Source organism: Thalassophryne amazonica, chromosome 15, assembly GCF_902500255.1.
Source record: "Thalassophryne amazonica chromosome 15, fThaAma1.1, whole genome shotgun sequence".
NCBI classification, from domain to species: Eukaryota; Metazoa; Chordata; class Actinopteri; order Batrachoidiformes; family Batrachoididae; genus Thalassophryne; species Thalassophryne amazonica.
Window position 1 is genome coordinate 7,482,275 of NC_047117.1, and position 72,089 is coordinate 7,554,363.

A 72,089-nucleotide genomic window follows, 5' to 3' on the forward strand; every position below is an offset into this window, starting at 1 on the left:
CTTTGAGTTCATCTCATACAAAATGGGAGCAAAACCAAAAGTGTTGCGTTTATATTTTTGTTGAGTGTAGAAATTAATTTTATTTTATTGTGAACTGACCTTTCTTTGGAATTTTAATGTATTATTCAGAAGTTGTTTTTAACTTCATACAAGTCTGATTCTCTTAGATTGCCCAGCCCAACTTCCAGAAGTCTACACAGCTGCAAGAAGTGTAGCACATCATTAAGAAGAACAGCTCTTCAAATATGACTTATATGACCTATATGACTACAACTATGACAGTCACCAAGAAATGATGTTAACTGATCGTAAATATGTCTATGACTAGCAGGACTACCATTAATCATCTTTGTGTTCTTTGAGTTCAAATGTGCAAAATTAAGGCATCTAGTCTTCACTACAACCAGACAAGTCTCTGGTTTTGCAATATGGGAGACATTACCAGCATGAACAGACATGTACGTCTGTAGGTCTTCAGCAGAATAACGAAAGTCAGTCCCATGACTGCAAGCAATCTGACCAGGAGATATAAAGAGAAAACAGTGGACCTAGAACAGAACCTCGAGGCACTCCATATTCCATACATTCCTTGAGCCACTCCATAACCATGGAAAATTCAAATGTTGTTATAAAGAACATGTTGTGATTCTTACCTTAGAGGCAAGACCTTAGCCATGAAAGTACTTGACCAGAACAACAAAACGCAGTGATAATCTATATTAAAACCTGTACTTGCATTCAATCACAGCAACACTGAATTGGACTTTACTCCACTTTAGTACAGTCTCTGTGGTACAATGTGCCCTAAACACAGAGTACAATGGCGCAGAGATCATTCTCTAACAAATGTGTAAGTAGCTGTTAAGAGATTACTTTTACTTGAACTTTAAAAACAAATAAGTTAATGAACATTTTTTAGACTCAGGTCTTTGTTGCCATTTGCACTGGTTTAAAGTCTTTCAACAAAATCAAACAGATCATTGAAGAAGCAATTTAAAATTAGTCGTCTCAAACCTGATAGAAAACCATGACCTTCATATATGTGTTGCTCAATAGGTCAAGCAATATTTACCATATTTATGAAGGACATATTGTTGTGAAAGTGTCGTGACACGGACCCACAACAGGGGGCGTTAATGAACGGACAATGGATAAGCCAAAAGTAACAATTTAATGTTGTGAATCGCACAACGACGTACAGACAATAACAATATGGTGGACTGTCAATCATACACCAGGTGACGTGTGGGCAGGCTCGACGATAGAAGACGCCTGGCGAGAGAAGAGCCGGATCCCCACACAGCTTCCACCACCAACGGAGCTGAAGAACACCGGAGCCGGCAAGCCCTGCGCCCCAGGTGGCCGCTGTCTTCAGCAGTCAGACCCGGTACTGCTGGCAGAAAATAGAGACAGTCCTGATGAGTGTGAGTTCGCACACTCAGTAATCCCACAGTCAGTGTTTAGTTAGGAGGGAGAACCTCCACCTCCAATCACACACTTGTGCAGCTCCTGAGATAACCACTTATCTGGGTGGGGTGTGAGGCGAAGCCGTCGCAGTCCACACCAAACGCCAACTCCGCAGACAGGGTATCCGTCCCAGGAAAACGGCTGCAAAAAGAGATCAGACTAATACTCGAATTTTAAGGTTTAGCAGAGAATTACCTGAATGGTAGCTGATTTCTCGGCGAGGAGGTGGAGTTGCAGTCCGGCCTTTATGGTGATGGTGATGAGATGAATGAGTGACAGCTGGTGCTGAGGATGAGTGACAGCTGTCACTCCCAGTGGCTCCGGCGCCCTCTCGTGCTTGAAGCCCGCACTCCAAGCAGGGCGCCATCTGGTGGTGGTGGGCCAGCAGTACCTCCTCTTCAGCGGCCCACACAACACATATTGCAAGCTAATATTGTGTCTATGTCTACAATATTTTACAGCACAAACAATATATCCCGATGTGCTGTATGTCTCTTTCCCGTTATGATTAGACAAAGGTGCTTGCTTTATTGAATTGCATGTTGAACAGCAGAAGATGAAGGGATGTATATTTCCCAGTGAGATAAATAGTTAACAAGGTGTCTGAGTGTGAGAATAAAAAGAGAGAAAGAGATGGCAGAGTAACAACAGGATGCTTATTTGTAATATTTGAGAATCTGTACCTTCTGTTGTGACATATTCCCAATAAAATTCCTTTTTATGTAATTTCACTGTCTGGCGTCAATTGATTTAGGGGTATAGCCCAAAGTACTTGAATGAGTGGGACTTGTACACGATCATTGACTATCTGGAGCAGACAAGGTTGATCCAAGAGTGTCAAATGTTATCCCCATCAATGAGCCTATCGTGAGTCTTAGACTTCACTCTCTAGGTGTCTTATCTGTTGTCTCAATTTATTCACCATCTGCAATGAGTGTTGTCTTGGTGAGGGAGACTTTGTACTTACAGCTTTGCATGGTGATTGGCAGTTGTCCCAGAGGTAACAGTCCCTTGGTCGTGGGTAATCAGTATCATTGACTATGAGGATTCCCATGGATCTGGTAACCAAGAAGAAAATGGCTCAATGCTATGAGTTTCTGGACAATGGCTTCAGTGTTTGAAGGTGCACCGCTGAATATTTTATGCCAATACTGGCAGTGCAGCTAAGGAGACTGATGATGCTTTTGTTGGAAGACTCTGCAGACTATTGCAGAGTTAGTGAGTGCAGTCTCTCTGGTATATGGTGACTGCAAAGTTGTGAAGAGTTTATTCTCTAACAGATTTGTAAGATGTTCCTCAGAGACCTCTTTTTTTCGAGAATGTTCAATCCCCTACAGTCCTGTTTGAAGTGTGCACCCCCCCCCCCCCCCCACACACACACACAAACAAAAGACAGTAAGTCTTATATTGGCCATGAGGCCTGAATCTGTAGCTTGACATTAGTCCAACACTGGGCACTTTCCAGACCAAGGCTGGTGCCTCACCTTCAAATACAACCCCTGGTAAAAAATTATGGAATCACCAGCCTCGGAGGATGTTCATTCAGTTGTTTAATTTTGTAGAAAAAAAAGCAGATGACAGACATGACACAAAACTAAAGTCATTTCAAATGGCAACTTTCTGGCTTTAAGAAACACTATAAGAAATCAGGAAAAAAAATTGTGGCAGTCAGTAACGGTTACTTTTTTAGACCAAGCAGAGGAAAAAAATATGGAATCACTCAATTCTGAGGAAAAAATTATGGAATCATGAAAAACAAAAGAACGCTCCAACACATCACTAGTATTTTGTTGCACCACCTCTGGCTTTTATAACAGCTTGCAGTCTCTGAGGCATGGACTTAATGAGTGACAAACAGTACTCTTCATCAATCTGGCTCCAACTTTCTCTGATTGCTGTTGCCAGATCAGCTTTGCAGGTTGGAGCCTTGTCATGGACCATTTTCTTCAACTTCCACCAAAGATTTTCAATTGGATTAAGATCCGGACTATTTGCAGGCCATGACATTGACCCTATGTGTCTTTTTGCAAGTAATGTTTTCACAGGTTTTGCTCTATGGCAAGATGCATTAGTATCTTGAAAAATGATTTCATCATCCCCAAACATCCTTTCAATTGATTAGATAAGAAAAGTGTCCAAAATATCAACATAAACTTGTGCATTTATTGATGATGTAATGACAGCCATCTCCCCAGTGCCTTTACCTGACATGCAGTTCGGTCACAGACATTGACTCCATTTTCCTCCCATTCGTTCCTCATTTGTTTTGTTGTGCATTTTCGATTTTTGAGACATATTGCTTTCAGTTTTCTGTCTTGACGCTTTGATGTCTTCCTTGGTCTACTAGTATGTTTGCCTTTAACAACCTTCCCATGTGGTTTGTATTTGGTCCAGAGTTTAGACACAGCTGACTGTGAACAACCAACATCTTTTGCAACATTGTGTGATGATTTACCCTCTTTTAAGAGTTTGATAATCCTCTCCTTTGTTTCAATTGACATCTCTCGTGTTGGAGCCATGATTCATGTCAGTCCACTTGGTGCAACAGCTCTCCAAGGTGTGATCACTCCTTTTTATATGCAGACTAAGGAGCAGATCTGATTTGATGCAGGTGTTAGTTTTGGGGATGAAAACTTACAGGGTGATTCCATAATTTATTCCTCAGAATTGAGTGAATCCATATTTTTTCCCTCTGTTTGGTCTAAAAAAGTAACCGTTACTGACTGCCACAATTTTTTTTCCTGATTCTTTATAGTGTTTCTTAAAGCCAGAAAGTTGCCATTTGAAATGACTTTAGTTTTGTGTCATGTCTGTGATCTGCTTTTTTTCTACAAAATTAAACAACTGAATGAACATCCTCTGAGGCCGGTGATTCCATAATTATTGCCAGGGGTTGTATAAAATGCTGAATAGGTCTAACAATACAGTATTTACAAAGGATATTGCAAGCTAATTTTACTGCATTTGCAGTATCTGCAAATGCAGTAATATATTACTATATAACCTGATGTGCTGTATTTCTCTTTCCAGGTACAAGTACAAAATGGTGTTTGCTTGTTGAGCAGCAGAGGGTGACTGGATACACATTTCACAGTGAGATAAATAGTTAACAAGGTGTTTGAGCATGACAGGGACAAGAGAGAAAGAGAAGACAGTGTGGCCTAAAGCTGCACTGGAACCCTAGTTTAAGGATTTGTACCTTCTGTGACATTCTGGTTATGTCACTTCAATATCTGGAGTAAATTTGTTAATGGGTATAGCCCAAAATATTTGAAGGGGTTCTGCGATAGTCTGATGTCCTGTCCAGGGTGAACAGTAGAGAACAGTAATCCATGTCATTTCATTACTTCTTGGTGTACTTCTAGGCCGAGGCTAAATCCGCTCTTTATAACAGGAATTAAGTATTATTATTTGTGGTGTTTTATTAATTTTTCCCTCCGCTGCTGTGCACGTAACTTTCCATGTGCTCGCACTGTGTTCGTGTGCATGAACATGAGCGTGCACAAACCGTTGCTGCGGTATCATGCATGCCTGTTTGACTGTGCGTCTTTTGTATTTGTGTTTTCTGTATTCACTACAGTTGTCTTAACTTGGAAGTGTTGCGGCCTCTCTTAGCCAACATAGATTTTGCTTGTGCACGTTTGTTTTCTTATCAGCATTGAGAGCTGCAGAAATTAACAGTGCATCAGTGCATCACAGCGGGCTGTGCAGTCAAACAATACAACATCATATTTGTTTTATTTGTTAGTCGCTAATATTATAAAGTCAATTAGAACAAAATGACTATCACATTAAAATAGTGCCCACACAATAAAGATTATTGTTTCCAACTCTTAAAGGTGATAGAGAGAGGTTGAATGGGGCATTAATCCTTGTTCTGTGATGTGATACGTAGCCCAAAAAAAATTGGTTGGGTCTGTAATGGCTCAGAACCTTCCTAAAAGGCTCTCTGAAACAGCTATGTTACTATGCTGGGTTTAGAATGCCTCGTTTGCCTTTAATGGCATCATTTCGGAGCTTATTTGGCAACCTCATTATGAAATGCAAGTAGGTGGCGCTGATCGGTTGCCGTTGTTTGATTGGCTGCCCTTGCTCTCACTGAAAAGAAAGCATTATTTATTTATTTTATATTTTCTGTTGTGTTTCTATTCAGGTTTTTTCTTTTTGCCTCTTTCTCTAAAATTGTATATAATAATCATTAGATTATTAATATATAAACAAAAATAAATTTAAGAAATATTACAATTTGAAAACAAATGCACCCGAATGTGATGACAGCTGCAATGCTAACTTTTAACATTGAAAATGCCATAGACATGCTAACGCGTTAGCATCGCTCCCGTTTTTAAGTTATAAAATACATCTATCAACTGTTTCAGAAGAACATAACAAGTCGGTTTAACATAGAAAAGGTAAATAATACTCACAGACGTATGCTCTTTAGGGTTTTAGCAGGAGAAAATTAAGCAAAAGAAAGAAAGAATAATCGAAGCATTGCTTCAATCTGCGAAGCACTGCTTCGATTGGTTCAAGGTTTAAAGCAAAGCTGCGCTGCAGAAAAGTTGTTTACGGACCCGCTGCAGGGTCTGTAATCAATACAGAAATGATCATTTTCCTGACAAACACCCCCCAAAACAACGGCCACTCTGAAGGACCGATAACATAATCGTTAAGCACAAAGCTTATTGATGTCGGTGGATCGAGTCATTTCTTAACGATACCCAAAAGGAACTGGTTCTCGATACACATCCCTAGCTGCTAAGGGGTTAGTTCATTCCCTTTAGAGGAACAAACCAGAGCTAACGTGCCATTCTAACGTGCAATTCTTACAACAGGAATATGGTGCAACACAAATTTAAAACAAAAGAAAATGTGATACTTACAGGCTGTACTGATTGCTGGGGTTGATTTTGTCGCAGAGTCGGAACTGACCCTCTACTGAGTATTAAATGCCGACTGAAGCCAGCTCGAAATTGTGCAAGGTTTGTGAAACAGTCCTCCGTGAAATGCGCAGAGCAAAGAAATAGTCAGCGGTTGTATGTACTGAGGATGCGGTTAAAAATGAATAAAAGCCAGTGATCGCGTACATTGCTTTCCGTGGGAAAATCGTAGTCCGCTAAAACAGCCTGGGAAAGCACAGCTGTAGCTCGCCATTGCTTCTCTTCGAGTGTTCCGAATGGGTGGGCACAACCTTATAAATAATTAATTTCGAAGGGGTGTGTGTGAAAGGGTGTGGGTGTGTGTGGGGGGGCTATTGGTGAAAAAGTGACGTAAGTTTTCTCTCAAAAACAGATTGGCCTGTTTTCTAGGGGCAATTCAAAAAAAGGAGAAATACTTGAAACAGAGGTTCTGAAACTTGCTGGCACTTCGTGTGTTTACCCCACAGCGGGGAGACTCTGAACTAACACCAAAAACATGAAAAAGATGATTTTGATTCTCTATCCCCTTTAAACATGCTGTTGCAGTGAATAAAGTGCATTTGAGTCACATTCTAAACACATAACTGAAACATGTAACAATTATTTTAAATTGTTGGTCATGTCACTGACATATATTTTTGGGGTAAATGCCTTGGTCTCTTTAATTAGTTTAATAGAAAGCATAACTGTGTCAACTGAACAATATTAATCCAAGAACAAACATTAACCAGCCTGTATCTGGAAGTACACCATTTGAAGCCATGCTGCCTCTACCCCTGTGTTTTTGTGGTTTCTACTCTGGGTAAGTCCCGAACTTTTCATCTTGTGTTGTGAAAGCTGGTGATCCTGTTCTAAAGTCATACTGTTTTGGAGCCAGCCAACACATCATCAAACATACACAGGTGAAATCGCAACGTCTCTGTAGAACGTGTGAGCAGCGTACGTCTGTCAAAAGCCAACAGTCTCTCAGCTCTGGATCCATATTTGGATGGCAACCAAAGACCGAAGATATTTGGATAGCAACCATGGAGTTTTAAGGTGTCCAGCACTTTTTACTTATTTTATTTTATTTATTTATTTTTTGGGCAAGGTGAGTACAACAAATGATGCTTAAAGATAGACTTCAATTACTCCAAGATCTGCATCTAGAAGATCTCCAGTTCATTGGTTCTTTGTCTGACGACAACCAAAATTTTCATGAACTTCCATAAGAAACCCTCAATGAGTTTACCCGCTAACTCAAAGAAACCAAGGAAAATATTGTGTCTCAAACAAATCAATGTGAATATTGTATAAGGGTGAAACAGAGCAATTTTAAACAAATGGAAAAGAATTAAACTTGTAGGAAAATCATTCCAAATTCAAGTACGAGGGTAGGCTGAAAAGTTCTAAGGCTCACCAAGAAGGAGAAATGCTATTTCAATAAAACTTGGCATGCATTAAGTTCAACTCTTCTGATGACTAACTGTGTTATTTTCTTCCAGGTTGTGAGGTAGTTTGTGGTTCATAGCCAAGTTTGAAAGTTCATGGTAGAGGGAAATGGCAAAAATGGACAAAATCTGGCATCACGGTGTGATTAAGTACCTGCATAAGAAGGGGTTAAAGCCCAAGGACATTCATGCGGATATGGTTGCTACATTAGGGGATGAAGCTCCCTCCATATCTACAGTGCAGAAGTGGGCAGCTGAATTTAAGAGGGGCAGAGAGAGCCTTGAAGACGACCCAAGGTCTGGGTGGCCTGCAACAGCCACAACCCAGAAAAACATTGACCTTGTTCATGAAATGGTGATGGACGACAGACAATCAACGATTAATCAGTTAGCAGATGCTGTGGGAATATCCCGTGAGAGAATTGAACACATTCTGCATGAAGAACTTGGAATGTCAAAGGTGTCAGCTCGGTGGGTGCCACGTCTTCTGACGCCTGATCAGAAACGCACCAGGCTAGTCATGTCCAAGGCAAACTTGGCGCAATTTGAAGAGGATCCAGCCAATTACATGGAACGTTTTCTTACCCAGGATGAGTGTTGGGTTCACCACTTTGAACCAGAGACAAAAAACAATCAATGCAGTGGAAACACCCACGGTCACCACCTCCAAAGAAGGCCAAGGTCGTTTCGTCTGCGGGGAAGGTCATGGTTTCAGTTTTCTGGGATGCCAAGGGCATTGTGTTTGTGGACTATCTTTAAAAGGGACAAACAATAAATGGACAGTACTATTCTAACCTACTGAGACAGTTACGCGAGGCTATCAAAAAGAAGCGACCAGGAAAGCTGACGAAAGGGGTGCTGTTCCATCAAGACAATGCCCCAGCTCACAAGTCAATAGCGGCCATGGCCACTATCCACGAGTGTGGATTCGAACTGGTAGATCACCCACCATACTCCCCTGACTTGGCACCCTCTGACTTTCATCTGTTCCCAAACCTGAAAAAAAACTTGGCTGGGAAGCACTATCGGAGCATTGATGAGGTGATGGCTGCCGTTGAGGACTATTTTGACTCTCAAGAAGAAAACGTCTATGCCAAGGGAATTGAAGCATTCAAGCACCGCTGGAAGAAGTGTGTGGAGTTACAGGGAGACTATGTAGAAAAATAACTCTGAATTTGTTCAATTCGACAACTGCATCATAGTCAGCCTTAGAACTTTTCAGCCTACCCTCGTAGTCCAAACTGTCTTGACCCTAATGTGCAGCACATGTAGAAAGCTTTGACAATACACTTCTTTAAAGTAATGTAATAGAAGGCATTTTCACGGAATTTAAACTGAATTTGTGGATCAAGAAATGATCATTTGAGAGTTTGTTGCCTTGTGCAGGGACATTACATATCACAAACATAAGTGAAGTCAAGTCAAATCTGGGAGTATGTACTGGTGCTGTGCTTTGCCACATCCACAAAACCACAGAGCCGCCTTGGGTTCCTGGATGGCAACCAATCAGGCACACAACCAGTCCATTCCCACATCTCTATAATAACCATCTATCTGTTGCAACCAGGTGTAATTTAGACGTTCCTTTGGTCTTCTCCAGCTGCTGGGTCATCAACACTCAGGTACCTGCAAGCTCGATCACGCACACAGTAACGTGCCACAGGTTCGAAATATCACAGCTGATACTCCCTCACAATGCAAGTGATCCTCCTCATATCTCTTAATAACCGCTCGTTTGATACAAAGTCATTCCAGCAGAACCCAAGGATCATCTGAAGACACATAATACCAAAGACATCCAGTTGTCACCTTAGATCACTGGTTAGCATCCAAATCTTACAACCATACAGCAAGACAGGCAACACTGGGACCCTAACGACTTGGACCCTTGTTCACCTGCAAAGATATCAGCATCACCAAACACCTCTGTCCAGTGAGTTCATGACTCCATGAGCTCCTCCCAAGCGACTCTCAATCTCAAGAGTTGATGACTCAAAGATATGTAGCCGAGATAAATTTTTTGGTCTCTACAAGTTCAATTCTTTCACCACATACATTTATACTTATGCTGGCTGAGTCCAGGAAGTCAATAAGAGCCTGATACTTGGTCTTGGATCCAGGACAATCTCAAATCCAGGGGATCCAGGACACTGATGCTTTACTCAGCTTCTCAAGTGCTCCAGTCAGAGGATACTCTGATACATTGATCCCACAAACACCACAACATTGTCTCCAAATTCAAGATCAGTAAACCTTCTAATCTAACATTCTAAACCAATTACATTTGTTCTGCAAATCTGATTGGTTAATCGTGTGACATTTCCGACCATAAAATATAACGTTGACGATGGCAAAATAGTCAGCCGGTTTACATTTGATGTATTACTTCGCGCCCTGACCGTGTCGCTACACAGATGTCAAAAATGGAACTGTCAGCTGAGAGCGATAGAAACTGGTGGAGAGACGATGCTGTTGCTACGGTAAGCTTCACCGACCGAATTACTTACAGAAAAATAAACCATGCAAACGATTGAACTGAATTAGAATGGGAATAACGCCTTTGTGTCTGATGAGTTGCAGACGTTAATGCTGGATGACTGTCACAAAAGGAGTTTTACCGGAGACGAGTTAGCAGAGCTGGTAAAACTCCTTTTGTGACCGTAAAATCCAGCATTAACGTCCGCAAATCATCAGACACAACAGGATTATTCCCTAAGTCTCTGCCTCCACTCGACACAGCACTCACAGTATCTGTGTATAAACTGGCTATGATGTCCTGCAGCTTCTCAGGGATCCCACACATTCTCAGGATGTCCCAGCTAGTAGTCTGATCAACTAAAATCAAATGCTTTGAGAAGCCTTAAACAATCTAGAAAGTCTGTTTTTAAAACCAAATTAGATCAAGAATTGTTTCAAAACACTGTCAGAATTGATCAAACCTGAAAGAATGAGATATATGTATATTTTTTGGATGCATGCAGTGCATTCAAGATTTAACTTTAGTGCAGCACTGTTGACCAGTGAAGAACATGTTGGATGAGGACTATGTGGGTGTTTCTGGGTGCACTTGCAAAACACAGAGGAGTTTTATGAACTGGAATATGAATTGAAATGTGTGATGAATTTTTATCTTTTCCATCTGTATTAATTTATTCATACCTTCACAGCTGCATCGTGTTCAAGGTGGAGGACGGTAATTTTCCAAGTTATTGGAGAATAATAATATCCCACCCCTGCGACATTTCTCCATGTAATGTGGAGTTGCATCAGGAAGGGCATCCGGCGTAAAACCTGTTTCCAATTCGACATGCAGATCCACCCGAGATTTGCTGTGGCAACCCCGAGGGCAAACATGGGAGCAGCCGAAAGGACTTACTATTGGAGAATAATAACAAGTCCCTTCAGCTGCTCCCTTGTTTTCACATCGCATCACCTCAGCACATCTGAGGGGGATCTGCATGTTGATTTGGCACAACAGATGCCCGTCCTGACGCAACTCTATATAGAGACAAGTGTGTGGTTTGAACCGGGAACCTTCTGCATGGGAACCTTCTGCATGGGAAACAAGCACACTAAACCACTTGTCCACCACCCCTGGGACTATAAAACCTTTAACACCACTGGGCTTAAGGCAGCATCAAGCAGCACAACTTTACACAAAATTAAGCCAGTGTGAAAAGAAATCGTATGCATTTGAAGCATGCATGTCTCCTGGATCAGATATCAACATGTTTGGGTTCCATCACAGAGTATTTGATGTTCAAAATCTTCCATTGTGCCGCATCGGCTCATTAATTTTCTATCATCGCAGACTCCAGTCAAGGGTCATGGGGAGGCTGGATCTTATCCCAACTGGGTGTGAGGTGGGGTACACACTGGACGGGATGCCAGTCTGTTGCAGGTCAACATATAAACAGACAAACACATTTGCATCCACCTATGGTCAATTTCGAGTCACCTGCATGTCTTTGGAAGTAGGAAGCTGGAGCTTCTGGAGGGAACCCACCCAAACACAGGGAGAACATGCAAACTCCATACAGAAAGACCCAGATGGGAAATGATCTCACAACCTTCTTGCGCCTTTAATGCTCCAGGTCTAGCCTGGAGCATTAAAACTTTAGGTCTTTATGTTTTTCCCAACCCCTAACAAGACTAATCTCCCCTGGACCCTTCTCCCCACATCCACCTGTTATGACATTAGTATGTTAGCTTTGACTGACAGGAGGTTCTCCACTGAGAGTAAGGTAACAGCCATCTCTGTATTTCATGAGCCAATGGTAAAAATGTCATTAGGAAATTAGCAGTAGGCCTGATTGATATTGTAATAGACTAATCAATAACACTGCATTCTGCTCTGGTTAGTGATGCATTGGCTTCATTATTTGCAGACTTGTTTTCTCCTTCTCTACTTCCAGCCCTCACGCTCCCTCCATCCTTGCATTTTATTGTGTCATTTCTCATTTTGCTGACTACATTAGTGTCACATTTCTCAAGCAATGCCCCTTACCCACCTGACAACACATGCTCCGTGTAGCATTGTGTTTAATTACAAAAGGTAAACACATTCAGATGATAAGAATGTGAAATTGACTTTTTGTGTGGAAATACATCACCTCAAAATGAAATAAATTGCAAGCTAACAAACCACAATTAAGCAAAAGGAAATGCAGAAATGTACAGTAGTAACAGGCTGAGAGATGACTAGAATACTACATGCAAACCCTGTAAGTTACAAGAATATAAAAATAATAACTCACATTCATTACACATAGAAAATGTATAAACTTTAACAGTATGCTGATGATAAGCAGTTATATACTGATGAAGTGCTTCATGATCAAAACAGCCAGAGCTCACTCACTGTCTCTCTGCAATTAATAAATAGATCAGCAGCCAATCTTCAAAGCTATCTGAACACAAGGCAAATGTTGCTTTGACACAATGCCAATAAACACAGAAAACTATTCATATCTCAGCTAAAATCAGAAGCAAAATGTCCAGTGTTCCCTTATTACTTTTACTTTATTTAAAATAACTACAACAGCAACCAAAACAACATTCATTTGATTTAGAACATTGCAAAGATACAAATGTTTCAAAGAGATTCTGGAAACTTTGTACATACATTTGCACCATACTACTCTAATGCAATTTTTACCACTTTTCTGAAAGGTTACTTAACTGAGAAGCTCCAACTTCACAGCTCTGCTGTCTGCCAGTGTCAATTACAATAGATTTCAAAGTGTTGTCATTGGGGGGCAACAATGTGGCTTAGTCTTTAGCACTGTTGCCTCACAGCAAAAAGATCATGGGATCGATTCCCACCTGCACTGAAAAAAGTGAAACATCAGTGCATTTCATTCAAAGTACTTATTTACATTGGTCTAATGGAAAATTGCCAGAATGCCAGACATGTACTGTGAGGCTTCATCACGGCGTTGCTTTGCGCCATGCGACACCGCCGCGACGTGCGAAACCTCCGCTCCTCTTTCCATGACAAAAACTCCTGTAACAGTGGAATGTGCCGTTCATTTCCAAACTGGACGCTGTGTTTTATCCGGGATGTCATCTGGCTAACACAGGAATTGTGAAAAGACGTGGACATCAGCATTTTTTCGGCACACTGAGACAGACGTGCGGAGGAATTCCGTGCGTCGCGGCGGTGCCGCATGGCGCAAAGCAACGCCGTGATGAAGCCTCACAGGACATGTTCTGGCATGTCCAGGCACATCCACAATTTCTCAGATAATCACTCGATGGAAAAACCACCGACAGCTGTCTGAACGCCATCTCAAAGCTGTCCTGTGAGACCAAAACGGAGGTGGTTTTGTCTCGCTCCAGTAGCAAATCCATCGTGACGCGCGAAGCCTCCGCTCAGCTTTCCATGACAAAATCTCTTGTTAAAAGTGAAATCTGCCAGAAAATCGTTGATGTCCAGCTCTTGTGATAACCATAGAAATTGCACATGATGGTCACAGATCCATACAGCCATCCGTTTAGAAATGAAATGGTCGCTCAGCCTGTCGATGGCAGCTTCGGAGCGCGGCGCACCACCAGTTGCTCTGGGCCGTCCTTAAAGCGACAGTAACACTCCGTAATCTCTTTGAAGCACATAAAATTTTCACCAAAAACCATTTGAATTTCTCGAATGGTGTCCACTTTGATGTCCCTCACAATTTCTGAAAAAATTTTGATCAAGCAAAGCGGCAGTCTCTGAGCCATTCCTAAACAATGAAAAAAACGACGAGAGGGGTGGACCACTCCTCACTCAAAGCCTGCTCACAGGTGAATGATGCAACTGACAGGAGTGAAAAAACTCACGCATGCGCACGAAGGTTCAAGCTTGGCTGACGCAATCACATGTGATTCAAATCCATATGGTTTTTGAAAAAAATAATAAAGTCGGATACTTTTCTAATAGACATCGTATACATTGTGAAAAACTACAAACAATAGCTGTAACAAATTACATCAATTTTTTTTAAGTTGATCCAAATATCATTTTTTCAGTGATGTGGCCTTTCTGTGTGGAGTATGCAAGCTTCCTCCATGTTTCTGTTGGTTCACTTCAGGTGCTCTGGCTTCCTCCCACATCCAAAGACATGCAGGTGAGGTGGATTGAAAACTTTATATTGTCCATAAATGTGCGAGCGGGTGTGACTGTGTGACTGCAACAGACTCACGTCCTGTCCAGGATGTACCCTGCTTCATGCCCTATGACTGCTGGGATAGACTCCAGCCCATGTGACCCTTAATTGGAGTAAGCGGTTGAACGTGAGTGAGTGAGTGTTGTCACTGCTTTCAGTAATCACAGTTTATCCTTCGGTTTAGGTTCTCTTCTACTTTATGCTTCATCACCTCAGTCTTGTACTTCTTCCAACAGAAAGCGATCCAGCTTTTTGCAACTTTGCACGCAATTTGCCAAATAAATAAATTAATGGTGCAAAAATTATAGAAATACAAGCTCATAGATTGAATTCAGCAACCAAACAACAACTTATTGATTTTAGTGCAATACTTCATATTAAATTAGACTTTTATGCTTTTAACTGATTGCCTTATTGCCTTTCTTATAGTTGTGTTTGTATTCTTTTGTTGAACTGGAGGCATTGTAACAAACTTATCTGTAATGTTTATTCAATCTAAATTATTTTTTTTTAACACATTCTATATTTATTTTTTTCTTCAACTTGATATTAAGCATGCTGAGCTGCATTTCTTGATTTCTTGTTGGAAAGTTACTATAATAATGTTTGTATACATCACTTATCATGGGGAGGTCATGGTGTAGTGGTTAAGGTGTTGGGCTTGAGACCAGAAGATCCTGGGTTCAAATCTCCACCTGACTGGAAAATCACTAAGGGCCCTTGGGCAAGGTCTTTAATCCCCTATTGCTCCCGGTGTGTAGTGCGCGCCTTGTATGGCAGCACCCTGACATCGGGATGAGTATGAGGCATTATTGTAAAGTGTATAGTCATCATTTATTAATGCCATAAAGTATATTTCTAAATTATGTTCAGTGGGTGGCATGGTAGCTTAGTGGTTAACACTTTTGCCTCACAATAAGAAGGTCCTGGATTCACTTCCCACCTGGGCCTTTCAGCGTGGAGTTTGCATGTTCTTCCCATGTTTGCTGGTTTCCTCTGGGTGTTTCGGCTTCCTCCCCCCTTACAAAGACATGCATGTTAGGTGAATTGGAAACTCTAAATTGTCTGTTGGTGTGCGTGTGGGAGTGAATGTATTTGTTTGTATATATGTGGCCCTGCAACAGACTGGTGTCCTGTCAAGCGTGTACCCTGCCTCACGCCCTGTGACTGCTGGGATAGGCTCGAGCTCCTCATGACCCTTAACTGGAGTAAGCGAGTACAGGAAATGAATGAATGAATAAATGTGCACTACCAGTCCAATCCTTGGAAACTCTTTCCCATTTAATTGAATTTGAAATGGGAAAATACCATCAGTGCCCGTAGTGTATCAGTTAATGCCTTAGTCAACATGCAGACAGTAAATAAATGATATTGACATATTTATCCAATCCCCAATAAAACTGAATGAGCAAACTCTTCAAAGCTAATATGATTGTATTAAAAAGGATTTGGATTCTTGATTTTTTTAATCTTGTGTGATTGCACTGTATGCATTAGTTGTTGGGATTTGATATATCTCGGCACTACATGGAAATCACGTATTCTTCTAAAGAATAAGATTCTGCTTTGAGTTATTCCGGGTGTATTTCAGTCTCATAACAATCTTGTCACTATGTGGGATTTTTAAGAGGCAGTTGTTTAATTTTCTAATGTTCTGTGTTCAGGAAAAAAAAAAGTTCTGATCTCAACAGCATGAGCCTGAAACATGTTTAATCTTCCTCCCAGTGGTAGGTATGAACACACCGTTAATATCCCCAATTTACTGCATTTTCCAAAATCTCCTGTTCGGATCGGATTTAGGTCTGGTTATGTAACTTTGCAACACTTTCCAGCTGCTTCTCTTTGTCAATCCCTGTCGCGTCTCGTTTCTTTTTTTTGCTTCTCATCCCTTTATCCTCTCTACCTCTCTGTGCGTGTCACCGGCGTCTGTTCTCTGTCTGGTTGAGCTCCTCCAAAGCGTTCTCTCCTCCAGTTCCACACCTCATTGCAGCCACAAATCTTTCACGGCTCTGCTCTTTCTCGACTTTCATCACAGTCTCGCTTTTGTGTGGCATCTCCTTCATCTTCCCCTTCTGCTCTCCATCTACCCTCCCTTCTCGCCTCACACTGGTGTGGACATTACACGCTAGAAAGGCTCTAAATTCTTCTGCTATGAAGGAAAGCATGAGGAAAACGACACCGTGTCATTATTGTCACGTCTTCTCCTGTTGTTCACCCTTTTAGTTCCAGCTGTCATAGCTTTGATTCCTTAGCATCGGTGTGCAGCACCAGGTGAAAAACATGCATGTATTGCAAAGGCAGATTTTTTTGCTTGGGATGCACTGAAACGGCAATGCAATACTGAATTTTTTTGTTGGAGTAAATTCCTTTTAAACTGTTGTAGCTTTTTCTGAGAAACACTGAAATGCTTTCCCCCCCCCCCCCCCCCCCCGTAAGTCATTTTTAAATATTGTAAATTTGAAATTCTAATCCAATTACATTTTTTCCATGAATCTGATTGGTTAATCGTCTGAGAGTGCAGACTGTATAATATCTTATATACATGTAATTTTTGCAACAACGGTGGCAAAAGATGTATTAATCCCTGTCCTGACTCGTGTTCTGATGTGATGTGATTACTGTTGAATGTCATTCCTGCCCTCCGCACGCAACTGCGCATGCACAGTATTGTCGAGACGCCGAACTTTTGAGATGCAAAGGATGGAACTGGATTAGAATGGGAATAACCCTGATGTGTCTGATTATGTGCAGACGTTCATGCTGTTATACGGTCGAACATATCCGTTTTACAGCTGTATGTTGTATGTTACTGTATGTTCGACCGTATAACCCAGCATGAATGTCCACCCATCATCAGACACAAGAGGGTCATTCCCTAAGTGACTGTACGTGTGATAAAGCAGGATAAATGATTCCTGCCAAAAGCACATATATTATATATTATATAGTGGTTAGCAATGTCCAGTGGTGGGCACAAATAACCAAAAAATTAACTTTGATAACAAATAATAAGATAACTGAAAAGTTATCTTTGATAAAGATAAACCCATAAACCACCCAAAAATGTATCGGAAGTTACAGATAATCGATAACCAATAAATTCCGGTGTTGTCTATGGGACATTTGCAGTTACTAAAGAGCTGAAATTGATTTTTAACACGATCGCTTTTGAAAGCATCAAAAAACCTAAAGAATAAGCAAGAATGTTTGACCATGCTGCCCCCTGCATGAAGCAGCACAGACAAATCCTGAGAACACCCACGAAATCAACTCTTTACTAATCATAATCATTTTTCTTTCAAAATTCTGCTGTGAGCTCTTGTTTACAACAGCACTCTCATCACAGAGCCAGAGACACAAGGCCAACTCTCTATCAATTTCAACACTCTGGTCAGGCAGAGGTCTTGAAAAATAAAGTCATACTAACTTATGGTTTTTTGAAAATACTGATAGAATAACTCCATTAATGTCAATTCTGCCATTTGTACAAAGTTAAAATATAACATATATCTTTTAATGTTGAATAAGGCACTAATTCTGAGGTTTTGTAATAAACACAGACCGCAAAGCATTCTGGGTAAAAGTGCTAAACAGTGATTGGTTCAGTAATCCATTATGTAAACCAACACATTAATGTGACGTGTGTCATGTGTTGGTTTAAAGATAAATGTGCTTTTGTAAAATATTCCATTTTTATTTGTAAAAACAGGCATTTTTACGGAGCCCTGGAAGTGTCATCGCAATTGCATGTTTTAAAACTGTTATGATGTTGTAAAACGTGCACTCAATATTAGTAAGTAAGTAAGTAAATTTATTTATATAGTGCCTTTCACAGACATAAGGCCATGTACACACGTTGTCGGTATTTGTAAAACTGAATATCTTACCCTTTCAGTTTGGGGAAAAAACTTCATCCACACTACGTTGTTTAAAAAAAAAATCCATCCACATCGAACCTTATAAATGTGTTATAATTAGTCTGCCAAACCTTTGGGTGGCGGTACTGATTAAAATTCTATCCAATCAGGAGCCTTATTCTCTTGTCGTCACTTCCACAAAAACTAAAAACATGGCGCCAACCTCGTTCATGCTGACCGATAAGGAGTCAGAATTACTTCTAACCGTAGTTTTAACCGACCCTTTTATTTTTTTTTTTAACTATATGGATTTGAATGACATGCGATTACACCAATCATGCTTGAACCCTCATGCGCATGCGTGAGTTTTTTCACGCGTGTCGGTGACGTCATTTCCCTGTGGGCAGGCCTTGAGTGAGATGTGGTCCCGCCCTCTCGGCTGAATTCCTTTGTTTCACACGCTGCTCGAGACGGCGCGCGTTGCTTTTATCAAAATTTTTCTGGACCTGTGAGGAATATCCGAGTGGACACTATTCGAGAAATTAAGCTGGTTTTCTGTGAAAAGTTTAACGGCTGATGAGAGATTATGGGGTGTTTCTGTCGGTGTAAGGACTTCCCACGGAGCGGGACGTCCTGCAGCGCTTCCAGGCGATGTCGTCGACCTGTTTCGAGCTGAAAACATCCTAATTTAAGGCTTAATTCACCCAGGACATCGTGAGAGAACAGAGAAGATTCAGAAGAGGCCGGCATGAGGAATTTATGCGGACATTCCACTGTTTTAAGGACATTTTTTTAATGAAAGACGTATTCGCCGAGTCGTTTCCGTGACGACTCGGCAAATCTGTGTGCGCCGCGACAGGAAAAACACCTCCGTGTTGAAAACCATTTGTAGAATTCAGGCGGCTTTTAATGGCTTTCAACAAGTGAGTAACTGAGAAATTGTTTAACAGCTTGGGCATGTTCCAACTTGCCCGTTAAGATTTCCAACGGAGGTGTTTTTTTCCTGCCGCGACCCCCCGCGGTCGGGTCCAGCCGACATGCGACTCTGCCCGCACGTTCTTTCATTACAAAATGACCGTTAACAATGGAATGTCCGAATAAACTCCTCATGCCGACGTCTTCTGAAAGTTCTCTGTTCTCTGACGACTTACTGCGTCAACAGAGCCTGAAATGTGGAAGTTTTCAACTTGAAACGGCAAGACGCTGCCGCCTTGAAGTGCAGATCGCCGTCAGGCGCCGTGGACCGTCCTTAAAGCGACACTACCAGACCAAAATCTCTCATCAGCCGTTAAAATTTTTACCGAAAACCAGCTGAATTTATTGAATGGTGTCCACTCAGTTGTGCCTTACAGTTTTGAAAAAATTTTTATCAAACAAAGCAACAGTCTCTGAGCCATTCCTAAATAATGAAAAAAATCGACGAGTGGGTGGGCCACTCCTCACTCAAAGACTGCCCACAGGAGAATGACGTAACCGACAGGCGTGAAAAAACTCTCGCATGCCCATGAGGGTTCAAGCATGTCTGATGTAATCACACGTGATTCAAATCCATATGGTTTTTGAAAAAAATAATAAGGTCGGATACTTTTCTAATAGACCTCGTATATGCACACAAAAAGCGCCTGGACAATGGACAATACCAATACTTTGAGAGCAGCCATGTACCCAGACGTTTAATACTGCCATGAACACTCCTGGCCAGTAGATGGCAGTAGCGGCCTTGAAAAAATGTCAAACAAAATTCCAGATAATCCGTGTCTGCTACATTTAAGATGCGTGGAATTTAACAAACGCAAATACACTAACGTCTATAAACCCAGAGAATATATTCACGAGAGTTTTAGGCACTAGAATTTAATGCTGTTATCTGTGGACCCTGAACAGAGTGTCTGAAATGCATTTGTCCTGTCGTGAATGTCTGAGATTACCTTATGCTACCCATAATGCATTGCTGCGTGGCACAGCATGTGCTCACAAAACCTTAAAAATTAGCACATTACTTTAAAACGAAAACATATATCTGATATTTTCACTTTATAAACTTCAGACATGACAATAATTTTAAATAACTTGTCCAAAATGAGTGGTTAAAATTTGAACCATAAGTTAAACATGTATGCCTCTGGATGACTTGGTGACATTGCAATTATATTAGTATGGTGGTAAAGGAAGTGACTTTTTTTTTTGTTCACCAGTTCTTCTTTGCTTACATACGATAGAGTGGTTTGTGGTTGCAGAGGGTAGAACAACATGCTTATTAGAAAACTTTTAACAGGTAGATCTCAACAGCTTTAACAGTTTTAAAAACATTTTTTACTGTTCAGCTTATTTTAGTACGTTATCAGTCTCAAAGTTATCGGACGGTAATTCATCGGAAGATAATTAGTCCGATGATGGTTTTTAAATTTATCTAAAAAGATATTCCGATAATGAAACATTATCTTCGATAATTATGTTATCGGATTATCGGAAGTGTGCCCACCACAGGTTTTACAACATCATAAAGTTTTAAAACATGCAGTTGCAATGACACTTCCAGGGCTCTGTAAAAATGCCTGTTTTTACAAATAAAAATGGAATATTTTACAAAAGCATATTTATCTTTAAACCAACACACGACACACGTCACATTAACGTGTTGGTTTACATAATGGATTACTGAACCAATCACTGTTTAGCACTTTTACCCAGAATGCTTTGCGGTCTGTGTTTGTTACAAAACCTCAGAATTAGTGCCTTATTCAACATTAAACGATATATGTTATATTTTATCTTTGTACAAATGACAGAATTGACATTAATGGAGTTATTCTGTCAGTATTTTCAAAAAACCATAAGTTAGTATGACTTTATTTTTTCAAGACCTCCGCCTGACCGGAATGTTAAAATTGATAGAGAGCTGGCCTTATGGCTGCGCTTGGTGTGCCTCTGTGGTGGGAGTGCTGTTGTAAACAAGAGCTTATGATTAGTAAACAGTTAATTTTGTGGTTGCTCTCAGGATTTGTCTGTGTTGTTTCCTCCAGGGGGCAGCATGGTCAAACATTCTTGCTTATTCTTTAGGTCTTTTACTGCTTTTTATGCTTTCAAAGCACATCGTGTAAAAATCAATTTCAGCTCTTTAGTAACTGCAGATGTCCCATAGACAACACCAGAATTTATTGTTATTGATTATCTATAACTTCCGATACATTTTTGGGTGGTTTATCGGTTTATCTTTATCAAAGATAACTTTTCAGTTATCTTATCTGTTATCAAGTTAATTTTTTGGTTATCTGTGCCCACCCCTGTATATATATATATATCTATATATATATATATTAATATATATATATATATCTATATATATATATATATATATATATATATATAAAACTTATAACTTATATATAAACTTATACACAGGTGCAAAAAATTATAGGCTGTTCATCTACAATGATCTCCAATGCTTTAAAATGGACAAAAAAAAAAAAAAAAACAGAGCTACGTGGAAGAAAACGGAAAACAACTATCAAAATGGATAGAAGAATAACCAGAATGGCAAAGGCTCACCCAATGCTGTGACAGTTAGAAGACGCCTGTGTGAAGCTAATTTATTTGTAAGAATCCCCCGCAAAGTCCCTCTGTTAAATAAAAGACGTGCAGAAGAGGTTACAATTTGCCCAAGAACACATCAACTGGCCCTAAAGAGAATGGAGGAATATTTTGTTGACTGATGAGAGTAAAGCCGTGGTCACAACCCGCCGTACTTGCACGTGCGTGTAGTCTACTTGCAAAAACGTGGGCTAAATTTGGAGATCCGTACGTCGTAAGTACTGCCTCAGTGTGAATTTAGGAGCATGCAGACACACGCAGACATGCCGTAGAGGTTTTAGTGCATGGAGAATATTCGCTGCAGTCAGGCTGCGGATTCACCAGCAGTACAGATGACGCATGTTGTGAGTATTGCATCAGTACAGATTCAAAGCAGCACATTTTCATTCAGTTACTATTGAATTAACCAAATCTGTACATAGGCAGTACGGATTATGGCACTCACCACATGCTATGGAGGCCGACAGACTTGCATGCACAACGCAGCTTCTCACTTGAACTTGGACTTTATTTCCAAACGTCAGCAACACACACTCCACAGCTTCAGTCTGTTAATTAGTTGTAAGTTTTCGAGGCAAGTAAGCACTCGTACAACTGATCACTGCAGGCTGGACATACTCATGCATCGCCGACGCCGAAAAACACCTGCTGCTCCGGTCCCGCTCATAAAAAAGAAAAGCGACCCCCCACACACACACACACACACACTGCTATATTGTCAACTCGTTACACTCCTAGAGACGTGCGTTGAACGTACTCCCTCCCTCCTCTTGCTACTGCCTCCGTACGTTTTCACAAAAACATAGTGGCCGTGGCATCCGCAGAAAACATACTGCGAAAAAAAACGCATGGTGGGTTGTGACTGGGGCTTAAAATTGTTCTTTTTGGGTCCAAGGGCTGCAGACAGTTTGTGAGATGACCCCCAAACTCTGAATTCAAGCCACAGTTCACAGTGAAAACAGTGAAGCATGGTGGTACAAGCATCATGATATGGGCATGTTTCTCCTACTATGGTGTTGAGCCTATATATCGCATACCAGGTATCATGGATCAGTTTCGATATGTCATAATACTTGAAGAGGTCATGTTGACTTATGCTGAAGAAGACATGCCCTTGAAATGGGTGTTTCAACAAGACAATGACCCCAAGCACACTAGTAAATAAGCAAAATCTTGGTTCCAAACCAACAAAATTAATGCCTCGCAGATGTGAAGAAATCATGAAAAACTGTAGTTATACAACTAAATACTAGTTTAGTGATTCACAGGATTGCTAAAAAAGCAGTGAACATAATAGTTTTGAGGTTTGTAGTGTCACCGCAGATGCTACTATTATTGAGAACACCCCCCTTTTCTACTTTTTTTACTAAAGCCCAATTTCATAGCCTTAAGAGTGTGCATATCATGAATGCTTCATCTTGTTGGATTGTGAATCTACTGAATCTACTGGTACCTTGTTTCCCATGTAACAATAAGAATATAGTCAAACCTGGATTATCTTTTTAGTCCCATAGCACTACTATTATTCTGAACACTACTATATATATATATATATATATATATATATATATATATATATATATATATTATTATATATATATAGATATATATATATACTCACCAAAAATATAACGCAACACTTTGGTTTTGCCTCCCCGTTTTGTATAGATGAACTCAAAGATCTAAAACTTTTTCCACATACACAATATCACCATTTTCCCTGAAATATTGTGTACAACCAGTCTAAATCTGTGATAGTGAGCACTTCTCCTTTGCTGAGATAATCCATCCCACCTCACAGGTGTGCCATATCAAGATGATGATTAGACAACATGATTAGTGCACAGTGTGCCTTAGACTGTCCACAATAAAAGGCCACTCTGAAAGGTTGCAGTTTTGTTTTATTGGGGGGGGGGGGATACCAGTCAGTATCTGAGGTGTGACCACCATTTGCCTCATGCAGTGCAACACATCTCCTTCACATAGAGTTGATCAGTTTTGTCAGTTGTGGCCTGTGGAATGTTGGTCACTCCTCTTCAATGGCTGTGCGAAGTTGCTGGATATTGGCAGGAACTGGACACGCTGTCGTATACGCTGGTCCAGAGCATCCCAAAACATGCTCAATGGGTGACATGTCCGGTGAGTATGCCGGCCATGCAAGAACGGGGACATTTTCAGCTTCCAAGAATTGTGTACAGATCCTTGCAACATGGGGCCGTGCATTATCCTGCGCAACATGAGGTGATGTTCTTGGATGTATGGCACAACATGGGCCTCAGATCTCCTCACGGCATCTCTGTGCATTCAAAATGCCATCAATAAAATGCACCTGTGTTCTTCGTCCATAACAGACGCGCCTGCCCATACCAATAACACCGCAACCGCCACCTAGGGCCACTCGATCCAACAACACTGACATCAGAAAACCGCTCACCCACACGATGCCACACACGCTATCTGCCATCTGCCCTGAACAGTGTGAACCGGGTTTCATCTGTGAAGAGAACACCTCTCCAACGTGCCAAACGCCAGCGATGGTGAGCATTTGCCCACTCAAGTCGGTTACGACGACGAACTGGAGTCAGGTCGAGACCCCGATGAGGACGATGAGCATGCAGATGAGCTTCCCTGAGATGGTTACTGACAGTTTGTGCAGACATTCTTTGGTTATGCAAACCGATTGTTTCAGCAGCTGTCCGAGTGGGCTGGTCTCAGACGATCTTGGAGGTGAACATGCTGGATGTGGAGGTCCTGGGCTGGTGTGGTTACACGTGGTCTGCGTTGTGAGGCTGGTTGGATGTACTGCCAAATTCTCTGAAACGCCTTTGGAGATGGCTTATGGTAGAGAAATGAACATTCAATACATGAGCACAGCTCTGGTTGACATCCTGCTGTCAGCATGCCAATTGCACGCTCCCTCAATCTTGCGACATCTGTGGCATTGTGCTGTGTGATAAAACTGCACCTTTCAGAGTGGCCTTTATTGTGGGCAGTCTAAGGCACACCTGTGCACTAATCATGGTGTCTAATCAGCATCTTGATATGGCACACCTGTGAGGTGGGATGGATTATCTCAGCAAAGGAGAAGTGCTACACTATCACAGATTTAGACTGGTTTGTCAACAATATTGGGGAAATGGTGATATTGTGTATGTGGAAAAAGTTTTAGATCTTTGAGTTCATCTCATACAAAATGGGAGCAAAACCAAAAGTGTTGCGTTTAGAAACTACAGGCATTGTTATTTTTAAGGTTTTGTGATTAATCATTTATTGTTTTGCTCATTTCCTTTACAAATGTTGATTGTTGTTGCTGTAGCTGTATGGTGTTCTTATCTCATTTGCTGCCATCGCCACATTGAATGGCAAAAAAGAGACAAGATTAGTCTTCATGCTTTCACCATGACAGGTGAGGCATATGTTGCTTTTTTTCCTCATCAGTATCTTGCACTCTACCTCAGGAACTAGTACATAGTAGTTAGTAGTGAGGTGGGGGATGGTGTCAGTGGTTATCCTAGTGGTGCTCATGATCAAAGGATTTGTCATTCAATTCCTCCATCTGGATGAAATATCACTAATGTCCCTCTGGCAACAGTGTGAATTCTTAATTGCTCCCGGTATGTCGTTGAGCTGATTTGTGGAGGTTTGTTTTCATGAGAGGATCAAGGACTATTTTGTAAGTATCTGGGACTTTAGGTCCAGACTGCAGTGTTGGCCATCGGATCTCTAGTGGGAATCTTGAAAGATGAAGCCTCAGTTACTGATTAAAGCTGTACAGCCTTGGGTTTTTAAAGATTTTAAGTCCTAAAAATAATTTTCTTTTGGCACCACTATAATTTTAATCTTAGCATTTTTAAATAAGGGATTCATAATATGATATTGCCAATATGATCAAAATTCATGCTGTCTGGAAACAATTTAGAATTTCGACCCATGTGGGTCAAAATTCAAGCTATCAGACGTCTTGACCTACATTTAGTAGTGATGTTATAGATCACATGGGGGCATTCCCCTAATCTGTGTGAGGATGCAGGGAAGGACACTGACTGCCAGTTGGAGTAAAGGAAGGCCGCTTGACGTCAGCTGGCTGCTCTCTCAAGCAAACTAAACTAAGAAACTTGTATATTTTGTAAAAGTTAGCAAGAGATAAACACTTCAAAATCTTAGAATGCTTTTTTCTGAACAATTCTGAAGTGATTTACAAGACGTCTCAAGACATGCAGTTCATCTGCAGGATGGTGTAGGAAGGAAAAGACATATTTTCTAAAATTCCCCCAGAAAAAATATGATCTCTTCAGTAAAAGAGCAGTAATTTTGCAGAATGTTACAAATATGACCTACCTAATAATGCACTGGATTTTGGGAGAAACTAAAATTTTGTCAGTTTTGTGAAATTTGAAAGGCCACGTAGCTTTAAGCACCAATACAAAATAAATTTGGAGAATGTTTTTTTGTCTATGTGGCTGCGACAAAACACTATAATTAGTGTTTAAGGCATAACTGGCTGAGAATTATTGTGGCCCAAACATTCCTGTCTCATCCAACAATTTACATAAATTTGAGGGGTTTTGTATTCTGGTTGGATCTAAACCAGTACATGTGGGACTACTGCAGATATTTGGTGATATGGATCTACACCTACAGTGGAAAGGTACCAGAAGAGCCATTTCACATGTCTGCTTCTATGCGTCTTAGGTCGGATGGAAAAACCCAATTATTCTGAAGAGATGTGCACATTTAACACACATACATCCTCTCCATTATCATTATGTAAGGATTTGGCAATATTCCTGTGTGGAGGAAAGCACAGATGAGAGCCTCACTGGAAAAATCTGCTGAAATTTGGCCGCACAAATGCATGACCTTTAATGTCAGCCAATGAGAGAAGACTAATTGAGAGCGACTGTGCTCATAGCGGAATCATCGACAAATGCTAAAATCAAAATGCAGCATGGGGAAATGTCAGTTTTCACATGCAGCTGTCCACTTACTGTACAAATAGTATGAAGGTTGAAATATATGCAGCTAGCAGAGTCAACCTAAATAGTAAGTCTCCCTTGTATCATTTGGGGTCGCGGCAGCAGGTTCGAGGTATATCCACGTGTTGATTTGGCAACAGATTTTACACAGGATGCTCTTCCTGACACTACTCCACATGACATGGCAAATGGGCAGGGGTGGCCTTAAACCAGGAACCTTCCACACTGACAACAAGTGCACAAGTTTGGTCTCGCGGTTAAGCGTTGGGCTTGAGACCAGAGGATCCTTGGTTCAAATCCCAGCCTGACCGGAAAATCACTAAGGACCCTTGGGCAAGGTCCTTAATTTCCTAGTTGCTCCCCGTGTGTAGTGAGCACCTTGCATGGCAGCATCCTGGCATCGGGGTGAATGTGAAGCATTATTGTAAAGCACTTTGAGCGTCTGAGGCAGATGGAAAAGTGCTATATAAATGCAGTTCATTTACCATTTAACCACTTGTTCGCCACCCCTACAGTCAACCAAATAACACTGCTACTTAGCAATGAGTGCAAAGCAGTACAAAGCACAGTGCCACCTGTAGTTCTGAGGTGATAAAGAGCTTTATCACATATTACAACAAAAATCTGCCCTATACTCATAAACCAGCCCTCATGAGATACAAGAAAAAATAGGGCTGATAAATCATAACAAGCTGATTGTAATTAGTTCAGCTCTTCAGGCAGGTTGACGAGCTAATTATTGAGATCACCTGTTTGAGGCACACAGGTAGAAGTAACACATCGGAGGCCTTTTACTTTCTGAAGCCAGAGTTTTACACCTCTGCAGAAAATACTGTGTCAAATTTGAGTCTGTGGGCAGCTGTCACTCACTCATGATTTGTGTGTATTATATGTGGTTCTTGTTCTTTATTTTTGTTGTAATATGTGAAAAATATCTTATCACATGGCTGAAAAGACACATGAACAGACATGTGATAAGGTATACGCATGGACCAGTGCAACATGCCGACAACAAAACCACAATAATGTGAACCTGTCTTCAGAAGGCTGCTGTGGCTCTACGCAGAGAAGTGTGTCATTATCGTCAGTGGGTTATAGTAGATGCACCTGTGTGTGCAAACTACACCCAGATATCAACAGTGTACCCTGAGGTGCTGCACCTTGAATTCAGTTCATTCCATCAGTGTTCTGCATCCTTTTCATTGCTGACTCAAGCATCACGCTTAATATTTACCTTTGTCACAGACGTTAATTTCAAGTTGCTCCCTTGACTGTCTGTTGATTGTCAGCAGCATATCTCAAAAATACATCAATGAATTAAAAAAAAAGATGAACCCATTGACTTTTGTTGCAGATCAGGATCACATTCTGCCTTTGATCTTTGATTGTTGACCTTTGAACCTGTTTCCTTGATCCTGATTATAAGATCAAAGGAATCAGGATCTAACCTGAGAGATCATAATCAAAAGCAATCAGGATCAAAGAATGTTTGAGAAGATTATCTCAGGTTATAAGGTCAGTGATCAGCATTCAACAATATAGAGAAGAAACAAAATGTAAAAGGTTCAGGATCAAAGGACATGATGAGGAACTAAGAATGTTAGAGAAGAGAAGGAAAGTAAAAGAGTGGTCAGCAGCTATCATCAAATAATATAAAAGATAAAAAGTAAAAGTTCAAGATCAAAGGTCAGTACCTTTATAGTTCCACATGTCAATTTGGCACAGATTTTACACCGGATGTCCTTCCTGATGCAACTTCAGGTGAAAATGGGATACGGTGCTTGACCCAGGTGTCTTCTGTTTGGGAGACAAGTGTAGTAATGACTTTATCCATCATGCTGCTGTTGCATGAAAGCTCAAAGCTCAAAATAAAAGAATTTTAAAGAAAAGATCAAAGTAAACAGTCAATAGAGATTATGTAAACTGAGGGCCTTGGTGGAGATGTGGACCACTGATTAAAAATCTCTTTGATATCATGCGTAGATCCGATTCACGCATTGGCTCCATAGGCCCAAGAGCACATAATTCCAAGGATGAACTGCAACCAGCAGCATTGTCAAGTACAAACAGCCAAGAAGGAAAGAATTCACCAAGATAAAGATACTCCATATCGCTGAGGATGATGTCTTGCATCTTCTCTCTCAGGATTCGCTCATTTCTACTGAAAACATTCCATTACGGCACCGTATGTCATCATCAAACTAAACTCATATCGATAGTCTGCAGACTGGGAAAGACATGGTCCAAGCGATCGCTTAGTACTTGATTACAAAGTGCAGAGGAACCAACCCCCAGAGCTGTTGTGTCTTCAGGGGAGGGCACCCCATGAGACCCCGCAAGACGTTAAAACTGCTTAATCCCCATCAGAAATAAACCATTACTGTATGTGATCGTTTACTTTCTGTCAAAAGAAACCTCGATTGTAACATGGCTAACCGAATTAGGACGGCACAATGAGTGCAGAAAGCCATAATGCTGCCGTCAAGTACAAAGCTGGCAAATAAAGCGGCACTGCGTGCATTCGGTGTAATAATGAGTTGCATACAGAAGTCTCGGTGGCAGCAGTTCTATGTGTCATGTGGCCTCACCGTGCACATAACACCTTTTAACTGCATTATTTATCTGTAGTATTATTAAAGACGTTGCCAATGGGCGTGCGTTCTCATACATGTCAGCAATTTACAGCTGAGTGTCTGCTGGTTTTGCGTGCACATTAAAGTCTGTGCCCTCATTATTTGTATATTAATTTTGTGCTTTTTTAATTTGGTTTTCAGTGTGTGTAGTGTGTGTAGCACTCAGAGTGCTCAGATTTGTCTGTGCGACTCCCTTCATCTTCATAAGATGGAATCAGGAGGTTAATGAGAAAGTAATGCTCAGACGGTGCCAGAACGCTGAAACGTCATTCATCACAGTGTAAACCAGCTATAAGAAATGCAAATACACAGGACATCTGTGTTTGTGTGCTCTTTCACTTCTGCGTCAGTCTGCGTCAGATCATTACAAGGTAGACTGTCAATATTTACATGATTGGTACCCCTTAGGAAATGGAGGAGCTGAGTACAGTTTGGGGAGTTATGTGCAGAAAGCCACATATTAATTGGGGTAACATAGCCTTTTGGGAACCATTATTTCAACAGTGTGCATGATTTTGTGTCATCTAGTGGTGAGGTTGCAGACTGCATTGTGCCATTTGTTTCACTTCTTTGGCAAAGGAAATTCATGTTCCCTTGCCTTCTCTTCTTTGTTTTATTTGATTTAGCAGAATGTGATGAAATGGCTGTTATGTCGGGTTGGTGCAGTCAGTCATATTTACAGTAGTGTTCAGAATAATAGTAGTGCTATGTGACTAAAAAGATTAATCCAGGTTTTGAGTATATTTGTTATTGTTACATGGGAAACAAGGTACCAGAAGATTCAGTAGATTCTCACAAATCCAACAAGACCAAGCATTCATGATATGCACACTCTTAAGGCTATGAAATTGGGCTATTAGTAAAGAAGTAGAAAAGGGGGTGTTCACAATAATAGTAGTGTGGCATTCAGTCAGCGAGTTTATCAATTTTGTGGAACAAACAGGTGTGAATCAGGTGTCCCCTATTTAAGGATGAAGCCAGCACCTGTTGAACATGCTTTTCTCTTTGAAAGCCTGAGGAAAATGGGACGTTCAAGACATTGTTCAGAAGAACAGCGTAATTTGATTAAAACGTTGATTGGAGAGGGGAAAACTTATACGCAGGTGCAAAAAATTATAGGCTGTTCATCTACAATGATGTCCAATGCTTTAAAATGGACAAAAAACCAGAGACGCGTGGAAGAAAACAGAAAACAGCCATCAAAATGGATAGAAGAATAACCAGAATGGCAAAGGCTCACCCACTGATCAGCTCCAGGATGATCAAAGACAGTCTGGAGTTACCTGTAAGTGCTGTGACAGTTAGAAGACGCCTGTGTGAAGCTAATTTATTTGCAAGAATCCCCCGCAAAGTCCCTCTGTTAAATAAAAGACATGTGCAGAAGAGGTTACAATTTGCCAAAGAGCACATCAACTGGCCTAAAGAGAAATGGAGGAATATTTTTTGGACTGATAACAGTAAAATTGTTCTTTTTGGGTCGAAAGGTCGCAGACAGTTTGTGAGATGACCCCTAAACTCTGAATTCAAGCCACAGTTCACAGTGAAGCATGGTGGTGCAAGCATCATGATATGGGCATGTTTCTCCTACTATGGTGTTGGACCTATATATCGCATACAAGGTATCATGGATCAGTTTGGATATGTCAAAATACTTGAAGAGGTCATGTTGCCTTATGCTGAAGAGGACATGCCCTTGAAATGGATGTTTCAACAAGACAATGACCCCAAGCACACTAGTAAACAAGCAATGATTCCAAACCAACAAAATTAATGCCTCGCAAATGTAAAGAAATCATGAAAAACTGTGGTTATACAACTAAATACTAGTTTAGTGATTCACGGGATTGCTTAAAAAGCAGTTTGAACATAATAGTTTTGAGTTTGTAGCGTCAACAGCAGATGCTAGTATTATTGTGAACACCCCCTTTTCTACGTTTTTTTTTTTTTACTAATAGCCCAATTTTGTAGCCTTAAGAGTGTGCATATCATGAATGCTTGGTCTTGTTCGATTTGTGAGAATCTACTGAATCTACTGGTACCTTGTTTCCCATGTAACAATAAGAAATATACTCAAAACCTGGATTAATCTTTTTAGTCACATAGCACTATTATTACTCTGAACACTACTGTAAGTAAATGTAATATGACCTCAATGAACATTTATAAACTTGCTGTGCAACATTGTTTAAAACAAATACTATTCATAAAAAGAATTTTATATATATATATATATATATATATATATATATATATATATATATATATATATATATATATATATATATATATATATATACCTACAGCAAATGCCAAACACAAACAGTACAAATTAATCAATAAAAAAAAAACAACAACAAAAAACACAGTATGTTCAACAGTTCTCAACAGTATGTTTCTATAACTGAAACCGAAAATTAAAAGCTGCAGCATTATACTAGGGGAGCTATGACCACTACCTTTGCATTCCCCCCCCCCCAAGGACTAAACCAAACCAATTTTTTTAGGTTCCTTAGATGACCCCAAAACACAAGCAGGATGTTCCCAAAGATAAAAACTGGCCTCAAGCCAGTTATCCAAGATGGCCATGTAATAGTGTAATCAGTGTATTATTGATTTATTTATTTATAATGCAAATGCTGTGTTAGCAATTAGAAGCTAAAAGACTAAACAATGTCTTTATATGAGGCACAAAGAACTCAAGAGTAAACTGGTTCTTGTTGCCATTGAACAGACAAAGACGTTAATGCCAAGCTAAGTGTAAAAAACAATATACACTCAACAAAAATATAAACGCAACACTTTTGGTTTTGCTCCCATTTTGTATGAGATGAACTCAAAGATCTAAAACTTTTTCCACATACACAATATCACCATTTCCCTCAAATATTGTTCACAAACCAGTCTAAATCTGTGATAGTGAGCACTTCTCCTTTGCTGAGATAATCCATCCCACCTCACAGGTGTGCCATACCAAGATGCTGATTAGACACCATGATTAGTGCACAGGTGTGCCTTAGACTGCCCACAATAAAAGGCCACTCTGAAAGGTGCAGTTTTGTTTTATTGGGGGGGGATACCAGTCAGTATCTGGTGTGACCACCATTTGCCTCATGCAGTGCAACACATCTCCTTCGCATAGAGTTGAAGAGAACACCTCTCCAACGTGCCAAACGCCAACGAAGGTGAGCATTTGCCCACTCAAGTCGGTTACAACAACGAACTGGAGTCAGGGCGAGACCCCGATGAGGACGACGAGCATGCAGATGAGCTTCCCTGAGACGGTTTCTGACAGTTTGTGCAGAAATTCTTTGGTTATGCAAACCGATTGTTTCAGCAGCTGTCTGAGTGGCTGGTCTCAGACGATCTTGGAGGTGAACATGGTGGATGTGGAGGTCCTGGGCTGGTGTGGTTACACGTGGTCTGCGGTTATGAGGCTGGTTGGATGTACTGCCAAATTCTCTGAAACGCCTTTGGAGACGGCTTATGGTAGAGACATGAACATTCAATACACGAGCAACAGCTCTGGTTATCATTCCTGCTGTCAGCGTGCCAATTGCACGCTCCCTCAAATCTTGTGACATCTGTGGCATTGTGCTGTGTGATAAAACTGCACCTTTCAGAGTGGCCTTTTATTGTGGGCAGTCTAAGGCACACCTGTGCACTAATCATGGTGTCTAATCAGCATCTTGATATGGCACACCTGTGAGGTGGGATGGATTATCTCAGCAAAGGAGAAGTGCTCACTATCACAGATTTAGACTGGTTTGTGAACAATATTTGAGGGAAATGGTGATATTGTGTATGTGGAAAAAGTTTTAGATCTTTGAGTTCATCTCAAACAAAATGGGAGCAAAACCAAAAGTGTTGCGTTTATATTTTTGTTGAGTATAGTTCTAAAACATTATAGTTAGTTATAGTTTATTCAAGCATGTGGTCTTTCAATTTGAGAACATGATTTATTCATTTTTCGCATTCATCACATTTTTAAGTTGACTTAAAACTTTTTATTTTCTTTTTTATGAATACTTTTTTTTTGTTTTGAATTATGTATTATTTTTTAATTTTTACTTATTTATTTTAAATTTTTATATTGAACTGGTCTGTGTGAGGTGTCTTGAGGTGGCTTTTGTTGTGATTTGGCGCTTTATAAGCTGATTAAACTGAACTTAACTGAAATGAATTTTACTCATTCTAATCTTCAGATCTTCTTGTTTTACATACAGTGGTTAGCATCCATGTTAATGCTGCATTACTGCCACCTTCTGCTCTGGAGTGTGGATCAAACAGTATCTTGCTCAGATCAGTAAATGGTCTAAATTTATATCATGATTTCATGTTGAAAGTGCAATGATGCCTCACATCTACCCATTCTCTCACTCACACACACACACACACACACTGGTGTCAGGGTGCTGCCATGCAAGACATGCAACTGCACACTGGGAGCAACTTGGAGATCAAGGATCTTGCTGATGGGCCCTTCTTGATTTTTCCGGTCTCTGTTCAAACTGAGGATCCTCTGGTCACAAGTGCACCACTTTAACCTCTTCATCATCACCTCCACAGTACACAGGAGCCACCTTATGGTCGAAGAAGATAATGCTGTACATTTTTGACATATGGGTGATTCTACGGGCACTATTGGCCTTGTAAATGTAATTTCCACCACACCATTGCCTTACAATATAAAGCGCCTTGGGGCAACTGTTTGTTGTGATTTGGCGCTATATACATGTGCTCTGATGTCACTGTTTATCTCCATGGAAACTACCCAAACAATCTTTCATACAAACTGTTTAGGGACATTACAGTGTTGTGGTGGAAATTACGGCAATAGTGTGGGACAACTACATTTTGTTTAAAAAAATCACAACAGTTGTATGACATTGAATACCCCAATTATGTTTTGATTATTTTACTGATATTTTATTCAGAGATATTTTAAAACATTAGAAAAAATGTTTCTTTACCATTCATTTTTATCATTGAAGATCAAAAGTCTGGGTGTGGGACAAGCACAAAACGGCAATATTTGCATATAATGATGCGGAAAAAAGGTGAAAAAGTCATCATAGACTACTAGAACAAATTTCTTAACACACTTTCATTGTAAAGATAACTATAAAAGTCTGAAATTTCCCCTTTTTTCTGTTTTTCATACAATATGATCAAAGGACATAATAAGTGCCCGTAGTCTAAGAATCACCCATGTATGTTACTTCAAAATATAAGTGACAGGACCAGTAAAACAACTTAAAAAGTGTGACTTATAGTCAGGAATCTACTGCATAATACTTGCAATACATTACAACATACAATAATAGTTTTTTCTTTTGTGGTGAACTTTGTATGTCTGCCACTACTTAATATTAAAGGACTCTTATTGTATCACAGGCCAAAACTTAATAATAATAATAATAATAATAATAATAATAATAATAATAATAATAATAATAATAATAACAATTGACAATTTTTACTGAAGCGTATTTTCATCATTGTATAATTGATTATTTTAACAGTTAATGTTCCAATCTGGAGTTGTCATAAAATTAAATATCCAGTGTGATGTTTTGAGGTTGCTTGTTTTGTACTTACAACCTGAAGCCCAGATGTATTAGCTCCCATGACCTTTTGCTGGAGTAAGCAGGTAGAGAAAATAGATGGATGGATGGATAAGAGATCACATGTCATTTGCCACTTTGCACTTTGTCTATTTTTCCATCTTTTAAATCCCAAAAGACACTGACCAAAATACTGCACATTCAATTGTGTCTTATGTATTGAAAAAACAATGCTATGTGCCCTTTCTATTAATTGACTTCTTTAGTTCCACACCCAGGAGAGCAAACTGTAGGTTTGTGGTATATATTCCATCCAGACTAAAATCAATTTCAAAATGAATTAGCATTCTCCAGGTAATCAACATTCATAGTGGAACTTGAGGAAAGTGAGTAGGACCTTGTTTGTGATCATCAGGCGTATGCTGAGGCGGGTATACTGGACAGGTCCCAGGCATGACTGAATGAGCGTGACTGCATGAATTTAAAGTAGCAGGAAAGTAATGAAAAAGAAAACCCCTTCTCAGGATAAATTAACTTTTGGAACAAGAAGCGATGAGAGCTACAAGATTAGAATGAAGGACATTGACAAAGATTCTGAGAAAGCAACTTCCTGACGGTCTTCCACTGACTTGTTGAAGTAAAAGTAGGTGTAAAAGGGATGATTTGTATAAGTAATTATTACAAGCAAGCCTGCCTTATGGATGGTGTGTGTGCATGTGTGCACGTGTCTGTGAGCATAGGTGGGGAGGTGGCAGGGTTGCCACATACATACGCTACCATCATTAAAGCAGAAAATGTAGTTTGTCCAGTTATTTATGACCTTGGAAAATACCTATAATTCTGTAATAGTTGTGATATTTTGGTTAAACCGTTCTATGAGATCTTGATTGTGTCATTTGGTTTATGGCAGCAAAATGAGAAAATGTATGTCACAGTCCAAATACTTATGGACCTGGCCGTGTAATTCAGTATGGCAGAATTTAGATGACACACAGTCATGGTGATTTGTTATGACTGCTGCAGACATTTCTGGAACAAACATTCATTTCTTGCACTTCTTACTTGTCAACCTGCAGCACTTAAACGGACAGGAACGTAATTCTCTCAAAGGAGGCAAAGCTGAGACTGGGCAGGGGGGGGGGGTGGCGGGGGGGGGGGGGGGGGGGGGGGGGTTGATGTAAAATAAGGCCAGACAGATCCTGTTCCTTTGCATTCAGCCGGTGATGTCAGCAAGCATGCGGGTGATTATGTTGTTTACAATATCATCAGTGAATTACTTTACCAATCTATTCTATTAATCTGCCCCTTTACCCTGACCTTTAATTGCATTTTGTTTAATTGATTGTTAGCTTCAGTGTGATCCATCTTGGTTATTGATCTTTCTGTAATTTCATTGTGAAGCATAATGCTATATAACAATGTTGTGTGTTTGGTTGGGAAAGACTTGCAGTGTGCACGTTTATGGTGTGTGGAGGCTGTTAGAGGGGAGCTCTGAACCTTTTCAAACATATTTTTGGGCTGTATTTTGAGATGTTTCAGGGTTTAGTTTTTCACTTCAGACAAAACAAATCTCATTGGTGCAATACTGATTTAGAATGTAAACATCATGACGGGCTAGCCAACTACAGTGAGGAAAATAAATATTTGAACACCCTGCAATTTTGCAAGTTCCCACTTAGAAATCATGGGGGGTTCTGAAATTTTCATCTTAGGTGCATGTCCACTGTGAGAGACAATCTAAAAAAAAAAAAAAATCCAGAAATCACAATGTATGATTTTTTTAATAATTTATTTGTATGTTACTGCTGCAAATAAGTATTTGAACACCTGTGAAAATAAGTGTTAATATTTGGTACAGTAGCCTTTGTTTGCAATTACAGAGGTCAAACTGCAGCAGGGATTTTGGTCCACTCCTCCATACAGATCTTCTCCAAATCTTTCAGGTTTGGAGTTTCAGCTCCCTCCAAAGATTTTCTATTGAGTTCAGGTCTGGAGACTGGCCAGACCACTCCAGGACCTTGAAATGCATCTTACGGAGCCCCTCCTTAGTTTCTCTGGCTGTGTGCATGGGGTCATTGTCATGCTGGAAGACCCAGCCATAACCCATCTTCAGTGCTCTTACCGAGGGAAGGAGGTTGTTTGCCAAAATCTTGCAATATATGACCACATCCATCCTCCCTTCAATACGGTGCAGTCGTCCTGTCCCCTTTGCAGAAGAGCACCCCCAGAGTATGATGTTTCCACCCCCTTCACGGTTGGGATGGTTTTCTTGGGGTTGTTCTCATCCTCTAAACATGGTAAGTAGAGTTGATTCCAAAAAGCTCTATTCTGGTCTCATCTGACCACATGACCTTCTCCAATGCCTCCTCTGGATCATCCAGATGGTCACTGGTGAACTTCAAACGGGCCTGGACATGTGCTGGCTTGAGCAGGGGGACCTTGCTGCCCTGCAGGATTTTAAACCATGACAGCATCATGTGTTACTAATGTAATCTTTGTGACTGTGGTTCCAGCTCTCTTCAGATCATTGACCAGGTCCTCCTGTGTAGTTCTGAGCTTTCTCAGAATCATCCTTAACCCACAAAGTGAGATCTTGCATGGAATCCCAGACCGAGGGAGATTGACAGTCATCTTGTGTTTCTTCCACTTTCTAATAAATAATCATAACAGTTGTTGTCTTCTACCAAGCTGCTTGCCTGTTGTCCTGTAGTCCATCCCAGCCTTGTGCATGTCTACAGTTTTGTCCCTGGTGTCCTTAGACAGCTCTTTGGTCTTGGCTATGGTGGACAGGTTGGAGTGTGATTGATTGAGTGTGTGAACAGGTGTCTTTTATACAGGTAACAAGTTCAGACAGGTGCAATTAATACAGGTAAAGAGTGCAGAATAAGAGGGCTTCTTAAAGAAAAATTAACAGGTCTGTGTGAGCCAGAATTCTGGCTGGTTGGTAGGTGTTCAAATACTTATTTGCAGCAGTAACATACAAATAAATTATTAAAAAAATCATACATTGTGATTTCCGATTTTTTTTTTTTTTTAATGTCTCTCACAGTGGACATGCACCTAAGATGATCATTTCGGACCCCTCCATGATTTCTAAGTGGGGGAATCTTGCAAAAGATCTTCTAAATCTTGCAAAATTGCAGGGTGTTCAAATACTTATTTTCTTCACTGTACAAAATGTTACTACACTGGGTGAGCTTATAGCACTTGGCCTAAACCGCTTCTTGCCACTGCTGAATAGGTGAAATTCCCAGTTGATTGAAGGAAAATGGTCCAGAGGAGGGCAGAAGAAATGCTACAAGGACCTTCTGAAGCCTAACTTCAAGAGCTGCTCCATTGACTGAAAGACCTAGGAAAACCAAACGAGGGACTGAGCCAACTGGTGATCAATGATCCACATTGTGGACAAACAACACAGAGCAGAAGAGAAGAAACAGAAAGGAGCGAGAGCAAGATCCTGAGTGTCAGAAGCTTCCTGTAGTAACCATGGACTAGATCCGTCAGAAGCAGTGCGCATCAAGAATGGCCCTGATCAGTCATCTCGATGTCCACCATCCAGTCCAGCTATCGATCAAGAGGCTATCTTCCTCACCACCGAGGGATTTTCATGATATACACTTTTGAAAGAAGAGCTGGACCAGTTTTCAACCTGGATGGGAACCATCCAGAACCTAATGCAGATCCATGGTGTGGTGGATGTGACAAGGATGCTCTAACACACGCTCCCAGACTTGGCTTAACTTGAAGATTGTGCTCAGGTGATCACAAGCACATTCACTTCCAGTAGTTTCTCTTATTAATTGGCAGTTGTCCAGCCACAACTGCCAATATATATCTGATATATATATATGATATATCTGACTGAATGAAGACAGAGAAGGAATTCAACTGTGCGTTTCTGTCAACAGAAGGAAATAATTGCCCACAGCAGGAAAGACATAGTGAAGCGCAGGTGAGTTCTCCATCACACTGGATAGGATGCAAACGGAAAAGAAGCAAGTTATTACAGTTCACAAAAGCAACATGTGGTGAGACATGAAGCTAAGAGGTCCTAACAAGTTGCTCCACTGACACAGATGGAAAGTAACAAGAAAGAAAGGACTGGAAAATGAAATGCTGATGGACACAAAAATCCAGAGAAGGGACGGAGGCACACGGATGAAACGGTGACGAGTTGTAACATTTAGCAAGGGAATGACATGAATTATTCCACAAGTGAATTAAATATTAAAATCAGGACAGCGGAAAAGGTCTGAACCACTCCAAACTATCTCTCCATCCGTCTTTGCTGCTGTCTTATCCTCCACGTCCTCCTCTAGCTCTTTCACTCACTGTGATGCTCTTTGTTTTCCATGTGAGAAAATGCTGATGCTCAGTAGATAGATAAAAAGAGAGGGATGACAAGAGAGAGCACGAGACAGAGAAGTGTGAAAAGTTGATTTTGTTTCTTTCAATTTCAATGTTTGAAGTAGCAGAGTCATTAAAATTTAGTGAGTCCACTTGCATGTGGGAGCCCATTATACCAGATTGTCTTTGGGTAGGAATTCCACTTGGGAAGAGAAGGGAAGGGTGGGGGAGGGGGGGAGCAAGGGTGGGGGATTGGTGCATAAAGCAGACTAACAGTTTTTAATGTCTTCTGCTACACTGTTTCTGTATTTAGTGCTATGATTACACTTTCAATTGCTCGCAACCTGGAGTCTGTCCCTGAGTGTCAGGGCGTCAACATTCAAATACTGTAAAATGACTGAAGTTGATAATGGCAGGGATGATGTCCAAATAGTAAAGTGTGCTTGTTTTTGGTTTTCTTGTTCTTGGTTCAAAGGTCACCCCTGCCTACACTCTTTAAAAAAAAGGAACCACTGTCTCAATGAAAAAAATGCATAGACTTTTTTAAAAGTTATTTCAACTTAGCCATTACTGCGTTAATTCCACACTTCTCTAGTTAAGTTGAAATAACTTTTAAAAAAATCTATGCAAATTGTTACATTAGCAAAATGTTAATTTACACAGTAAATTAACATAAAAATGTACATAATTAACAGGAAATTAAAGAGTTGACTACCTCTTCTAAAAATTGTTGAGATCTAAGGTTCTAAAAACATTCTTGACTCACATGCCATTCCAACTCATTATACAAGCTTTACTTAATTTATTACCACCCTTGAAAAATGTCACCTACCTATTTTAAAAACACTACTCAATCTAGACCCCTGTGATCCTCCAATCCATGATCCCCACTGGAACACGCTAGTTCCTATTATTATTTTACTAAACTCCAAAATTCGAATTTCACATGTTTATTTTCATGTATTAGAGTAAAACTTAAGCAATTCAAAATGAATAAATGACCAGTTTTGACATTTCAAAAATATTAAGTTACCAACGTAGTTGCCCTCCTTTTTTTAATACTGTATCTGCCATGAGCCTTCCATCCTTGAAATCTGTCAGTTTCTCCATCTGTTGATTTCTCTCAAATGTTGTTCAGACGTGTGTTGTTTTATCTCACTGTAAATTTAAGACACATCTACAAGTTCTAAGTAGGGTTCAGGTCAAGTGAAGAAGGAGGTCGTGTCATAACTTTTGCATTTGCGCAATATCTCTAAAATTAGAAAGGTCTTGTCTCAGACTGATGCTGAAAAACTAATTCATGCATTTATTTCCTCTAGGCTGGACTATTGTAATTCATTATTATCAGGTTGTCCTAAAAGTTCCCTGAAAAACCTTCAGTTAATTAAAAATGCTGCAGCTAGAGTGCTAACAGGGACTAGAAGGAGAGAGCATATCTCACCCATATTGGCCTCTCTTCATTGGCTTCCTGTTAATTCTAGAATAGAATTTAAAATTCTTCTTCTTACTTATAAGGTTTGAATAATCAGGTCCCATCTTATCTTAGGGACCTCGTAGTACCATATCACCCCAATAGAGCACTTCGCTCTCAGATTGCAGGCTTACTTGTAGTTCCTAGGGTTTGTAAGAGTAGAATGGGAGGCAGAGCCTTCTGCTTTCAGGCTCCTCTCCTGTGGAACCAGCTCCCAATTCAGATCAGGGAGACAGACACCCTCTCTACTTTTAAGATTAGGCTTAAAACTTTCCTTTTTGCTAAAGCTTATAGTTAGGGCTGGATCAGGTGACCCTGAACCATCCCTTAGTTATGCTCCTATAGACTTAGACTGCTGGGGGGTTCCCATGATGCACTGAGTGTTTCTTTCTCTTTTTGCTCTGTATGCACCACTCTGCATTTAATCATTAGTGATTGATCTCTGCTCCCCTCCACAGCATGTCTTTTTCCTGGTTCTCTCCCTCAGCCCCAACCAGTCCCAGCAGAAGACTGCCCCTCCCTGAGCCTGGTTCTGCTGGAGGTTTCTTCCTGTTAAAGGGAGTTTTTCCTTCCCAGGGTGCTTGCTCACAGGGGGTCGTTTTGACCGTTGGGGTTTTTCCGTAATTATTGTATGGCCTTGCCTTACAATATAAGGCGCCTTGGAGCAACTGTTTGTTGTGATTTGGTGCTATATAAATAAAATTGATTTGATTTGATTTGATGACTCCTTCATCTTTGAGGTCTTTGTTGGCTCACCAAGCAGTGGAGTTCTTACAAGCATGTGATGGAGCGTTGATTGTCCTACATAAAAGTTATGGCCTTCTTGAATGATGCAGGCTTTTTGAGTGTATCACTGCTTGAATAAAGTATCTTTTAAAACTGGCAGTAGGTTTGAGAGGTGATTTTAGGTCAACTCAATCCTTAGTAACCGCACCTGATAGCTGTACCCCTCCTGCACCTTGTTGCTGTTGGACCTGAAGTGGTGGTGTGTGTCCTGCGGTTGTGCTTCAGCTTTGCTCTTGGACATGTTTCTGAGTACATGATAGCTTGTACTTCTGGACACTCCATGTAGGTTGCAGTTCTGGTGTATGATCCTGTCTCCACTCTCCCCACAGATTCTGTGCAAGGATTGGCCTGATTATTCATTCATTCATATTCTGCCACTTATCCAGGACTGGATCACGGTGGCTGTAGCAGCTCAGTCCATACTTCATCATAACTTTTCAACTCTTTCCAGGTGTCTCTCATGGATAAAAAAAAACCAAACAAAAAAACAAAACAAAACCAGTAGCTCAAAAGTTAATGAACTGCTTGGAGGTTCCTCAACATGAAAACAAATAATGTTAATTGTCAGCTGCAGATACTGGAGGGAAAAAATGACAATTTGCAGATACATTCAAACTGTTTTATTATGTTCATTGAAAGACCTTCATATGGGCATCATTATGACAGTACTTATTAGCCAATGCAAATTGGCTGAATGTGAAACTATTTCTTTGAGTTAATGCAATCTTTGAGACAGCAACAGTTTTTAATTGTGTTGCTTCGGGAGTCCTGCTCTTTGGGCCGTGCAGGTCTTGATTGTTGTCATTTCCTTTTTTTTCCAACAGAAGTCATTTGTAAAATATCCACTACTGCAGTACTTTCAGTAAACTTTATGCACAATGAAAACCGTGCATCGTGCACGCTTGCATTTTTGTGCATTATTGCTTTAAGTTACGTCATGCTGGGAGATGCACTGCAACAAACCTGATTATAATGTGTGACCGAATAGTAACTTTTTTTTTCTTCTCTATTGTTTTTTTCTTTGTTTTCTAGTCACCTTTCTTCAGCCTTTCTGTTACACATTATTTATATCACAAACTCTCCACTTAATCTTTTTCTCTCCTTCTTTTCTTGTCTTTTGACTGTTTGATCACTTTGTCCTTTACACATATCATAATTTGTGTTACCGCCTGCCATCTCTGTCATCTTTAGCTGCGTGACGCCGAGACGACAACCTTTGTCAAACAGCTCTGCCACTCTCATTTCCTCTCCACCACACCAACTAATTCTACAATTTTCCGCACAGGCTCATCAAACTTATTTGCACCTTTTGTCTGACATTTATGTGTACATCTCCTGTCTTTGCTTTGCCCTCCTCCAGTTTTAATTTTTCATGCTTATACCATATCCGTCAGTGCAATTTTGCCTGTAAAGGGCTGGGCGGAGGCATGAGTGTGCAGCCAATATTACATTTGTTGGAAAGATCAGCCCTCCATTAATTTGAATAAAATGTTGGATTTCATCACATATAACTCACCCACTTAGTGCCAGATGGTGCAAGATCTGTTTGCCTTGTGCAGATTTCTGGAACCACAAACTCTCAAATTGACATCACTGTCATGTGACTCCTAATGATAAAACAAAAACGCTGTGCGCATGTGTCAAATAATTGCGTTAAAAAAATCCCCATGCAAAACAAAAATTGTTGTGGGTCACCAAGGTACATCCTGTACATTTGTTTTTGTCAATTATGTTGGTAGAATGGCCCAAGCAGATTGTCACTCCTTTGAGTCTGGTCTGCTTGAGGTTTCTTCCTCAAATCATCAGAGGGAGTTTTTCCTTACCACTGTCACCTGTGTGCTTGCTCTATAGTGCAGCAAATAACTGAAACAATACTTCACATGGTGATACAAGCACCAAATCCAGCACTAATTCTCCTTAGCAAACACTGATGCATCAATGAGAAAATCCATGTGAAAAATCATTTTGCTTATTTACAATGTGTCTGGGTCATGAAATGAGTTTAATTTACGTTGGGCGTTTCAACAACTTTCATTAAAAAATAGGGGTGGGTGGTTGGTTAAGGGGGGCATGGATATGGTAGTTGGACACAACAATCGTTCATAGAACTGATTGGACAGGAGAGAAGAATAGACAGACAATCAATAGTGAGTCACATGAATACCCCAACGTCTGCAACTATCCAACAGCAGAAAATTCACTTCCACACCCAATTTTAATTTTTGCTCAGCAATAGAGCCTGTGGAGAGGGAGAAGTTCAGAGCTGTAGATAGATAGGTCGGGTAATAACAAGAATAACATCATTAAGGATGTGGTCATCATGTGAGAATTTCCTGAAAGACAACTTTGTCTGTGAAAGTGACTTGTTTCTCTAAAAATTGTTCAGTCAGTTTTTAAATTTGCTCATGGAAGCATATACTTGTCCATGTCAGAAGTGGTCATCCTGGGTAAGGTCAATGGCCATTGTTGATCGTGTCTGTCATTGTGATTTGTTGGCAAACATTCTGAAATACATTTAATTTGGGTGGAAATCTGAAGTTTGACCCCAGCGACCTTGATCTTAACCTAAATGGTTGACCAATCCAGTTGACCCCAGGCCAGTAGTTCAGTGGATAAGGATCTAAGCTGCCAAAATGTAGACTAGGGATCAGCTTCTGCTCTGTCTGTGTCCTTGGACAAGACAGTCTGTGCTGTGTTAGTTCAACCACTAAATGGGTATTGGCCTTGGCTGGGAAAGTAACTTGATTTGGACTGGTGTTCTGCCCATACTATGAGCTCTGGAGATAGGCACTGGTACCAATGGTTCCCAAGGCTTTCTTCCCCAATGAGCCTGACCTTTATCAAAAAGGAGTAATTTCAGAGTAATTTGGGGGGGGGGGGGGGGGGGGGGGTTTGTCAGTCATCATCCACATTCAAGGTAGATCACCTGGGAGGAATATGAACCAAACAGACCACTATTACCATGATCTTAATCCCAGCCATTGATTAACTCTTGGGAATTTGACCCTACGTGTGGTGTGTGTGTGTGTGTGTGTGTGTGTGTGTGTGTGTGTCCTGTTTGGTACAAACACTGGAGTTAACGTCAAAACGTTGACCCTGCTTTTACCAAAAACGAACTCTTTAAAGGCAATTCTGAGGTCAACCTCCTTTTACAAGATGGAAATCAGCCAAGGAACAAAAAAACATTTCTCAAATTATTTTATGATCTCTAGTTCGGTTCTTCTGCACTGATGTAGTTGATATCATGATAAAAAAAGGAACTCTGTGGCACAAAAACAAAATACAAACAAACAAAAAACTACTCATTTATTGAATCCATCTATCCAGTTTTGGGAGATAAGGAAATGTTGTTTGTCAGTTCCATGTCTGACAGTCATAGTTCTAAAGTTAAACCTTTCTTAATTTCTATAAAAGTATTTTAATTATTCTTCTTGTGTTGTTCAGGTTAGTAATTAAAATCACAGTCCAGGGATTTAAATGTTTGACATTTGAAAATATTCCTGGATGGTTGCTATGCAGGGCCTGGGGTGGGTCTGTGATGGGGTAGATATGGCTACACCCATCATCAGCATATGCAAACAGCCTTGACCTGACCTGACAGCGGTTATGTTCTAAAGTAGAAATGCTTGTGGTAAAGATTATGTTGGTCAGTTAGTTTCATTTTCAAGCCTTGGTTTGGTGGCCACAAAGACAGTGCTAACTTCTGTTATTCCTTGTCGACTCGAGTTCTTTGAAGGTTTACTGCACAAAATCCTGTGCTGATTTAGGACAGTCTCCCACTGCTGATTTTTGGCCCCCAATTTCCATCACAGTCTCAAAATTGAGGGAGTCAAGCCCAGCTGTTTTAAATAGTTTTCAAAACTCATCTTACCTTCTATTTTATATCCAATAACATATGAGTATTATGAAGGATTGCTGAATATGTATGATTCCATTTCACAACTGTTTTTGCACATGCACATAAAATACTACTTCTGCATTTTCCCCACACTTTTCCAAAAAGCTAAAATGTCTCTGTGGATATCTCCAACCTGTGTTCTGTTGAAGTTCGTGACATGCTCTTCATGAGTTTCATGTTGTGGAGGAAGATCAGGATGAGGCCTCTGTTTGGGTAAAGTAGGTCCTGATTACTGCACATTATACCCACTCGTCCACACTAATAAAATGGTAAATGGACTGAATTTATATACGCTTTTCCATCTGAGTCAGAAGCTCAAAGCGCTTTGTGATGCGTCGCATTCACACATCAGGATGCTGACATGCAGGTACACTCAACTGAACACTGGAGCAACTCAGGGTTAAGGACGTTTCCTAAGGGCTCTTTGTGATTTTCCGCTCTGTTTGGGGTTTTGAACAGAGGATTCTCTGTTGTCAAGCCCACTGCTTAACCTCTAGATCATCACCTCCTCAATAAACCAGATAAACCATTAAATTGTTTTATTCACATTACAAGGTGCCTTCAATAAGTTTTGAGACTTTTTTTGTAGGGGCAGTTATAATCATCCCACACTCTTGTAATTTTGATATGTCATTACCATATGTCTAAGGAGATAATCTATCAATTTTTGTTCTTCCAGGTTGAAAGAGACGGCTATATGTGGACATTAAGCAGACCCTACTAAATCACGCTCATCACAGCTGACTTTTTTGCAAAATGCAGTCAGGACGGGAGGACGTTTTGGAAAAGCGATACGCTATAAAAGTTTGTGTTAAGCTCTGAAAGTACGCTACGCAGACTTATGAACTGCTTCAGACTGCTTATGGATTAAATTTCATGGGCAGAGCATCAGTGTTTGGTTGGCACAAAAAGTTTAAGGGGGCAGAGAGTCTGTGAGAGATGATGAGAGGTGTGGGAGAGGGAGGGAAGTCAGAACACCAGAGCTGGTAGGGAAAATTCGTACTTTTATGGATGAGTACCGTCGAGTGTCAGTTCAATTTCAATTTCAATTTATTTCATTTATATAGTGTCAAATCACAACAGAGTTGCCTCAAAGCACTTCACACAGGTAAGGTCTAACCTAACCAACCCCCAGAGCAACATTGGTAAGGAAAAACTCCCTCTGAGGAAGAAACATCAAGCAGACCAGACTCAAAGGGGTGACCCTCTGCTTGGGCCATGATACAGACATAAATTAATAATAATAATAATAATAATAATACATTTTATTTGTATTGCACCTTTCATTTCAAAGAAATCTCAAAGTGCTACAGCAAGGATTTAAAAACAGAATTAAAACAGATTTCAAAAACAGATTTTGTAGAACCCATTTCAAACGATAAGATATCTAAAAGGCCTTTTGAAATAATGTCTTTAGGCCTTTTTTAAAGGCCTCCACACTTTGTGGGGCCCTCAGGGTCTTAAGTCTGGACTTGAAAGTCTCCACAGAATCTGACTGTTTTATTGATGCAGGGAGACCATTCCACAGAACAGGGGCACGATTGTTGTCTCTATTGTCAATAGAGACAATAAGTGTAGAGTTTGAGGTCAGTGTGGGAACTGTGCACACGATTATTCATGATGAACTGAACATGTGGAAGATTTGTGCATTTCCACCAGGACAATGCACCAGTCCACAACTCCATCCGTGTTTCCAACTATTTGACTGAGATGGGCATCAAGACAGTTCCTCACCCTCCCTACAGTCCAGCCCTTGCTCCCTGTGACTTTTGGTTGTTCCCCAAGTTCAAGGAAAACCTTAGAGGCAGTCATTTTGAAACCATTGAGGAGATGAAAGAGGCTGTGACAAGGGTCGTGGACACATTCAAACCAGAGGACTTCCAGGGGGGTCTTCCAGAAGTTGTTGGAAGGATACAACAAGTGCATTGCATCTGGAGGGTAGTACTTTGAAGGGGACTAGAGTTTCGTGCTTGTCCGAGGAAAAAGTGTCCCTACGAAAAACGTTGCAAAACTTATTGAAGGCACCTCATATGTGGATCATGATTCATCCTGATGTTTAAGATTTTCCTGGTTGCTCACAGTGATCTACTCTGCTACATTTACCTTGGATTACACCTGATTGGAGACCGGCAGGTATCTAACATTTTTAGTGGGTGACTGCCCTAAAAGCTGTGGTGCTTCATTACAAATCCAAATGAAATTGCACAAAACATGATTTCATTCAGTTTATTGCAGATTAACAGTTTAATTTTAAGTTCTTGTGCATTTTCTCCTCTCTCCTCTTTCCTGTTACCTTCTCCCTGTGGTTCTGTAGGACAGCTTTGCTCTTTCTCTTCCTGGCTCCTGATGTTTTTACTCTTTTCACACTCGTCTTTTCAGCTTTTCATTCATGGGGAAGGATTCACTCATTCATTTCTTTTTTCTGGGTTTTATTCTCCTCTCCTGCTCTCACACCTTTCCTCTTCTCCTCCATCCATCACCTCTTTCTGGCCTCTCTGCTGTTACAAATGAATGTTTGTAGGAGATCTCTCTGTTATGAAAACTCAACCTTTTTTTTCTTGTAAACCTGGACGTCACTGGTCAGAGTTTGAGTTTCTTCATTCTTTTTTAAAACGCTAGACAGATTATCCAAATACAGGCACAGCGTGCAGTCGCAGCAGTAATCCAACAGGGGATAAAAAAACCTGATGTGTTTACAGTGAACTCTGAACCATGAAGCAGGTTTCTGCAAGATAATATCTTAAAAGCCACATATCTTCATACTAACAGGATATTCACACTTACACAGCGAAAAAGAAGCCTGAGTTTGACACAGAAGATTTCTAAATGGCTTCCAAACATCTTTCTGTGTTAAAATCACAAATCACAAATCTGATGTGTTTGTGGTTGTCTCAGTTATAAATGTGATCCAGTTTGACAATGTTTTATCAAACACTCTTAAGGGCAACACTGAGATTATTTGGATGTGTGATTCCTCCAAAAATGCTCCAAACCTCCAGAACCATCAACCATCCACCAACCCTACAGAACCATCCTGGATCCTGATTGGCAGCCACCCAGGCGGACAATCGGACCATTCTCACCTCCTGAAACTAACCTTCTATCTGCGGGTGTGTCCTCGGCTTCTCTCCAGCTGCTGGGTCCTAAACACTGAGGCACCTGTCAGTTAGATCTTCATCTGAGAAACACACCGCATGGCCAGAATGTCGTAGCTGACGTGTCTTCACAATTTAAGCAGTACACCTCATGTGAGACTCCTTAAGTAACATTTGTCTAATGCAAAATCATTCCAGCTGTACCCGAGGATTCCCCTAGGAGGTCTAGTGTCAGGAACATCCAGTCTTCACCTTATGTCTGGTTAGAGCCCAGAACTCACAACCATACAGTAAGACAGGAAGCACCAGGACATGAAAGGCTTTGATGCTTGCTCTCCTGTGAAAGTAACGGCATTGTCAAACCCTTCTGTCCAATGACCTCATGAATCCAAAAGCTCTTCCCAGGCTTCCCAGAATGAATGAATGGATGAATTAATTTATTTATTCATTCAGCACACAGACTCAACAATAACAAAAAACCTCATAATAGGGCAATTTAACAGTGAACATGTGCAACCGAAAGGGCGCGGGCAGAAGCAAAAACTTATCAATGCCCATCCCTTTTACCACAAAAGTAAAATGTATACAGACAAACATATTTTTTTTTTTCACTAAAACACCTTTACACACATATAAACAACTTAAATATCACAGAGATTCAATGGGAAGACCATTGCAGGTCACAGCAAACTGCCTAAACTAAATTCTTCCATGGGTTTAAGATTCAAAATGGCATCCAAAATCGCCACCAATAGACCCTTATCATTAAAATACATAGTAAGAACAAACTATAGACTTAATAATGACAGAAATCATTGGTGTTTTAGTGAAAAAACTATTTTGGTGGCCATCTTGGACGCCATCTTGGATAACTGGCTTGAGGCCAGTTTTTATTTTTGGAAACATCCTGATTGTGTTTTGGGGTCATCTAAGGAACCTAAAAAAGTTGGTTTGGTTTAGTCCTGGGGGGGGGGGGTGCAAAGGTAGTGGTCATAGCTCCCCTAGTATTACGCTTCATCTTGGATAACCAACCCCATGATCACTACATGCTGTCTGTCAGTTCATACGTTTATATGTGTGTGTGTGTGTGTGTGTGTGTGTGTGTGTGTGTGTGTAAGGGAGCATGCATACATATTACACACATATGGCGCGCCCGTTATTGTAAGGCCCCATCCTAGTACACTGCCTTTGCCCTACCACTTCACCCTTTCCCTTCATTTGGCACACTCATGTGAATGCACCAAAGGTCAAATGGAAGGGTGAAGGGAGAGAATTGGGATTGGACCTAAGAGATGACACCTGTCTTTGTTGTTGGGTTTACCCTCCATTTCATTGGGGAAGCCCCTCAGCGTTTCCTCACTCCCTACAGAGAGAACAGTTGGGACTGTATTTGATTACAGTATCAACAAGACCAGGTGTAGACTCAATCCCCCCCACAATACACACATACTGGGCCTCATGTATCAACGTTGCGTACAGTGATATTTGAGCGTATATGGGTGTACGCCAAAACGGCTGTGCTACTTGGCATTTATCACCACATTGATAAATGCCAAGTAATACGTTGGTGTACGCTGTGCTGAAAATATACACCAGATCGAGAGGTGGCGTAAATTATACACCAAAATGAACCAGCGCTGGAATCCACATAAAAATGAAGATGATCAACAGTGCATTATACAAATCAATGCATATGTTACATAAATAACACTTTCCTGATTGTACTACATAATAATCAATACAATCCCGCCTTTGCGGGGTTGTTAGGGAGCACAATCGTGGCGACAGCGCTGACTGCAAAGACAGCGCTGCTCGCCTTTTTCTCCAGATGTCGAGCCTGGAGCCAGAGCAGCGCTGAGCTTAACTTCATGTGGTGTGATTGTTTTAGACTATGAAATTGATAATAACAACTGTAGTTCCATCATTCCCTTAATTCGCCCGTGCTGCAACCAGGTTTTGTCGTCTCCATTCGGTTGTCACAATAAAATAAATACAGAAATACATTTAAAAATAAATAATCTGACAGATTAGGCGTGTCTTATTAACTGAGCAAGCAAATATCCACTCAAGAATTATTGAGGTGAAAAAGAGAATACAGTGGTCCCTCGCTATAACGCCGTTTACTTGTCGTGGCCTCGAGTCTCGCATGCCTTTTTTTTACAGTGTTCTGGGTTCTGCGTATCTGTTTATAAGAATCTTGTTGCCCAGAAGAGAAAAGAGCGCCAACAACTACTCATAACTGTGTTTGTCACACGGAAACAAACACCTGCTGCAGCGAGATGTGAGTGGGAAAAGGCGCAGCGCCAGGACGCAGAGACCCGATCTGTGAAATACTGGTGAGTCACTATTAATAATTTCTTATGTGTCCAACCTCGGTTCGTTGATCGTTAAATAATTTGTTAGTTCTAAAAGCCATCATAATTATTTATAGGAAAACGTTCTATTTTATTTCTCAAACAAATGTTTGGGCCTGAAAACAGTTTGGTCTTATTTTCCTACTAAGGTTTGAACTTTGAGAGTGTTTACATAGGAGAGAAAAGTGAGAAAATGTTCATGCCTGATTGAGAAAGTGTATAAACTGTGTAGTGATGGGTTTTACAGCTTTGAAACATCTATAATAATTGTAAAAAATAACGCTGACTACGTCGCGGTTTCGCGTATTACGGGCTATTTTTTAGAACGTAACTCCAGCGATTAACGAGGGACCACTGTAACACTTTATTGATTATATACTACAAAACAATTGATATGACGGCCGCTTTTGACGCTCTATTGGCACGCGTCGTGATTGGTGGAGTTCTTTTCATTGCCGTCTCCCGCTTCCATGTCGTAAAATGAGGGTGTGTCTGAACGGAGTCTGAATATTTATGTGCGTGTTTATTATAATTACGATCGTTTCCACCCGCAGCATTTATCAAGATCACGTCAGGCGTATGCCAGAAATGGGCAGGGTGCGCACTGCTTGATACATGTCACAGCAATTTTGGTGTATTTCAAGTTTACGCCGTAATTTACGCCACAAGTGCGCAACATTGATACATGAGGCCCACTGTGTTGGGTTCTTGCACGGTTTTTGGTCTGTGGCGTTTAAAACCTTATTAAAACTCTCAGATCCGCGATTCATGTATTATTCTGGATGCACTGCATGGCAGCCACCCAAGGTTCGCTATTATCAGGCCAAATTAAATGCAGACTGCAAGTGGAGTCCTCCCTCTTAACCGAACAAAAATGTCAGCGTGAACACAGCCCAAAAGGCCCAGGCCTGTGAAAATGGGCCTGAACCTGGTCTGAATATGTCAAGTCCATCAGCTTTGTCAGGCCTGACCTGGGTTGGAGTGCTGTGAACTGGGGGCATGTTTGCATTGAAGTATTTCAGCTTAAAGGTTAAACAGCAGCATTTTCACAGGAAGTGTGAGGGAAGATATTTTGTTGTGAGATGCCCGTCTCAGTGTGTTATCAAAATGTGTGTGGGAAAGTGTAATGCATGGGACCCACAACAGGTGGTGCAAATGAACAGTCAATAGATAGTCCAATAAATACAATTTATTGTGGCAAATGTGCACAACAGGTCAAATACTGCTTTAGACAGTCGATCACAAAATACAATAGGTGACGTGTGGGCAGGCCCGAGGGTAGGAGACGCCTATCCAGAAGAAGAGCCGGGGCCCACAAGGTTCCGCCGCCAACGAAGACCTGCAGTATACTGAAGCCGCCAGTCCCGGTCCCCAGGTGGCCTCTGCTTCCAGCTGTCAGATCCGGTACTGCAGGCAGGAACAAAAACAGGTTAATGGTGGGTGTGTGGACACCAAGTAAGCAGTCAGCAAACTCACTGTTCTTTCTGGAGTGACAAGTCCTTCACTCTCAGGTAGCAGGAAAAACCAGTTCGTGCAGTGCCTACTGAACACGAAGAATTTAGGAGCGGAATCGCCGACTCCTCCAAATTTCCAACACACCAGCTCAAGCTGTTAGTTACGGTAGGGTTACGACTGCAAACAGGTTAGCATTCAGTATGTGCGTACGGCACAGAGAAAGGCTGAGAAGGTTACCTTGTGGTAACTGATATCTCGGCAGAGATGTGGTGTCTCCTCCAGGCTTTTATGGTGCAGTGATGATGATTACTGACAGCTGTCAGTCCTGGCTCCTGGGTAGTAACTGCGCCCTCTGGTGCCTGAAACCCGACTACAGGCAGGGCGCCCTCTGGCGTTGGCCAGCAGTACCTCCTCTTTGGGCGGCCCACACAACAAAATGTCTCCCGCAGCAGTCTGATGGTTCTGTGTTTGATTAAAAAAAAACATTTTTTAGGCCTATTTTAAAACAAACATTTTTAATGGACTGATCACCCGCATGTTGATTCATATTAATAATAAGAATCCAGAAACATCTCTCCTTGAAGAAAATTATGTTGGCAAAATGGATCAATGAACCATGTGGAACACATTTACTACCACAAAAGCACGATCAATTACACCAGAGTTTGTATTTTGACCTCAGAACATTTAAGTACAGTTGACCAGACACCTGTAATGTCCAACTGTAAGTGCAGAGAGTTAAAATGTCAGACAAGTAGGAAGGTGCAAGGCCAATCATAGCTTTAGAAACAAACATTAAAATCTTAAAATCAATTCTCAGTTGAGTGAGTAAAGTACAGGTGTAATTTGCTCACTTCTGGAAGTGTTTATTAAAAGACCAGCAGCAGCATTTTGCACAAGTTGGAGGTGTGTAAAAGAAGACTGGTTAACACCAGCATAAACTGCATTACAGTAATCAAGTGTGGAGCTGATGAAAGCATGAATGGCTGTCTGAAGATCACATCTACTGAGAAAGTGCTTTACTTTAACCAGGAGATGAAGCTGGAAAAAAACAGAGTTTATCTGTTGATTGAACCTCAAACAGCTGTTAAATATCACAAACAAATTCTTGACAGCTGGTTTTAAATAATTAGCCAAGGTCAAGGTCAAGGTTACTTTATTTGTACCAAAAGGTAAATTTGGTTTGGCAGTGAGTCACTCCATTCATAACAATCACATAACACATAAATACTGATAAAAAATACCATAAATATAATAAAAATAAAAATATAAAAATACAATGAGCAGTGCAAGTACAGGCCAATAGCATGGCACCCAGAAGAAAGTCACAAAGCGTGTGCCATCTCAATGCAAAATAGCAGATAAATTAATTATATATACATTCAAAGTCATCTGTTAAGAACACTAATAGCAGCAGGAATAAAAGTGCTCTTGTAGCGCTTAGTTCTGCAGAAAGGAGCTTTATACCTCCGTCCCTGAAGGGAGCAGTTTCAACTGATCAAAAAGAGGATGTGAGGCGTCCTTTAGAACTGCCTCAACCAATCTCTGGACCTGCCTCATGTACAGAGAGGTTGGATACAGCTGAAACTCTCCTCCAATGATTTTGCTCGCCCATTTTACAATCTGATTCAGACTGTTTTTGTTTTTAACTGACAAATTTCCAAACCATGACACCAAACAAAAAGATAAAACAGATTCGATATAACAATGATAAAACATTGTTAACAGTGATTTGTCAATGTGAAAGGATGCCAGTTTTCTAAGACAGAACAAGCCATGGTGACCTTTTTTACACACCACTTCACAATTTGACTCAAAAGTGAGTTTGTCATCAATAACAGTACCCAGATATTTATAGGTGCTCACAGTACACAGAACACCATAGTTTGACGGTACAACATTTGGCAGGCCAGAATGTCCGAACACAATGGTCACCATTTTACCATCACTCAATTAAAGGACATTTTTGTGACAGCCATGTCTTTACATCATGAATACAATTAAATAATGAAGTCAATGTGTTGCTTACATTAGTCCTCACAGGCAGATAGAATTGCAGATCAATGAAAGGACAGGTTGTGCTCAGCTATAATTGACCCCAACAGCAACACGTACAATCGAAATAGAACAGGGTTAAGAATAGAACCCTGAGGCACTCCACAACAAAGAGGAGCAATTGATGATGAGAGATCACTCTCCTCATCCATTTCTGTCTCACTACTGCACTCAGTACCTCACTGCTGGTCTAACCACTGTCTATTAACCTCACTGACGTAATGCACTCTTTTCAGAATGCCTCCCTTCATGTTGACATTTGATTTTAAATCATTGAAAAGAGAGGTCACAGTTGTGTCAAAGTGCATGCACTATGCATGATTGTCCTCAAAATATAATCAATGAATAAGAAAGTGGCCTAATTGTGCAAACGCTGCAGGGCTTATGAAGCATAAATTGTCCTCTCCAGAGTTAAGAAGTTCTGCCCTTTTCCCCATTTTGTTTCTAATTGGCCCTGTTTTAATTCACATCTCAGCCTGCTTGTTACACCTCGGTCAGTGTGGATTCTTCACCTCACATACCCTTTGGTGGGTTTCTCCTCCCTCTTGTCGTCCCCTTCATTCCACTGGTTCAGCTTTAACGATGGGGAGGAATAATCTACACCCCTTTCTGTGCCTAAAACAAAGTTTAAATGGCCTTCAAATGATGTGGCTTCTGCAGAAGACATCGCTGCCTTTTTGTTTTGTGGATGCGTCAGAGTGCTCCAGCTTTCAAGGACTAGAAGTCACAAGGGATGTTTTAAGATGCCTGACCAATAATACAAGTCCGATTGATGTTTTTTTTCCTCCCTACAACAATGGAATCAAAGAAAATGTTTACAGAGATGAATGAGTTTGAAGAACTTTTGCAGCTGCAACATACAACTCAAATGCATGATCGTGTCATTTTAAAAATCTGAAGTTCTTAATAAAAAAACAAGATTAAAAGCACTAAATGTAAACTGCAATAACAGTAAAGACCTTTGGCTGCTCCTTTGTTTTCCCTCGGGGTGCCGCAGCAGATCCGAGGTGGATCTGCATGTTGATTTTGCCCAGGTTTTACACTATTTCACATTTGGCCACCACTCTCCTGCCAAATTGTCATAATAAATACCACCATATTTTGTGAACATATTTTTGTGAATAAAGTTAAATTATTTGTTGTTAATTCCTTCATACTTACACTTAACAAGGAGAGATATGCACAGGAGGACAATTCTACACTAACAGTATTACAGTGACAACAAAATCTGGCAATATATTAATTTACCATCAAAGAAATTTGCTATGATTGTAATTTGGTTACCATAATTTTGCCCAGGTGTCTCAGCTCAGCTTGGACATTGAAGTAGTTCACAAATCACTTCATGTAGTATCCAACTTAACCCATACTCATAAGTCAAGTTAAATTGAAATATTATATCTGTTTGTGAAGTGACAATTTTTGGTATTTTGCCTCCATACACCACCACAATGGGGGTGATAAAAAAAATGAATACATCCTTGTCAAGTCAACTTGTCACTTTAATTCAAGAGGTTTAACAAAAATGTCATGTTATCCATTTAGGAATTCCAGCCATTTTTATGCACAGTCTCTCCATTTTCAGTAGCCTTAATTAACTGTGCAAAGTAAACATGAAATTTTTATTAAAAAAAAAAAAGGGCAAATATCCAGTTTTACAGCCAGGTTTTTTTAGACATGTTGATGTATGGACATTTCCAAGTCACTGATTACTTCTTGGACTTTACATGAATTATTAAGACATACAGCGTTTTTGTCCCCTAGGCTTCCTGGGGATGTCTTCCAGGCATGTCCAACTGGGTGGAGGTCCCTGGGATGAGCCAGGATGCACTCAAGGGTCTATATTTCCCAGATGGCTTCGGAATAACTCGGGATCCCCCAGGAAGAATTAGAGGACACTTCTCAAAAATTTTATGATTTTGCTTGGAGACTAGTGAGGGAAGCCACCAAGACACCCAGACAACTCTAAAGGAGTTATAGGCTTCTGTGATTATATTTGGAGAGACGGTACACAGTACAGCTTTTGTGTGTTGCATCACCAGTTCTTTCAGCTTTTCAGTGGCGTGGTACTGAGAAAACAGATGAAATCTTGGCTCATATCTCGTGTCTCTGCTTACCTTCTGGCAAGCTTGATCTGAAGTTTTAAATCTTCTTTTGAAGAAAATCCTCCTCTGCACCAGTCTAAAAAGGAACTGTCTATTCCATACTCTCTGTAGTTCTTAATAATTGTTGTAAATGAAGATCAAAGCGTGTTTAGTGGTTTGGAAATGCTTGTGCACCCGTCCCATGACTTGTCTCAAGAAAACTGACCATAAAAGTGCAGATCCAGTTTCAGCTATGATATTCAGTGTGTACACAAATAGGATTGTGGTCGTGGTGAGGAGGATGATCTCTTGGTTGATTCTTGGATGGGACAGTAGATGCAGAGATGACTGAACAGCCCTGGTTTATGGGTACTGTTTCTGACAGACCCTACACGTGGTTGCTGCGGGAACCTTCTGCCAGTCAGATTCTTCCTCTCTCTCCTTCCTCTTTCACCTCTTCTCTTTTGTGTTGTTCATCAACATTATTTCAGAGACTTCTACTCCCATGTGGCTCATTGCTCACGAGCTGGCTCAGTCCCTTACTTGCTCTTCCTAGGTCTTCCAGTCCAGATGGAGCAGCTCTTGAGGTTGTGCATCAGGAGGTCCTTGTAGCATGTCTTCTGCCCTCCTCTGGACCATTTTCCTTCAGTCAACTGGGAGTAGAAAATCTCCTTGGGAATTTGGCTGTTGTCCATCCTAATGATGTGACCCACCCACTGAAGCTGATTCTCGATGATGACTCCCTCGATACACTAGAGCTTAGCTTCAACCAAAACATTTATGTTGGTATGGTAGTCTTCCACCTGATGCAGGATACTCCTTAGGCAGCACTGGCGGAATCCCTCGAGGGTCTTCAGGTGGTGGAGGAAGGTGGTCCAGGTTTCAGATCTGTCCAACAAGGTTAGCATGACATGAGCTTTACAGAAGAGGATTTTCATCTCATGTTGAAGGTCTCTGTTGTTGAAAACTCAGGTGTGAACCTGATTGAAGTTAGTTCATGCATGCTTGTGTGGATGTTGGATCTCATCATTGATGTTGATGTTTGATGACACAGGGCTGCCCAGGTATGGAAGGTGGGTCGCATTCTGCAGGACTTGTCCATGCAGTTTCACATAAGGAAGCTTTGGATTGACCATGTTGGTTGGAGGCTGATATAGGACCTGTGTCTTCATCAGGTTGATGTGAACTTCTGCACCTGCATACGAGTATTAAAAATATTAAATATATTAAATATTAATATATTGTATTAAAAATATTAGAGTCCAAAGCTTGGATGAGTTGCTATAAGTGGAAGTGGGGCAAAGTCACTGTCAAGTCATTCTCAAATCATCAATCTGCAAGTCCCAAGTCAAGTCTCAAGTCAGCTTGCAAACAATTGGTGGTGATTATGACTTCAGACTTGACTTGAGACTTGCTAATTCATGACTTGAAAGTGACTTGATGGTCCCACCTCTGAGTGGAAGACTAGATGTAAACATTACTTCAATGCAATCACACCTATGCTGTATTTTATTAGTAATAGAAATTTGCGTATGCCTCCTTAGCAGCACATTTCATGCCTACAAGACAGAACATTGCAGTTAATTTATCTGAATGTTAACATGAAAATCAAAAGAAAAGGATAAATATCTCCATCCTTATGTCACCTTAGTGTCACAGCAACAGGTCAGCATTGTTTTCCTGGTGTTACTTCTCTGTTATTTGGCTAATCAAGCAAGTATGTAATCACAAACAATTACATGCCATTCACCTGGTAAATTGTGTGAAAAGTCTGTTTTGTCCTTATCATACCTTGTCTTTGCCACATTATGTGCAGATTGTGCACATAACACTGTTGCACTTGACTGGATTTGCTGTCTTCTTACATAATCACGCACTGTGGTAACACGGACTGGGGCAGTGATTGAAAAGCGGTCTTAGGAAATGATACATATTGTAGTTTATGGAGACCTGACAGATGCTTTTTCACCAGCCCTCATCAGCTGCCACTGATTACTTGGAGGAAAGGCATTGATGCGTGTGTGCGTGTGCGAGTGTCCACATTATCATACACACACAAACGCACAGACGGCCTATTCGCATCAAAATAAAAAAGGATGGATGCACTTATGCACTTAGACGTGTCAAGCTGATCTGAGCTGTCTTTGATTATGGGCAAGCCACAAGTTTTTAATCGACACTGGTTCGCCATGGCAGCAGATGTCAATGAACCAAAATGACCAGCTTTACCTCATCATTATTTCTGCCAGAGGACATGATGAGGAAATGGATTCACAGCCAGCTTTCAGCTCGTTAATACTTCAAGTGGCCTTAGTGTAGGATACAGCTGTCTTCTAGTGTATAATATAACATTTTGGAGTTTGCCACGTTGCTCTGGCCATCATCCAGCATACAGGTGCCTCAGTGTTGAGGGCCCCAGCGGTTTGGGAGGATCAAGGGGATGCCCACTTCTTATCTTGCTGCGGCAGATAGATGGTTACCTTTGAGAGGTGGGGATGTTCTGGTTGCCTGCCTGAGTAGTTCCTATTCAGGACCAAGGACAGTTCCACAGTGCGCTGGACACAGCAGTTCATGCGTCCAGACCTGACCTGACCTGCAACATGTAGGAAGGACTCAAAGCAGCGGAGTCAGACAACATTTTGCACCTAAGCAGTCAGATAGTTTCCATTTTAGAATGGTGGGAGGCCTGAAGCACCTGAAATGTTCCTTCTTTGTATCAATAGGCGGATTAAGTTATTTGGGCATCTTACAGGATGCATCTTGAATTCCATCCTGAATTCCTCCCGCTGGTGGCTTTCCTGACATATCTAATTGGGAGGATGCTCTGGGGAACACCTGTAACATGCTGGAGGGATTACATATCCCATTTCACCTGGGGACACCTTGGGATGCCCCAGGATTTGCTGTGGGGTGTGACGTGGGAAAGGAATGTGTAAGCTGACCCACAGACGCGGCTTTGATGAGCAGTGAATTAAAGCAGAGAGAGAGAGAGAGAGAGAGAGAGACAGAGAGAGAGAGAGAGAGAGAGCGCTAACAGATGGTGAGTCAGAAAACCTTTAACCAAAACCCTGTCGAATGTAGTTATTGTGGATGAGAATGCAAAAAATAAGAGATTTACGATTAACTATACAGTTCTCAGAGTGTTTCCGATTATTAAATACATGGTCCCAATTGGTAAATGGTCTCTTTTTTCACCCATTTGCAGCTAAACTATTGCATCACTGCATAAATGGAGACATGCTCACCTCTGGCTTTTGTTTTTCAATTTTTTTTATTTTTTTTATTTATTTTTTTTTTTTTTTGGTGCAAATGTGCCATTCTTTGCAAGTCATTCCAAAATTGCTTAATGGGAAAGAGTCAACCCCATTCTGCATGATAGACATGCTGTGAACTGTTCTATCAGAGTGTGCAATTCAACTCAGGGGGGAGGAGGAGTAAACAGGAGGACAGAGGATGGGAAGGAGAGGAACAGCAGTGACCAGTAAACCACTATTAACCAGTATGTCTGGTATTTATATTTGTATATTCATACTTATATTTGCAAACTGTTTTACTTTCACTTTACTTTTACAGTTGCTATACAGCGCTGCTGGAACCTCAGTTTCCCTGAGTGAGTCTCCCCAAGGGATCAATAAAGTTCTATCTAATCTAATCTAATCTAATACGAGGAAAATTCCAAAATAAATGTTGACAGCACTTTTTAATGCTAGAACGGTTGTGAGATAGACTGGCGGCCTGTCCATGGTGTACCCTGCCTGATTGGGATAGGCTACAGCCCCCAAAGGGAGTTTAGAAAATTGACCTGTTTCACCAAATATTTTCATGAATGTTTACAGTAACAGCCTGGAACTGGTAACTCACAAAGACCCACCAGGCTCACAGTGACAACAAACATCTAATGCTATTGATAGCTAGCAACCAAACTATAACCTTGCTGCAAAACATACAGTGTGTGGTTTCTTACAATCACTAGCATCCACCCTTGACATACTAGTCAGAAGACAAAAACAGGAGTAGATGTTTTTTGAATCTGGCTTACCATTAGATTGCTAATAGTCCGACGTTGTGCGAACTCTTAAAATATCCACATTTTATTAATTTATTAACTGTCTATGGATTTCTTGATTGCAACATACTTTCCAATGCAACATCCATCATTGAACAAAAGCAATGAGTCTTCTGTCTCTGTGTTGGTGATGCATGAAGGTCACTGGATTTGTGATCTGAGCCATGTTCATTGTTGTGTTAGTGCACATGCTTATGATTCTGCTACACCTTTTTTCTTTTCTTTTTTTTCTCAGCACTGTTTTATGGTACATTTAATTCTACAAGCCTGCAGGTGTCCAGGTCTGTCCCTGACCGTAACCCAGGAAAAAAATCACTTTTTATGGGTGCCCCTGTGGTTGGGAAACATGCAAAGGTGCCAGACCTTCAAAAATGGCCCACAAGTTCCATAGAGGCTTCAACAATGTCTTGATTTCCCAAACTGTGGTCCTTCATCCACACATCACATCAGTACTTGTACTTTATTACAAAGCATCACTGAAACGGAACATCTGTTTATTCATGATGGAACTGTTTGTCGATTAAATCAATTCATCATGTGGAAGAAGTCGGTGAAGTACTTCTCACTCCCCCTGGTGATGCAAACTTGGTTTCTGAATCTCTTGTCTGCAACTGAGAAAAATTTAAATGCTAAACAGAGAAAGCACAGCTGGTGCCATTGTTGCAGTTGTGTACAAAGAACTCTGCAACACAGTCAAAGGATTTAGAAACATGAACACAGGGGTCCAGAACACTGCCAGCAAACGCTTCCACATTTCAGTGTGCAAAAAAACAACAACAACAAAAAAAACTCCATTTGACAGTGTTTTGCGGGGGAAAGTTACAGCTTGATAATCTGGCACTAGTTCCCAAAACTTTTGCCAAATTTTGTAATGTGACTAAATAATTGTCTTTTTTCAGGTCTCACATTCTGAAAGCTCCAGCAGTAGACAAGATCAGTGACTGATCTCCAGCTTCCCAAAGCTGAAGCAGCTTCACTAAAAATATTGATCTATGAATAGTAAATGTTGTTCTTATGTGAGTGTGATTCCGTGCATTCTGTCACACATAGATCATTCCCAGTCACCTTCTATCAATGAGACGAGCCGCCTCCCAAAAGTGCAGCAAATTCTATGCAGAGGAACTTAATAATTTACAGATTTAATGCTTTTCCTCTCAAAGAGTGATGGAAATTATTGAAAAGTATGACTATTTAGAAGCACAGTCTGTCACCGTAAGTTTACATTGCAGATTTGCAGATCCTTCAAATGACAAACAAACATGACTTAAGAGATTTACACGTAATTATGACTTATTTTCGTGATTCTTTGGACTTTTGGGATGTAGGACAGTTTTCACACGCACCACACCTGACATCAGTGTCTCTATGTCTCAGACTAAACCAAATATTCATTAACTAATACTGTAGTTTACATTTGGTGTTTTGAGTGCGATGTGTATGTGAAACTATACATTTCTTGATACTATTTGCATATTATTTATCTCAGTCCCTGTTGACATTTTTATGATATTTATCTCAGTCCCTGTTGACATTTGTATCTCGTGGTTTGCGCCTTTGATGACATGAGATGCCTGAAAAGAGCTTATGGGGTCATGAGGTCACTGGATGGATGTTTGGTGATACAACACCTTTGCAGGAGAATGAAGGTCCAAGTCTTTAGGGTGCTGTGCTTCCTGTCTTACTGTTTGGTTGGAAGGCTTGGATGCTAATGAGTGATTTGAGGCACCATCGGGATGTCTTTGGAACTGGGACTCTTTGGAAATTCTTTGGGTAACATGAGAATGACAGTTATTAGGGTGACTTAAATGAGAGCGCATCACTTGCATTGTGACAGAACATCATCTATGAACATCATCTATGAATATCATCTAACCTGCCTCGCTGTTTGGGATTCCAGTGGCTGAAAAAGGTCAATATAAGGCCCCATAAAGCCTTTAATTTGGGATTTTTGCACATTGCTTTACTGCACTTTTATTATTGGAGTTTATTTGTTTACTTGTTTGATTACTGGAAAACCCTATATTATTATTATTATTATTATTATTATTATTATTATTATTATTATTATTATTATTATTATTGTTAGTTATTATTATTATTATTGTTATTATTATTAACAAGCATGTGATTTTTGATTATCTATCTATCTATCTATCTATCTATCTATCTATCTATCTATCTATCTATCTATCTATCTTGCTGTCTGTCTGTCTGTCTGTCAATCAACATAACTTGCACCAGATTACAAGATGCAGGACTTCCTAAACTAGTAAACAAAACACCCCCCCGGCAAAAAAAAAAAAAAAAAAAACTGACATGCGCCACAAAATACAGGAACAGGGTGTAACAGGGTGTAACCATTCTTCTGTCTTCAGCTGATGGAACCTGAACGTTGTGTGGAGTGACGATTGGCCAGTGGTCATGCCTGTGAACTTGACCATAATTCTCCAGTCTACGCTGGAAAAGGCTTCATCAACATTACGTGTGTTTGGAAGAAAAAAAAAGTTTTCATGGCATAAATGATTCATCTCTGGTGTGTAAAAATGCCATCAGTCAGGTGGAACATTTATCTTCAGTGCTCGAGTAGGAGGGATAGCTGTTTGTAAAGTATGATGATGCCGTGTCAGTGGTGCATCGGCCTGTTTGATTGACACCAAACTGAATAACTGTCCTTCGCAGAACAGAAGGACAAACGGCCATTTTAGTCATCAGCAACATGTCCCAGAAAATCCTGTTTCTTCAAGCAATAAGTCATTTTGAAGAGGCTGAAACTGCATGTTGACCAATTTTGAATCAAACTTCCATTTTGCACTCGTCGTCTCGACTACAGCTGGTTTTGTCGAGTCTGGTGCTGTACAGTCCTTGAACACAGTGTTAAAAGTGTTTACTGAATTCTTGAAAGGGTAGTTGTAAAACAGCTAACTGATCATCTGCAGAGGAATGGTCTATTTGAAGAGTTTCAGTCAGGTTTTAGAATTCATCATAGTACAGAAACAGCATTAGTGAAGGTTACAAATGATCTTCTTATGGCCTCAGACAGTGGACTCATCTCTGTGCTTGTTCTGTTAGACCTCAGTGCTGCTTTTGATACTGTTGACCATAAAATTTCATTACAGAGATTAGAGCATGCCATAGGTATTAAAGGCACTGCGCTGCGGTGGTTTGAATCATATTTATCTAATAGATTACAATTTGTTCATGTAAGTAGGGAGTCTTCTTCACAGACTAAGGTTAATTATGGAGTTCCACAAGGTTCTGTGCTAGGACCAATTTTATTCACTTTATACATGCTTCCCTTAGGCAGTATTATTAGAAAGCATTACTTAAATTTTCATTGTTAAGCAGATGATACCCAGCTTTATCTATCCATGAAGCCAGAGGACACACACCAATTAGTTAAACTGCAGGATTGTCTTACAGACATAAAGACATGGATGACCTCTAATTTCCTGCTTTTAAATTCAGATAAAACTGAAGTTATTGTACTTGGCCCCACAAATCTTAGAAACGGTGTCTAACCAGATCCTTACTCTGGATGGCATTACCCTGACCTCTAGTACTACTATGAGAAATCTTGGATTCATTTTTGATCAGGATATGTCCTTCAATGCGCATATTAAGCAAATATGTAGGACTGCTTTTTTGTATTTGCGCAATATCTCTAAAATTAGAAAGGTCTTGTCTCAGAGTGATGCTGAAAAACTAATTCATGCATTTATTTCCTCTAGGCTGGACTATTGTAATTCATTATTATCAGGTTGTCCTAAAAGTGCCCTGAAAAGCCTTCAGTTCACTCAAAATGCTGCAGCTAGAGTACTGATGGGGACAGAGGAGAGAGCATATCTCACCCATATTGGCCTCTCTTCATTGGCTTCCTGTTAATTCTAGAATAGAATTTAAAATTCTTCTTCTTACTTATAAGGTTTTGAATAATCAGGTCCCATCTTAGCTTAGGGACCTCATAGTACCATATCACCCCAATAGAGCGCTTCGCTCTCAGACTGCAGGCTTACTTGTAGTTCCTAGGGTTTGTAAGAGTAGAATGGGAGGCAGAGCCTTCAGCTTTCAGGCTCCTCTCCTCTGGAACCAGCTCCCAATTCGGATCAGGGAGACAGATACCCTCTCTACTTTTAAGATTAGGCTTAAAACTTTCCTTTTAGCTAAAGCTTATAGTTAGGGCTGGATCAGGTGACCCTGAACCATCCCTTAGTTATGCTGCTATAGACTTAGACTGCTGCTGAGTGTTTCTTTCTTTTTTTGCTCTGTATGCACCACTCTGCATTTACTCATTAGTGATTGATCTCTGCTGTCTTCCACAGCATGTCTTTTTCCTGATTCTCTCCTCAGCCCCAACCAGTCCCAGTAGAAGACTGCCCCTCCCTGAGCCTGGTTCTGCTGGAGGTTTCTTCCTGTTAAAAGGGAGTTTTTCCTTCCCACTGTCGCCAAGTGCTTGCTCACAGGGGGTCGTTTTGACCGTTGGGGTTTTTCTGTAATTATTGTATGGCTTTTGCCTTACAATATAAAGCGCCTTGGGGCAACTGTTTGTTGTGATTTGGCGCTATATAAATAAAATGGATTTGATTTTGATTACTGGTAGTCAAAGACTGATGAGAGAATGTCAAGAATGTTAAAGAGACTTGACACACAGCTTGGATTTAAAAATAGCAACCAATATAAAATTATGAATCATTTTTAAGCTCCTGTCAATCTTGGAGCCATATCAGACTCAAATGCAGTGGAGTTATTTTTGGGGTTCACTGGTTTAATCCAAATTAAGATGCACTGAATTAGTTGTTTAAAGGACTGAGACAAAACAAATCTCTGGAACAAATTAATTACCAAAGTTTGGATCGTGGCATATTACTTGTTTTTTGATGGAAATACGCTCACAAAAAAGCATCACACTGAAAAATTTTATGATTTTATGAATTTGATTTTATCACCAACATTTTTGAGTAGAGGAGCAAAAATTTGACTGCCAAGTGTTTCAATTAAAAGAAAGACATCTGCAACATTAAAAAAAAAATCATGAATCAGCAATATGTTTACACAGCAGAACCATAGTTGACTTTTTTAAAAATAATAAACACTTTATAACAAAAATTATGTTGTACAAACAACAGCAAATTAATCATAGTTATCAGCCTCCCAGTGTTGATTGTATTTATTTGGTCCTTCATTGAAGCCCATGGATGGTACCTGGAGTGGGTCATGTCTGAGCCCCCTGCCCCCATTTAAGATGTTGACCGCCCCAAAGGTAAATACCCAACATTGGTCTTGTATTGTTGATTGTATTATTCTATTTTGCATTGCCCCCAGCATACTAGGAAGGGGATAGGGATTTAACGCCCTAGTGAATCCTTAGACTGCTTCCCTTCCACCCAAAAGAGGTGAAATGAGCTTTTTTGGATGGCGGAGGGGGGGATGGAAAATTTATATGGGTGCATGTTTTATTTGTAAGCTGTAATTGTAAATATTAAAAAAATATTTCCCATATTCACATCTGGGATAATCTTCTAATATGATTTCTTTCATTCCTTCATTTTTTGCCGCTGATCTGGGTCCTGGTTGTGGTGGCAACAACTGGGTAGCTCATCTCACATTTCCTCATCCTGTGCCAAGTCCTCTGGCTCTTTGGGCATCCCAAACTGTTCCCAAGCCATCCGGGAAATATAATCCCTCCAGCATGTTCTGGGTCTTCCCAGAATCCTCGTCCCAGTTGGGCGTGCCTGAAAGATCTCCCTAAGGAGATGACCAGGGGGAATCCTCACCAGATGCCTGAACCATCTCAAATGGCTCAGTTTGATGCAAAGACACAACGGCTCTACTCAGAATCCATCCTTTATATTCACACTTCTCACCTCCAGGAGTGTAACCCCAAATACCCGATAGAGGAATCTCATTTCCACCACTTGTATCCATGACCTTCTTCTTTCAGTCTGAGTCTCATGGACCATAGGTCAAGATAGGAATGTAAATTGAGAGTCTTGACATGTCAATAAGCTCTTTCTTTATCACAACATTGTGGTACAGTGCACGTAAAATGTTAGACGCTGCCCAAATCTGTCTATCAGTAAAGTGGACCATATTATTTCTAGCTGAACATCTTCTCAGCCTGTGTCAATACCATCCTTACTATGGCATTAGTGCAAACCAAAGGATCCTGTAGGAGGAAGTAGTAGTATCTGGCTTGATTAATATACTTACGTGCCTTCAGTGATTCTGAAATGATAGATAGATAGACAGATAGCTAGATAGATACTTTATTGATCCCAGAGAGAAATTCAAGGCATCCAGCAGCTTGCACATTAAGACACACATTACACCAGACACACAATAAGATTAAATAAATAAAAGAAGATAGACCCCTCAATAAAAACCACTAACTAAACTAAAATAAAATTTTGTCAGCATCCAGTCCCACAGAATATAACGGAGGAGTAAATATAGTGTAATAATGCAGTAATAAGGAGGTAGTGCAGATGTAAACAGTGCACAATAAACAGTGTAAGTTGTGCAAAGAAGTAAACAGTGTAAACATTGTTGGTAGTGCAAAAAAAGCAATAAAAGGTCTAATCAGATCACAGGATTATTTTTGCTGTGCTGGGAAGAGTTAAACAGTCTGATGGCCTGAGGGACAAAAGACTTCCTAAATCTGTCCATGTGGCAGGACTGGGACAGCAGTCTGCCACTGAATGAGCTCCTCTGCCTGATGATGATGCTAGCAGAGGGTGCTCAACATTGTCCATAATGGCCAGCAGTTTACTGAGGGTCCTTCTCTCTGCCACTGATGTTAGTGTCTCCAGCTCTGTTCCCAGCACTAAACCAGCTTTCCTCACCAGCCTGTCCAGTCGCCCGGCATCCCTCCTCTTCATGCTGCTCCCCCAGCAGACCACCACAGAGAAGAGGACACTGGCTACCACAGACTGGTAGAACATTCGCAGGAGTTTATGGCACATCCTGAAGGACCCTAATCTCCTCAGGAAGTACAGTCTGCTCTGTCCCTTCCTGTAGAGGGTGTTAGTATTGGCTGACCAGTCTAATCAAATAAATAAAGTGGGTTGAGCATCAATAGATGGATGCTCAGTTTGCTTTAAATTACTGGGTTGGTCTAATGTTTGGCGTACCTAGCAGAGTGCAGGATATTTCTTCTACATTCCACAGATTGTCTTCTCCAATGGCTACTCTGTGTGTACGTATAAGGACTTTGCTGTGTCCGTAATAAAAACCTTGTCATCACTTCCCTTGGCAGCCAGAGATGAGATCTGAGATGAAAACATGATGTAGCAAAATGTGATGGCCGAGACAGTGTTTCCATACTGCACGTTGTTTTTGTGCCATGCCTGTGAGCCTCATCTATCCTGAAGATGCTCAGTTACTCCTCGCCACCATTTTGACACCATTATGGTTGGAAGCATGCGAAGTCAAGCGCGTTAGTTTTGAACCTGTCTGCTGAGCTGTTCGTGGCTCACTGAGTTGTGTTCTCTGAGCTGAGGTGCTTCATTTTCACTTTCATGTTAACCATGTTAATGTGTCCTGGCATTGGAGCCAACATGTATAAATCATTAAAGTAGAGAGCGATTAGCTGACCAGTACAATTCTGACCCCATTCCAAGATTGCCACACGGCCGCATGTGGGGGCACAGAAGCAAATGGGTTTGAACAGAGTGAGATCCCAACAAGGCTGTACACTAAAACAAACTCAGTGCCAGTGCATAATTTGCAGTGCTGGTGCAAGAAATTTCATTAGCAATGTCTTATGCACGTTAAAGCTGTGGAGTTGTCGGCATAATGATTTCTCCAGGGCTCTGGCGTTAAAGGAGTCTGAGTGGCAGACGGCAGACGGAGATAGATGGTGGAAATGTGCTGCAGTGTGTTCAAGTGCATCTTGCATCTGGAGAAATGGAAACGTGGTCAACATTTCCTCCTCTTACCTCCTCTTCTGGCGGCCCACACATTTCCATTTTGAAATGGTAAGAAAGACCTCAGACAAACCCCAGCTGAAGGCAGCTGATTACCAGCAATATGACGTCTGCATTCTTTGATTTGTGATTTTTCTTCTGAATATCTACATTATCTTCATATGTCTGCAGTCTGTGTGATGCTAATTTGGTGTTGTGTTGTTCTGACCAGTGGTTTCTTGGCCAAAAGGTTAGCATATGAATGTGCCACTTCAAGGCTAAAAATGGAAGCGTACTGACAATGATATTATGAGGCCGTTGTCAATACATCCATCCATGTTTCTATGAAATAACTCGGAGACCTTCCATGGTATTTGGAGTAAACTTGGTGAATTGATTGGGAGTCAGCCAAGGATGAATTGACTTGACTTTGAGAAAAATTAGCTACAAGTCAAGTTCACAAGCAAAGGTCAATCTTTTACCCCAAATACTTTATACGGGGGATATTTAGAATAACTTTAGCAAGGAATTGGTTAAACACTTACGGTAAACATGAGTAGGATCTGCTCATTCAGTGACCAATCTGGTATTTATGCAATCACTGATTTATTGCTGAGGTTTATTTTGCAGCTATTCTTGCCTTCACCTCCTGGTGTTTCTTTGTGGTGTTTGTCATTGAACACTGAACTACATGTGGTCACTTGGCTGCAACATTTTTATCACTGCATGTTCTGACTATTCTGATTTATACTTTTTTATTATTTTGTTTGCTTATGTGGTCAAAGCAGATGACACCTCACTGAGTTTGGTCTGTCTGAGGTTTCTTCCTCACTCATTCACTCATCTTCAACCACTTAGTCCATTTAAGGTTCAATAGGATGGGGTGGGGCGGGGGGTCTGGAGCCGATCCCAGCAGTCATAGGGCATGAGGTGGGGTACACCCTGGACATGACGCCAGTCTGTTGCAGGGCCACATATAGACAAACACAGTCACACCCGTTCGCATATTTACAGACAATAAAGTTTCCAATCAACCTCACCTGCATGTCTTTGGAAGTGGGAGGAAGCCGGAGCACCCAGAGGGAACCCACGCAAACATGGGGAGAACACGCAAACACCAGACAGAAAGGCCAAAGGTGGGAATCAATCCCATGACCTCCTAGCTGTGAGGTAACAATGCTAACCACTAAGTCACCATGCTGCCCTATTGTTCTTCCTATATAATAATAATAATAATAAAATGCCTGAGGGAGTTTTTCTTCACCACTTCCATGAATGCATTTGGTCATAGTTTGGGAAAAGTATAAACTTTTCTCACATGTACTGTAACACTTTATGGTTCAGTGCTGTATAAATAAAATTATTTTAATCAGACTGGACTACCAACATGTAGACTTGGGTTTGATTCCTGGTCACACTACTAGTGTGTGTCCTTGGATAAGACACTTCATCTGCATTGTCCCAGTTCACCAGACTGTAAATGAGTCCTGGCTTTTCAGAAAGTAACCTATAATGGACTACTGCCACTCCCAGGGAAGGGTAGTGGGCTCTCTTTCAGTCCCCGTGATGGAATCTGGGTAAAAAAACAACAACAAAAAACTGTAGCATCAAAGGGCCTTTGATTCTTTTATACAACCCCAATTCCAATGAAGTTGGGACGTTGTGTAAAATGTAAATAAAAACAGAATACAATGATTAGCAAATGATCTTCAACCTATATTTAATTAAATACACCACAAAGACAAGATATTTAATGTTCAAACTGATAAACTTTATTGTTTTTGTGCAAATATTTGCTCATTTTGAAATGGATGCCTGCAACACATTTCAAAAAGCTGGGACAGAGGTATGTTTACCACTGTGTTACATCACCTTTCCTTCTAACAACACTTAATAAGCATTTGGGAACTGAGGGCACTAATTGTTGAAGCTTTGAAGGTGGAATTCTTTCCCATTCTTGCTTGATGTACAACTTCAGTTGTTCAACAGTCCGGGGTCTCCGTTGTCGTATTTTGCGCTTCATAATGCGTCACATGATTTTAATGGGCGACAGGCCTGGACTGCAGGTGGCGGCGTTTCTGGATGTTGTTGATGTTTGGCTTTCATTTTGCATGGTACAGTTTTAACTTGCACTTGTAGATGTAGCGACAAACTGTGTTAACTGACAATGGTTTTAAGAGGTGTTCCTGAGCCCACGCGGTAAGATCCTTTACACAATGATGGCGGTTTTTAATGCAGTTTCACCTGAGGGATCGAAGGTCACGGGCATTCAATCTTGGTTTTCTGCCTTGCCGTTTATGTGTAGAAAGGTCTCCAGATTCTCTGAATCTTCTGACTATATTATGGACTGTAGATGATGGAATCCCTAAATTCCTTGCAATTGAACATTGAGAAACATTGTTCTTAAAGTGCTGGACTATTTTTTTCACACAGTTGTTAACAAGTGGTGAGCCTCTCCTCATCTTTGCTTGAGAATGGCTGAGCCTTTTGGGGGTGCCCCTTTCCAGTTAACCTGTTCACCTGTGGAATGTTCCAAACAGGTGTTCTTTGAGCATTCATCAACTTTCCCAGTCTTTTGTTGCCCCGTCCCAACTTTTTTGAAATGTGTTGCAGGCATCCATTTCAGAATGAGCAAATTTTTGCACAAAAACAAAAGTTTATCAGTTTGAACATTAAATACTTGTCTTTGTGGTGTGTTCAATTGAATATAGGTTGAAGAGGATTTGCAAATCATTGTATTCTTTTTATTATATTTTACACAATGTCCCAACGTCACTGTAATTGGGGTTGTAGATATAAGGCATCAGAGGCCTGCTGTCATCACTTCACATGGCAATTACAATAATCAATACTCTGCTGAGTAATGCGATGGGTCCTTAGACGCTGTTGAACTGATTATGCTCAAATTCATCAGAGGGTGCTGGTGGAACCTGTTCATGCTCCAATTTGAACTCATCTGAGGTACATTCTTTTGAGATGTTCACTTCAAACTTGATGAAAATGTTGTTCAAATCATCATGTGCACAAAATGTGTGACTGGTGCACAGACAGATTGGATTTCTATAAACTTCTGACCTTAAGGTCAGCTGGAGAAAAAATGTACACATGGAAATAAAGTCCTACGAATGCTTAAATATTTGAATGGTTTTCTTGATCATCACTGTTGAACCTGCAAATGTTTATTCTTGATGCCGACTGATTTTCCAGAAATTTTTAAAGGTTTCCTGAGATGATGTTTGTTTGTAGGAGAGGGGAGGAGGTGTTCGGCAACTCAAAGGACCCATGCAGTTTGCTTGTCACTCGGTATGACCAACAATGTTATAAATCATTTAGCATCATCTAAAAACTGACAGCTGAGTGCGTTACACTGAAAATCCTTATAGCTCCCCATCAGTTTCACTTAAATGTCGTGATATGCAAATGTTTCCACAGACTCCCTCCTCTCAGTCTCTCATTAGACCATAATTATGAAATGCAGTGGTTGTAATTGAAA